Here is a 72,089-nt window from a genome sequence, read left to right as displayed (position 1 = left end):
GGTACAGGTCTGACAGCAGAGCTGCCTGGCATGGGGAATATCCCTTTATTCCCTGTGGAAGCTGGGGGGCGGTGGGCACAGCCCCCTCCCTCTCTGCCCGTGAAGTATCAGTGGGTGTGTGACACAGCAAGTCTGTCCCCAGGAGTTTAACCCCACCAGATGACAACCTGCGAACCAGGTGGAAAATGCAGATTATTTCAGGGGCTTGCTGGGCTGTTGATGCAGTTTTTCTGAGCAGGCTGTTGCCTTCTTTTAAATGGAGAGATCCAAGAGACCCAGCTTTGAAATGACTGGTTTTCCTCTCCTAGGGATGTGTTTGTGCCCACTGGTGTTTGGCAAACTCCAGCTGCTGCTGAGCTTTTCCCTCCTGTTCCCATCTTGTTGAGTCAACACTCTGATGGTGCAAGCAGTGCTGGGGTGGTCAGCCTGGAGTGTTTGTCACACCATTAAGGGACAGAACATTCTCTCTCTGCCACCTGGCTCTCAGCAGGGCTGGAACAGGCAGTGGGCTCATGCTGAAGCTCCCTGAGATCCACTCAGTTTGGTTCAGATGAAGTGCAGCTCCCCTCAGAAAATGAGACAGCTCTCAGTGCCTCAGGAGAGCTCTGGCCTCTGTTCAGCTCAGCTCAGCAGCTAAAAAAATGGATTTTTATTCGTTTTTTCTTGTACTGTAGAGCTAACACAACTCCAAGAGAGGGAACTGCTGGCTCCAGCTCATGCCCTGAGCCTGCAGACAGAATTGTTTGCTGGGTTTCAGCCAGTGACACCTGCACAAAGCCATTGTGGCACGTGGGCCACAGCACTGATGGATTTGAGGGCCCAATCTGACCTCTGGGACCTTTTAATTTTGGGCACATGTGAGGAGCAGGGGAAACTCTGACCCCATGCTCCAGAACCTGAGCTAAACCTGCCAGGCTTCACCAGCCAAGAAGTTTCTGCAATGTCTGTAGTCGGTGTAATTTCTTACACACATAAACACGTGGTGATTGTCCTCCAAGACCCATCAGTGATGTGTCAGTCAGCACACAACCCATACAAAGTCAATATCCCGGGATTCAGGAAGAAATCTTGGGATGTGAGAGTGCTGGATCCCATCTCCACGAGCAGCAGGGTTACCCAGTGACAGCCTGATGGCAGAAATGGGAATTGAGGGAAAATCTTGCAAACTCTGACCACAGCTCATTGCAAGACTGGAGCAGGATTGCATCAATTCCTGCAATGGGTGTCCGAGCCCCCCGGGAGAGCAGCGGCTGATTAAAAAATGACTCGCGGTCGCATTCCAATACTTGGAATAAATAAACCAGCAACTGGCTCTTGTGCAAGGTCTATACAGTTTCCTCACAGACTTTCACAAAAATGCCACATTTCTGACACCTTTCCAGCAGGCTTTTAGAGGCACCAGGGTCTAGGCAGATTAAGAGTGTAAATTCTGGATTCTTTTGCCCTTCCTGACAGGTACTGGACAAGGAACACCTCAGTTACTCACTCCTCTATTTTCAAAAAAGGAATTAATTCACTCCCATAGCACTAACTCTGATATTAAAGGAGAATAGCAGTGTTATTTAAGACCTATTATTTTTCATAATTCCTTTTAAGAATCCTTAAAATTCATTTCCAAATCCAAAAATTCATTTCAAAGTGATTATGTATTCACAGCAATGGTAGCATCCATCTAAATGCAAATTTACTCCTTCATCCTATTAAGTATCTATAATGCACATTTAAAATCCCCATAAACCTCCCTGCTCCATAAGGAATATTCTGCTCTCAGAGGTAAGCAGCAGGAATCTGAACAGGCTCTCTAAAGCACTCTTAATCAAAGTCTTCTCATGGAAATCCAGATTTTTATGGATGGCAAATTGAAGTATCCAAATGTGCCAAAAAAAAAAAAAAAAAAAGAAAAAGTTAGGAATTGCTAAACTGTACTGGGCTCCAGGTAGTTCTAATCTGCAGTGTGAGCTTTTTTCCTCCTGCTTCAAAGGAAGATGTGAAAAATGAATGTCAAATGTCACAGTTCTGCAGAATCTCCTCTCTGCTAGAATGGGAACCATGGCTGTGGGAGAAATGAGTGACATTTGACAAACTGACCTGAACTGCCTGGGTTTGTGCTCCTGCTCACCAAGAAATAGCCAAATTAAATTTCAGAGGGAGGAGTCCCTCCCCTTGATGCCATGGATGCAGCAGGAGAACTTCTCCCCTTCCAGCAGTGCCCCACAGACCGAGATGGATTTTGGAATTGTGGCCTGACCTCCCTGCAGTGGCAGCCCTGCTGCTCCTTGCCATGTGTGAGCTGTTCAGGGGGTACAGAACAGCCACACAGAGCCCTGGAAGGCTGGCTGGCACCCAGCTGAGCTCTGCCCCTCGTTTTTTAGAATTAGGGAAGATCTGGAGCCCTTCACTGGGATTTAGACTGCTGCAGCTTAATCTCACCACTGGTTCTTCCACATATCAGAAACTCAAGGCAAACTCCACTGTTTAGTCTCTGTCACGTTGCTGCAATGTTAAATCACGCCAGTGCACAGAAATAACTTAAATATATGGACTTTGCTACTGTAGATATAATAACAACATCTATTTGCACCACAGGATGTCCAAATCCAGGCTGCTGAATTAGAGTTCAGGGGTGGGCTGTGCATGACATTCTGTGAGGCAGCATTTTTTCCCAGTTAGGTTCTAATTATCAGTGAAGAAAGCAGGCAGTAGATACCAAGTTATCCCACAAGAAAAACAGGAGTCTGCTGGATCTTATCCTTTCACAGCCAAAACAAAAAGGAGGTGCCAGAGCACGAGCTCCCCTCTGAGATATCCAGTGCTGGTCTGCGCAGTGCCATGGGACAGACAGGGACAGTAAAATGTCCTGCTGGCATTTTCAGGACGTGGAACTGTGTGTGGTTGTGATTTCCTACCTGTTTGCAGCATTTCCAGTAGCAGCCAGCTCACACTGGAGTAAATCCAGTCCTCAGGGAAGCAGGGAGCTGCATCAGCTGCTCTGAAAAACCAAAGCAGATGCTGCAAAGGAAAATGTTCCTGTTAAAAATGCAGGAACAATGTTAACAGCACTAATTCCAGGAGAGGATTTTTCAGTCAAGGCTCCAGAATGTTCATTTTATGGAACTAGTGCTGAGATCTTTGCAGCCATAAAAGAGGTGAAAGGGATAAAAAGGATTTTTAGCCCATGCAGAGCAGTAAAATTGCTGGGTCTCTTTAGGTCTGTACTGATCATTAATATTAATGTGTCCTCAACATAAATTTTCTGATGATGCTGAAGTGAATTCCTCCCTTCTGCTAAAATTGAGAAAATCACAGAGGACTTTGAAAGCAAACCTGATCTGAATCATCTCCTGCTCTGCCTTTATGAAATGTTTTTAAGCTTCTTTCAAGGCTCAAAGATCTGCCACTGTGTATTTCTTCGATCTGAATTGATGAACATAAATAGAAGGAGAAATCTCAGAAGAGCTCCTTGCCATAAAGAAACAATTCAGTGTTTGTCAAGCTACCCAGAAGTTTTCCCCTCCTTCCCTGCCACAATTCCAGCCCTTGGTCCCTTTACCCTTCCTGGCTCAGAAACATCGATTTGCTCTTCACATGGCTGCCAGCAGAGAGGGAATATTCTGAGGGAAGAGAAATGATTGGAGAAAAAAACAGGGATAGAAACATCTGGAATTCCATGCAGGACAAACCCCTCACTCTTTAGGGCCTTCTCTAATTGTGAGAAGCTCTTGTAACGAGAGAGAAAGAGGCACCTCAGGAAGGTTAAGGGACTTTAATTAAAGGACTTTAAAATTTACCCTAAAAACCAAAGTAGGTTTGAGAATGTACATTTTAAGATCCCAAGAAGCAGAACTTCATGGAAAAAAAATATTCTCTGATTTATGGTCTTTCAGTGTTCCTTGACTTTTTGAGGAAAGTTTTTTGTCTTAATTTTGTTCCATAATTTCCAGTTGCATTTGCAAACCCAGTCCCTCATGTCCTTCCCCATGGGAATGTTCTCTGAGCTCTCAACATGGAAAATTTGGTCATTGAGCTTCACTCACAGGCTGGGAGTGCTGGTGGAGCTCACCTGAGAGGAAAAGGCTCCAAGGAAACCTCAGAGCTCCTTCCAGGGCCTGAAGGGGCTCCAGGAGAGCTGGAGAGGGACTGGGGAAAAGGGATGGGGGGACAGGACACAGGGAATGGCTCCCAGTGCCAGAGGGCAGGGCTGGATGGGATATTGGGAAGGAATTCCCGGCTGGGAGGGTGAGGAGGGGCTGGGCTGGAATTCCCAGTGCCAGTCTGGGATTTCTGTGATTCCCAAGACCTGGGAGGGCCATCAAGGGCAAGCATAGCACAAGCAGGACTTCCCAGCTTGGAGCTGCACCAAACCCCTGCTGTTAACAAAATTCATGAGGTTTTGTCTGGTCCTGAGGTGAAACTTTCACTGTCTTTTTCAAACAGCCCTATTGCAAGGCCCTGTTGCATCAACATCAGGTTTCAAAACAGAGTAAAAAACCAACTTGGCTTCAGATTATTTATTTATTTGGGACTAATGTCTAAAGGAGCAGCAGCATTCCTGACAGCCAGAGGATTCCAAGCATCTGCCCTTAGCTTTCCAGTGACCCTGGGGAAGCAACCCATAATCCACATATTTTAATTGCCACAGGGCTTTGTGGGCCGTGCAGGGGTGGGAGTGTGGGCAAGAATATTTCTGTGTCCGTAATTAATCCTATTTGTTGTACAAGTGTGATTTATGGGACAGCCTGGGTGCTGTGGGAATAAAGGAGCCCTTCCACGGAGATGTGGAGGGCTGTGATTTGAAGGAGGGAGAATCCAGAGCAATTCCTCTGTTTAATAAAGCAGGAGGATTGGAAAGGCTCTCATGAAGTGCAGGAGAGTCCTGCCAAGAATTATCCCTTGGTTTTCTGTGGCCGGAGGATTATTCCAAGAGTGTCCCCAGAGTTTTGTTTTGGCTACAAAAGTTCAGGATTCACCAAGAATTTCAATTCAAGACTGAAGCAGAAGTCTAAGCTTGCTAAACTGAGGGCTTCCAGGTCTTCCAGTGGATGGAGCAGAAGCAGCTCTGTTTCACCTCTGCTCCTTCCCACAAGGAAGGATTTGTCCCCTTTTCCCAAAGAAGCACCAGGAGGAAGGGAGGAATCGTTCTGCCACCACTTATTTTCCACTTTAGCATAAGCAGATAAAGTATAACCTGGCTATTAATTTCATGCACAGCCTCTTTTTGGAGCTTAATCATCTTTTAAAATAGTATTAGCCAATTTAGCATTTTTCCTTTGTGAAAAGGGAAATGTCATGGTGCCAGAGAGAAATCCTTTATTATGAGGGACTCTGTGCTCCCCTACATCAGAGCACTGATTGCAGGAAAATGCCTCAGAGGCCATGTGGATGGCACAAGAAGTTTAAAATGAGTTGTCATTTTGTTGAATTAGGAAAACCAGCAAATATTTAATGGAGTTAATTCAGCTTCTTCCATGATGGTTCTTCATTAACAAGGACTCTGTATCCAATTCCAGAACAAATCAGGCCACTAAAATTAGCACACCAGGAGCTTCATTTTTGTCATAAATGTTGTGTGACCAGCACAAGTGGCCACCTGACAGTTCTGTCACTGCTTCTCCATCACTTCCTTTTTGCCACCCTGTCCCTGTGCTGAGTCACCCCTGTGGTGACAGGGCCCTGCACACTCTTAGTCAACAGGTTTCACTTCCAGAAGTGCCTGTAAAAGATTAATTTTGATGTCCAGGCTCAGTGCTTGGTGTGGGGCAGTTGCAGAAGGCAATTCCCCTCCTCTGCTGAGTCAGGGGCACAGCGATTTCCGTGCCTGTGTTGGTTGGAAGAGTAAGACAACTCCAATTCTCTGTGTTTAAACTGCTGGGTAAAGTGGAAAAAGGAGACATTTGTCACTTGTGCCCTCAGCCAGCATCCTGCCATCCCCACTGATTGCCTCAGAGCTCTGGCTCTGTTCCAGGCACTAATTTGGATGCAAAGCTGTCCTTAACAGAGTTGCATACAAATAGCTGTCATTTGCTAAGACAAGAAATGATTCCATTCCTTCTTCTGTGAAAGCTTAAAAATTGCTCTAGAAATTAGCAGGCCAATCTATAATTACCTCTAATCAGCAGCAGCTCAGCTCTGGTGTTATCTGCACCTTCTGGTACACAAAACTTCAGGGTCCAAATTCAGTGCAAATGTCTGGGGCTGCCACGGGAGCCTGAGCTGGGAAATGCAAGAAGGGCTGTGCTCAGTGCAGAAGGATTTCAGAAATTGTACTGAGTTAAACTAGAATAATTCCAGAACTTGGAAAATAGGCTGCTGCTGGCCTGGCTTCAGGAGGCAGCTGTTATTTCTGCTTCATACAAATGCTACAAAAACCACCCCCAACCAACCAACCAACCAGCAAAAAATTACATGGAAAAAAAAAAATCATACAAATGTTCCTTGAAAAAAACCCCATCATATTGGACACAAACCAAGGAATCTTCCACAGCAGCAAAACTATTGATTATTGCCCAGGGGATGAAGGATGGGCTGGATGCATGGCACAGCCAAATTTACAGAAAACAGCCTGGTTGTGACCCTGTTCTCCCAGCAAAGCACCAGGAATTTACTGAGCACTGTTGTCAGTAGGCTCAGAAGGACCAGGAGGGAATGGTTACAAATTCTGGATTGACCTGGGCCCTAAAAGTGCCTTTCCAGGCTGGTGTCTGCAATCTGAAGCAGCCTTGCTGCTGAACCCCACTGTTCTGCAGGTAAACAGACTTCATTCTCCAGAGATTTGATCCATCTCATCTGTATTAAAAGAGGAGGAAACAAATGGGTTAGATATAACCTGAGCATGATTCCATAAATCCAGCCATTCTTCTCAAATCCTTGGAGGAATATGGCAGAAGCAGCTGAAATAGGCTGTTGACCCCACTGATTGCATTTCTTAGAGCTACTCCTAGGGAAAACACAATAAAAATTCTTCCTATGGAGTCTCCCCAGCTCCTGGGTGGCTGTGAGGTAGAGCCAGGGTATTAAATCTGGAGGTTTGGATATCTGGAATGCCTCTGTCAAAGACACTCCAGGAGAGCTCTGTGTACCTGCTGGGGTGGCACATGTGGAACCACATCCAGGAACAGGCTGGAAATGTTCCCTATAACTCCTCTGTCACTCTGGAAAACCTGCTGGTCACACCATGGTCCCAAAGAGAAATCCTTTATTGTCAGGGACCCTGTGCTCCCCTACATCAGATTGCAGGAAAATGCCTCAGAGGCCATGTGGATGGCACAAGAAGTTTAAAATGAGATGTCACTTTGTTGAATTAGGAAAACCAGCAAATATTTCATGGAGTAAATGCTCCTGTTCTCATCTTCAGGAACAGAGCAGTGGCATCCAGCCAGAAATTCAGTGGTGCTCACTTTTCAGTGTCTGCAAAGGCTTTTCCTGTCCAGAGGCTGCCATAAAGCAAAGTGACACTGAGTCATCAGCCACCAAAAATTCACAGGATTCCTTCAAGACGAGGAAGCAGGAGGAGAAATGCAGGGATCAGAGCAGCTTGGCCCACTTGAGATGTTTAGATGTCACCCAGCTGCCTGCTGGAGCAACAGAGTGAAAATGCAGAGTCAGAAGTCAGGAGAGGAGCTGCAGAGGGCTGGTGGAAACACGAGGGAGTCCCAGCTCTTCTCTGATCAGCATTTCTCAAGCTGTTTATCCAAATACTGCTGAGATTCCAGCAGGATGGCAGTAATTCTTCCCAGGGTGACTCTGTTTACAGAGCTGTCCTGCAGCACCTCAGGAGGAGCGATTTCCCTCTGGTTACCTCTGCTGCCAGGACAGCTTTTCTCCACTGTGAGCAGCCAGGCAAGGCCACTGCCCCATCAATCCTCCCTGAGTGATGGCTGGGGGAGGATGTGCACAAATCTGCACACAGAGGGGGTTCTCTGGAGCTGCTGGCCCAGACAGAGTGTGTCCCACTCCGGTTTTGTGCACAGCAGCCTCTCTCAGAACATGACTCAACCATCATCTGAGGATGTTCAGGCAGAACAAATAGCATGTGACCCGAGGCCAATCACAGCTGGGAATTTGGATTAAAAATAAAAGAGGAATGAGAACATTTGTCACAGAATACTCTGTCCTTCAAGGAGGAGGAAATTTTCTAGCGGGGAATAAAAACAGCATTTATTTTTATTAAAAGTGCTTCTGTTTCGCTCCATTTTTTCTGACCCTAAGAGCAACTCTCCCCCCTGGGTTTGGCTTAGTGGAACAGCACAATGTATGTTCTTTCTCAGGCTGGGAAGAGGGAATGTGAGAAGCTGCCTGCACCTTGCACTTCTGAGCAGAGTGAAAAAGGGATTGGATGGAGATCCTTTATACAGGTGGGACAGAGATCCTGCTGCCAAACAGGGCCAGAACAAGGAGGAAAGCTTTCACTTTTGTTGTCTGGAATAAAAGTTTGGGGAGTGTCCAGGCTGGGCTTGGGAAGGGGATTATCTCCTTGGGGCTAATTGTCAGCCAGGCAGGAAGGAGAGGCTCCTGTGTGGATACAGGGTCCAGGCAGGGCTCTGCTCTGAGCACTCACCTTGTTTTCCACAGAAATAAAACCAGGGGGTGTGTGCCTTGTAGGCAGCAGGAGTGGGACAACCTATTGGAAACAACCACCAGACTGAAGGTTTTATTTTTTATTTTTTATTTTTTTTGAGTTTCAGGGTTTTGTTTGAGTTTTTTTTTTGTTGATTTGCTTTTTTGGGTTTTTTTTTGATAGAGTCCATTTTCTGCACTGCCTCTCTCAGGACAGGACCATGAGCTGAGCAAGCAGAGAGCTGCTGGAGGAAGAGCCTGTGCTGGGGTTAATCAGCCAGGCAGTGCCAGGGCTGGGCTGTGCTCCTGCTGTGGTTACACATTCACCCAGCCTGGCTTCCCCAGGCACAGCAATGCCAGCACAGCCTGCGAGGCACAAAGTTCCCTGGCTGATAATTTCGTCATTCCTTTATCAGCTGGCAGGATTGGAGAGCTGCTATCAATCTGCCAGTGGCACTCTGCTCACAGATTGTCACTCCACTATTTTGTCTATATGCCTGATCCTACACAATCCAGCCAAGGAATTTTGCTCACTCAGCTCCAGCACTTCAGCTCTGTAAACACAAGCTCCCAGAGAAGAAATCCAAGAGCATGTTGTGGCAGGGAAAAATATGCTTTAAATACATTCAGTGAGAATGACTTAAACACTTCATCCATCAAGTGACAAACAAAAAGCGAGATGTTATTTATAATCCCTTTTTGTGCTGGCTATAGCAAGAGGTTAGTGGATGGAAGGAAGCTAAAATCATATTTTATTTTCCCACCTGCTTGCCTCTGCTGTGGCCAGTGGTGAGTGAGGCTCAGTGCATTCCAGAGCAGAGCCCAGGCAGTGTGGGAGCAGGACTGAAACATCTTTCTATTTTCTGGGAGCAACTGCAAAACCTGAGGGGGAGGCCTGGAGGCTCCCTTCAGCTATAGGTTATTGCACACATTTTTCAGGCAGCTGATAACAGGGAAAAGAACTGTGCTGAAAAATAGATAAACTCTGATTTCCTTGGTTTACTGCAGGAACAGATTTCCAGGAGCACTGAGTCAGAAGAGTGATTTCCTTCTTATAGTTCTATTTTCTTTCTGTTGAGATCCATTCTTAAATCAAAGGAAATCTGTGGTGATTATTAGGCTGATTAGGTGATTATCAGCCTCTGCTGAACTACTCCAGTGTGTATTTTTATTTTCTGTTACTTGAAGAGAGAAATTATGTGAAAAACTCAGTAAACTACAGGATTTGAAGCAAGGCTGAATTTAACATGGTGCCCACTGTTACTCCAGGTACAATGAAGAACCAAGTTGTTCTCAAGTTGTTCTCAGCTCTGAGGACAGGAGTGCAAAGAAGCATTAGAGGACACTTGGGATATCAGGGATAGATTTAAGAAAAGCAGGGTGGGGGGCTGGTGAAGGACCTGAATGCCACATTTAGAGCAGAGAATTAGAAGAGAAGTGTTAGAAGGGGATCAGAGATCTTATCCATTCTCCTGTTCCATGGCAGGAGCTGAGAGTCTTGAGCTGTTCCTGGTAGGCTGAAAGGGAAAAACAGAAGCTGGGGTAGAGAATCTGAACGAGTGGCTGCTGGAGAAGAACATTCTGTGGACTTTCCTCTTTTTTAGGAGGTTAATTTGAGGGCAGAGGCACAAAGTTTTGGACAATGGCAGGTGTAGCCTGTCCTGCTGCACCATCTCCTGCTTTTTACGAGCAGATCTGTGACTGCACCTTCCCACACAGTTACACAGAAATTCAGTTTATTTGCTGGCTCAGAGGTGGGCTTTCCTTGGCAGCTCTGGGGCTGAAAATGTTGGTACCAGGGAGATTGAAAAAATCCCCAAGACATTTCAGCTAAATTAAAGGCACACCTGGATTAAACCCCTTGGCTTGCAGCTCCTGCTATCAGGGGGCAGTGGGGAGGACATTTATCCAGCTCCTGGTTCTTCCAGGGCTTAAACCTTTGCTGGTGAGACCAGTACAGACATAAATATGTAGAATAAACATTTCTGTCTCTGAAAGTAAGAAAACTCCAGCTCATTTCCAGGGGCCAGCAGAGCAGCACTGGCTGCAGGGGCAGCTGAAGGTGTGACTTCTGTTGACTTCTGTTGCCCTGTTCCACATGTTCATGGCTTTCTGTATGCCCTGCTAAAGGAGAAATTTCCCACCTGTGAATATTCTGCCACACTTGAATGAAAATTCTGCCTTGTAGACCCTTCCCCCTCTGCTCTTGGATGCACCCAGGGAGGATTTCCAGCTCAGCCACCCATGATTTGCAAACGCTGCTGTTCCTTCCAGCCCTGATTGCATGGTATCCCCATGGCAGATGCAATTGCCTAAGAGAAACAAACATTAAGAAAGCATTGAATGTATTGTTGCTGGTCCTCTGATAATAAGTGCAAGAGCTGGAAACAAAGAGGGGAACTGTCACCTGGAACAGGCAGTCCCAAGCACCCAACATTTTGGGAGAGGGCCCAGTAACGTGCACAGTGCAATCAGAAATGGGCCCCAAGGGAAGGCTGGGCCAGGCTTTTGGGAAGGCACATTTGAATTGTTTTTCTTGGAGATTATGATAAATATTGCCATCAGATCACACCTGCATCACAAACTCACTCTGATCCCCTTTTATGGGATGGGTCCATACTGAGAGCTCGAAATTCAGACTTGCAGCTCTTGCAGTTATTTTGTTTTCTGAAAATCCTGGGAGCCCTTTTGCCATCTTCTTGTGAATGAAGAGCGAGGGGGTGGCAAAGATCCCCCTCCAAGGATCTCCTGCTGGGTGGGACTGAGCAAATCTCAGCACTTCCAGCAAGGCTTTGTCCAGCTCACAGGAAAAGTGACAAATGTCTGCAGTGACACAAAGCTCTCACAGCACTCAGGCATCCTGAAGACTTGGAAACAGCTTTGGCAACCCCATTCCATATGGGGAGAAGCAAAGACAACCACATCAAGTGGAGTTTTTGTATAACAGAGTAAAATTTGAGATGTTTTTTCAGCCAGACCCAAAATTTCTTCTGCCTCAGGTTTGTTTTTTTGTCCAGTTTTATTTTATGAGTCTTGTGGATGTGAAGGTGAGAAGGAAAAGAAAGAGAAGAATGAATTAACGACATGAGCTTTGCTAGATTCCATGCATAAATTATGTTATTTAGTTACAGAAGCAAATTTCTTTAAAATGTCATACATTAAATGAGAGAAAGAAGCTTCTGCACACGACTGGAAAGAAGATTTGGGGTGGCACATGATTGTGGAGACTGGGATTTGTCTTGTTTTTATTCAGCCATCTAAAATTTCCATCCAGAGCCTGCAGAAGGAGCAGCACCTCCAGAGAACAAGGCAAACCCCAGCCTGAAACATCAACCCCTGCAGGAGATCCATGCCAGGCTGAGCTCCCCCCAAACTAGAATGAGTTTAACTGGATGCTTGGCTTTTGGACAGACTCAAATTAAAGATTAGGAAATCAAGCCATGACATAAATGCATGTTTTTGCTTTGTAAATAGTCAGAGTTAGAGGAGAGGATCTAGAGGGAACCTAGAAATTCATTTGGAACCAGATGATGGCAGGAAAAAAAAAAAAATCTGAATCTTTTTGGTGTAACTTAAACATCTTTTTTTCCTACATAAATGAAGCCCTGCTAATTAGCCAGGACACCTTTTCAGTGTCTTGTGCCATCCTTTTTCTGCAGTGTTTTGATCATTGGTGTCCATTAACTCCTGAAATATCAGAGGGAATGTTAAGGAAAAAAAAAAATTACTTCTCTAAAAGGAAAAGAATGTTATGAAAACAAACTGTGGCTTTTTAGGACTTTTTGCAATTTCCTGAGGCTTTTTCTTGAACTGGAGAACATCAAGTCCTCCCAGTCCAGCAATTCGTGGGAACAGTGCAGAGAGGCTGGGTCAGTCCATGAGAGGCAGATTTGGACCATCACTGCCTTCCAAAATGCCTCTGGAAGGAGCTGCTGCCTCCAAAGCACAGCCTGGATTTTGGGAAGGCCCTGGCAGCCAGGGGTTGGAAATGCCACCAGGAAAAGCCAGCCTGGGTGTGGTTTATTGCAGGGCTGGGAGGGTGGCTCCCCTCACCAGGGCCAGAAATCCGTGTCCTACGTGAGACATGAGGGGCTTTGCTTTGGGAGAATTCCCAGTTCTCCTTCTCAGGCACCTGTGGGCTGCCAGAGCCTCAAAATCCCAGCACAAACCAGAGCTGGGGAGTGCTGCTGAGGGCCAGCTGTCAGCCAGGCAGAAGTTCTGGCCACCAAGCAGAAGTTCTGGCCACTAAACCACCACCCCTCTTTGGCCACAGCAGCACTGGGACCTGCTCTCTGCACATCCTCCTGTCCCACTGCCTTTAATCCCTGGCATAAAGAAATAAATAAAAAATGGCACGGGGGAGTTTTGCCTTGTCCAGGTAAAACTTCACATTTTTGGTTGCTGAGCCTTGCTGTGGATTCCAGGGATTTATCCCAACAGCTCAGGATTAAAAACTTGTCTCCACAGCGCTCGAGTCTCTGATGGGATTTAGAGTTTCAAGGTGCACTGTGTATTTTGTTACCCCAGACATTAAGCAAAGGGCACCCAGAAAACCCCTCGTGCAGCCCAGCTGGGTTGGTCTCTCAGTTTGGCAGCAAACTATTCCAAAATAATTTTAAATCCATTTTTGCACCTGCAATAGTTTCAGCTTTCAACCAGCTTTCAATTTTGTGTAAGAATGTTACATTGCACAGAATGTGGTCTGCTTCCCCTACACACTCACAAGGTCAATTATTCTGTCAAAAAAGGAAATTAAATTAAATTGACATGGCACAATTTAATCCTTGACCAAAAAATACTTGTTATGTTGCTATTGGCTGGATGTCCTAAGGTGGACAATTAAACAAATCAGTGATTAATTAGCTATTTGAAGCTGGAATAACCTGTAATTGTCTTGGTCCTCTCTTCAGAAAGGAAAACAAGGAGAAGAAATTTTTTCCTTCCTGGGTCCTCTGAGGCCTCACTTTTCCGTGATCCATGGGCTCTTAAAGATAATCATTTAATGGTTCAGATTGTTTTAGCTATTTCCTTAAATACTCCAGGGTAAATTTCCTTGCAGCTCGCTCACTTGAATGTATCTAACCCAGCTGAACATATTTAACCTCTTCTCTTCCTCCTCTCTGTGCTCCAGCTCATTGCTAATTTTAATAATTCTGAGCATCTGCTGGGAGTTAACCTTTTGCTGTGAAGACTTAAGCAAAAGAAACTATTGAAAAATTAATCTTTATTCTTCTGCTATTCCCTTGTATTCCTTGGCACTACTGGGATTTTTATCTTTCTTTGTTTTAAAGCACAGAATCTTTTCTCATCTCCTTTAACACCTCTTGCTGTCACTTTGATACTGGAGCACCACTGGATATTTCGCACCCTGGGCTCGCACAAACAGAAGGGAAATGTTTGATTTGAGAGCCAGGGTGGGAAAAACTGCCCAACAAGGCTGCAGTGATGTGCCCCAGCACAGAAACTGGGGGCATGGGGTTGTTTACAGGACATATCACCAGAGAGATTAATTTTAATTTACTGATTATTAACAGCCACACTGGCCTGAGGAGATTGAGGGTACCTGGATTTAGGCACCCTGGATAACACTCAGGACCTGAGAAACACTCAAAACCACCAGGAGGGGAAAAAAAAGCTGAAATCCCAAAGAGTTGCTCATCTCCAAGTGAACACACAGCTGGGAAATTAGAATTTAGAAGACAGAATTTTAAAGGAAAAATCCCAGTTTAGCTATCTTGTTTGTAAATGAAATTATTTCTGGTGGTGATTTATAATGGATTTTTCCTTGGAAAAAAGGAAATGTTCTGGTGTCCTGGAGAAGATCCTGTAAGAAGGGGAATTGAGGATGAGGTTTGGTGTGCAACTTTTGGATGAGCTGGGGCTGAGCCTTCCTGCAGCAGTAAAATAAACAAAGTTGGCAGTGATTGCTGTAAAGCACTTGGAGGAATTTGCTGGGAGACCGATCCTGAGCTCCCTTCTCCTCTGGGTGGGTGATTCCTGCTGCTGCCAAGCTGGGAATGGCCAGGTGCAGCAGTGACTTTCCTTGGGTGCAGCTGGCAGGCTCAGATGTTATCTTTGCAAACCACATTTGAAAGACGTATGAAAACGCCCAATAAAACACTCCGGCTTCTTAATCCATTGAGCAATTCCTCATCTCAAATTGTGGCATTAAAACGCAGCTGGGGCAATTTCTAAGAAAATCAGGAGATAGAATCATATGGCAACATCCTGGTGCCCTGCAGTGCTGAGGTGCAGAATGAGCTCCTGAGCTCGAGGAGCCCGTGTGTTTAGAGCTTGCTTTAGAACAAAAAGTTCTTTACCCTGCACCTCTCAAAGTGAAATTTTGCTTCTCTGGCTGTCAGGCAGGATGTACCCACTGCCTGTGATTTAATACTCACCGGGCATGCCAGGAATAGATCAGCCTGCTCTTGGCAGCAGGAATTGTATTTGTGTAACAACAGCTTTAAAACCCTGTTAAGAAACATTGTCTGATCTGTAGCCTGGGACTCGTTCGTTTTGTTGTCGTCATTTTACTGAAAATAATAATAAAAAAAAAGAAATAAAACACAAGACATTTCTCCAAAAATCTGGAGGGCACTTTGGAATGCCTTTAAAAAAAGTTTTTTTTTAAAAAAACAAACAAACAAAAAAACAAGCAACAAACACCATGACAGATTGGGTAACAGCTCCATCTCCTCCCTCTGGAAGGCTGATTTAGAATGTAAAGGAGAATGTTTGTTGTGTCTCCTGGACACGCTGCTGTCCCTGCACTGCCTCTCTGGGTGAATTGCACAAGCATTTCAACACCAGGGCCCAACTTCAGCCTCTGAAATCTGATTTAAGTGTGCAGAGCCCAGCTGCCTTTTGCTCAGCGCTTCTGGATCCCAAACCTTGGCGATGCCAAGCTCGGAGAGGCCGATGAGGGGAAGCTGCAGTGAGGGACAGGGGTTTCAGTCCCTGCTCTGCCCTCCAGGTGGGCACTGGGACTGTTCCTTGTGCAAAGAGGAATGATGCTTTTCCATCAGGAAAAACAGAGGTGGAGAAGCTGCCTGCAGTGAGCACGATGCCTGCTGGAGTGAGGGAGGTTAAATTCCAGAATTGTGTCTCGAAATAAGGGCCTGACCGAGCTTCACAAGGGCTTTTCTTGATGCAGTCATGGAAGTTTTGAACTGTGTCGCTCTTGCCCCGGTGCAGACCAAAGCCTCGTTCTGTGGTTTGTGTTGGGATGTGGTTTGTGCCCTTGAGTTTTCAGCTCCCTCTCACCCAGAGCTGCTGGGAAAAGGTTTTGCTCCTCCTGGAGCTCCAAGATGCTCCTTCCCGAGGTGCCACTGACCTCAGGGTGGCTGGAGAGGGCAGGAGCAGCCGGGGCTGTGCAGCTCCTGCCCTGGCACAGTGGGCTCTGGGGAAGGAAATGCTGCTCTGGTTTGTATCCTCAGCCCCTTGGCTGCAAACCAAAGTGCCAGAGCTCTGAGCAGGACAGGCACTCCCAGCCAGCAAGGGACAGCAGGATGCAGGGGACAGGAACTGGGGACAATGGAAGAACCTGGGGTGCAGCAGGAGCTGCCCTGCCCTGGCTCTGCTCCGTGTCCTTTAGGGAGTGATTGGAACCAGGCAAAGCAGGCAACGACACCTCCTCTCTCCCTCTTGTTTTAATAATGCCCACAACTGAGTAATAACCTTCCTGCAAGTGGAACTTTGAGGATTCTGGCTGCACAGAAAGAAATTCCTCAGCCACTGGAATCCAGTCAGACTTGAGCCCAGCCCAGGGTGGCAGTGCTGGCAGTGCAGGATTCACACCGTGCTCATGGCAACCCCTTTTCACTATTGTTAATGCCTGGTTTATTCTTCAAATCACTTTGTTTCAGTGTTCTTCAGACATCCCTTCTGCATATGTGGGGCAGGTATCCCCAGTGTTCCATTTAGGATCAAATCCCAAATTTAGGATCAAATCCTGCTCACCTTGGGCACCCAAAGCCCTCCTCCCTGGGAACCATGGAACTCCCTTGCACATCATTCCATGGAGGCCAGTCCTACAGGTCCTGGCTCAAGGACTTCTCCTGGAAACCTTGTCTGATTGAGAGGGAACAGAGCCCAGAGCACAAACCCTTGAGTAACTTGTAACACAAATGGGGTTTTTCTCTAAACATCAGCAGCTCCCCCATTCTTGTCTTGATCCCGGATTTGAGGCTCTTCCCTTGCACTGGGCAGTTTCCAGTGAAACTCTGGGTTTATTGCGTGCCAGCCCTGCTGCTGGTTAAGCACAGCTTTATTGTGTACCAAGGGAAGTGCAGAGCAAACAGGGAGGAGACATGATATATAAAATTCCTAACTGGGTGCTTTTACAGCCCACTGGTTCCTCCCTCACAACACATCCCTGCCCATGGCAGGGGAATTGGAATTAGATGTTCCTAAAGGTCCCTTCCAACCCAACCCTTTCTGTGACAATATTTGTTGTATAATTTCCACTAGTGACGATTTCCTGTGGTACCACCATGAACACCTCACAACCTCCTACAAGGAGCAAATGAAAAGTGATGCCTTTGGGGAACCAAAACCAGCTGAGATCAGAAAATACCCTCTTTGTGAAACAGAACTTTTCCTGCTGGGTGTCAAAATTCCCCCTTCAGCACCCAGACTCTCCAAGTAACTCCTACAAGACACCTTTGCAACCCTGCTGTGTTTTCAAAATCCATTTCTTAGCATGACTTCATCCCCTGTAACTTCATTTTGGTGTGATGCCATTGCCTCCAAGGCCATTTCAGTGTCTGAATTTCACTTGGAAGCAGACTCTGCACCTTGGAATTGCAATGTGAAATGCAGAGTCCTTACTGTAGAGTCCACCCAGAAAAGAAGGTGAAGAACTCCCAGTTAAATTCCTACCACCTTTATTTTAATTTTTTTTTCCTGGAAAATAAAAAAGCTATTAATTTACTATTAATTCAATGTTTTATTTTTAATATTTAAAACAAACCTGTCTCTGATAGTCATTTTTCATTGTCTTTTTCCACAGAACTGCAAGTGCAAGCTTAATAAGAGGACTCAGGGAATTTTATTCCATAAATTGATCTTGCAAAGGCAAAGCACTGTGGAGGTTCCATCTTCCTTGAATCTGGCTTTATTACCCCTGTTTATATTTTATTGTAAGAATGCATGAACTAAAATGATAAAATATTTTGCCCAAGCTGTTCAGGCAGAGTCCAGATGCAGAGGAATCACTGTGCCTTTCCTGCCAGTCTAGAATAAATCACATGAATTCTCACTAAAATGTGAAAAATGAAGAGAAGTATATAAAAAGAAATATTCAGCTGGGGAAATATTGATCTAAAGAGCTCCTGGATCTTTTGGTTAAAGTTCAGCTAAGAGACAGCCAGTTTAACATAATCTGGATTCCAAAACACAGCAGCAAACCCATCCCTTTGGATTGTGCCCATCTTAATTTACTTCTGACTGCACAGCTCTGATCATTCCTCTCCTTTCCTTTATTCTGGTTTGAGGGTGAACTGGGAGGGAATTTTGTGAGTCTGCATTCTTTCCAAAAGGACCCCAGTTGGAATTGTGAACGTGAGCAGCTTTGGATTTGTGTCTCTGCTCAAAAGTTCAGGGCTCTGCTCCTGGGTCAGTGCTCGTGGTTTGGGTTCTGGTTCATGGGCAGGAAGAGAAGGGAACCCAGCAACCAAAGCTCACCAAGAACAGCTGATTCTGAGGAATGTCCCCGATACAATCCTCTTCTCAAAGGAGACCCAAATCCATTTTTTTAAGGTCTGGAACCCAGAGCTTGCCCTTGCTACAGGAGCCACCTCCTTCACTCTGCTGAGATTTTTCATTTATTCCAGCAGGAAGAAGACAGATCTCCCTTGCCCCAGCAAGCAGATGTTCACCAAGAAGGTTTTGCTAACTGATCAATTGCAAAATCCCTCACTGCAATCCTTTAGAAAATCAGATGCCCTCTGTCCTTCCTCCCACTCTAGCTTAGTTGCCAAAACTTACATACAAAATTATTACTGTAATGTTTTATAGTCACTGGGAAAAAAAATATCCACTTGGTCTTACAGAATGATGTGAAATTAATCTGTGGCCTCAAAAGAACAAAAAAAAAAGAAAAAGTCTATTAAAAGTAGCTCTTTTTCCTCCCTCCTCCCTCTCCCAGGCCCCTTTTACTCCCCTCCCCCAACAATAAAGGATGTTTTGGAACAGCCTTTTCAGGAAACATTTCCACAGCAAAATGCAGCATCATTTATAATATTTAAAGCTACATTTTTGTTGAGATGGCTTGGCAGGCTTTGCTTGCAAATCTGGCAGGATATGGCCAGCTGAGAGTTAGCACTAACAAACCGAGGATATGCTGACACAACAGAATGCTTTAATCATCATTGCAGCAAGCGGGACAAGATCTCCTCCTGCACTGCCAGCTCTTCCCAGTGTGAGAACCAATGGTGCTGCGTTCTCCTCCTTCCCTCCCCTGCCTCTGGAGAGTTCACTTCTCCCTCGCTGTCTCCACTGAGCTGAAAAAACCTCGTTGGGTAACAGCGTATAACATAATGAGCAATGGATATTCCTCTTGGCCAACGCTGTTATGAAAATGCTCCCCATTTCCAGAGCAATAAGGAAGCTTAATAATTAAAACAGAAAGCCCTTAACCAGTTTGTGTCCCAATAGAAGGGCTATTCTCACTAGCAGCTAAAGCTCTTTTTTGGCTTTACCCTTTCCTAAAGCAGGGCTGAGAGGCACGTTCAGTTAGCAAAATCCTAATTAGAAACTCGTCCCATTTGAGAGCGGGGAGCTGATCTCAGCCATTCGCAAAAATCTATCAAATTAATTTCTCATCTGAAAGAAGTCCTGAAGCATTTAACCCCAGAAATCTGAGAGTTACTGCCTTGGCTAATGCTTGCCCAGAGAATTTCTGCTACAGGATCCAGCCAAGCTCCAGACCTGCAATACCTCAATATTGGCCACGTTAAGCAATAAAGAGATGTCGTGAAAGAGGCTGTGAATTGAACAAGCCTTTCCTATTTTGGGAACATATAAATTTATGGATGCTGTTCGCTGGCTTTGGTGTGCTAAAACTTCTTGCAAACACCAGGTCCACGGGGCATTTGGCTCTTACAAAAAACCAAAGGTGAAATCCTGCAAGACCCTGCACACACACGTATCTAACCCTGTTACATTGCATCCAAAGCTGTGGAATCATTTCCTCCTTTCTTCCTTTGCTGGGTCAGTCCTTGCCTCCTGAGTGTTTACTTCAAGCCAGTGAAGATGTGCTGCCTAATTTCCTCTCCATACCCTGTGTGTCCAAATGAAAATCCAGAAGTTCAGAAATTGTTTTTCTTACAACCATCATTTCCAGGGCTGGGTAGAGCTCAGAAGAATGGAAGTGTAGAAGAATTTCTTGTATCCGTGGAATTGGATAAACCCCTGCGCAGCTGATTTTTGATCACTGGTTTTTCAGACAAGGCACTTGGAATGGGATTTATGATGAGACCCATATTTTTTCCAGTGCTTGAATGTGAACCTGAACTGTTTGACAGGTGTGTGGCTGAGCTGCTGATCCAGGAGGTGTTTGCTGGGGTTGTTACCCTTCAGTTTTGTTTTCCTCCCCCTATAAATCTCTAGCTGCAGCTTTTTGTTGCTTGTGTCTACAAAGCTGATGTCACATCCATTTAAGAGATACTACCTCTTATTTCAAAGGCAAAAAGTCCCATTAAAATGTACTCAGCCACAAGACAGAGTTTACAGCTACAAACCAAATACTAAATCCTGATCCCTCAGGGCTTATCTGTACCCACGGTGGCTGGAAGCCGTGGTGTGTTAGCTGAGGGAGGGGGCTCAGTCATGCCATGGGGGACAGCAGCTCTTGGGAAGCCCATTTCCCATTTCCCAGAGTTTTGGAGTGCTGAGGGCTGGCTGTGCTGGGAGAAGGGTCTGTTAGGGAGTGCTGCAGGGTGGGGAATCACCTGCACCAGGGGGACAAAGGGGATTTCCTCACTGTTATGAAAACCGTGGCTGAAATGGTCTGGGCTGCCTTTGCCATAACAGCAGGGACGCTGGAAATGCTTTTCTCTCCTCCCACTTTTCATTCCAGGCCCTCACAGCAACATTTGCTGCAGAAATGGTCACACCACTGATGTTTGAAGAAGGTAACTTTTCCTGCTGAGCAGGGACCTTTGAGCTCCTACAAGGAATGTTCTGATGCCCGCCAGGGCGAGGGGAACGAGCTGGATGTGTGCAGGGATATTAAATGACCTTCTCTGGACTCAATTTACCTCCAGCGTTTCCACAGCAAAAGCAGAGCAGTGTGAAATACGAGACAGAATAGCAGCCCAGAAGTTTCAAAGCCTGTGGGAATCTCCAGGATCCCACACCATCCCTGAGGATGTGAATGATGTAGTGAGCAGATGACTGAGGAACAGCACACCACCAGCAAACTCAAACTCTTCAAAGGCAGCCATGTACCAGCTGACTGCTTCTATTTTGGAGTTCTTAAATGCTTTTAGTAGCACTGAAGATCAAAACCCAAATTGTTCATTTATGGCGTAGCCCATTCTACCCAAAACTCTAGAGAGTCTGAAAGTATTACAACCTACTGATGAACTCCCATTAGCAAGTTTTTGTTTTTAATAAATAAAGTCCCATAGAAACAGAAAGTATTTACAATTAGATCAAAATTCTGAATATAATTCACAAGAGAAAATGCTATTTTTTGAGAAAATGTTTTCATATCCTCATAACAGTCATTTGTTCTAAATTAGTACATAGCAATTGTCCATTAAATGAACATTTTTCCCTTAAGACCTATTCTTGTAGAAAAGTATTTCAGGCAAAACTTCTTAACCATGATGTAACCGCTTAGAATCAGAACATGTCAGTGATTAGTAACTCACATAAAAAATTAACACTTTGCATGGCTTGAGGAAAACATGGTGAATAATATCGATATGTGAGAGAAGACAGGGTGTAGGGAGAACAATATATTTTATTAGAGCAGCTGATACAGTTGAAAGAAAAGTAGAGGCTTTTGGGCATTTGGTGCCTTCATCCTCATAAAGGATAACACCCATTCCTGCAAAGCTCTTCTGATTATGATTACATTACCACTCTCAAAATATAGGGATTTTTGGACTGAGTGGTTTAGACACTGTCACTGCTGCATAGACAGTTTCAGAAATCTTGCCCCTTGCAGGAGTGGGATGAAGCTCTTTGGTTAATGTGCTGCTGGGTTACACAGATTCTTTTTCAGTACTTTGTAACAAAGCCCTGGACTCCATTTCCCTGTCAGAGCATCTCTGCCACTCATTTTCAAATAATTTTGAATATTACTTCTGTAAGGACATGCCCTAGAATTCCTTTTCATTAGAAACTACTTCTGGACTTCCATTTCAAGGGAAGCCAGTGGGAAATTGGATTGCTAAAGAAATGCAGGCTCAGATTTGTGGTTCTTGCTGGGTGTTGCTGTTACAGGAATTCAGTGTTGGAGCTGGGGTCCATCCCAGTGCCAGCTCATCTCTGGCCCATCCTCCACGGCCGGGGTGAGCTCTGCAGGATTCTCCCACTAAGGGATGGTCAAATGAACAGTGGAAAACAACTTAAATGGGAGAGAGAATATTTTCTTTTGCACTGTACCAGCCATGAAAGTGTGAATGCGATTCCTGCCCGTGCCACGCTCAGCTGGAAGCACCTGGAATGTGCAGCAAAGCTGCAGTGCTGAGCATGAGCTGCAATCCTGTGTTTGCTCCAGGGCCATCCTTTCTGAGCTACCTGAAATGACCTCACTGCAAACCTGGCAGGATCAAAGCTGCTCTCTCCAGCCTCGCAGTGACTTCATCTCAGCGCAATTCCACCTGTGGGCTCTAAACCTGCAGGCTGAATGATCCAATTCCCCAAACTTCCTGGTGGGAATCACGCTCACTACTGACCTCAGGCCCAGAGGTTACCTGGAATGAGCGGTAGGAAACGTTTCCAGGTGTAGAAGGCATGAGCTGATGGATTATTTTTAATCTTTACCTCTGTCAGCTTCTTTATTGCATAATTTGCATCGACTTAAGAGTTTCAAGGGCTACATTAGGAGCAAAGCCAATTTCTACTCCCTGAAGATCCTCCTCACACCTACATCACCTCTTTGTCCAACTGGGAATCAGCACTCCCCTTGTCTCAGTTTAAGGCACATTTTTTGCTACATAAATAAAATAAGACATGGGGAGGGAACCAAGGATGTTGGGGACCTCTCCTTATTTTGATATATATGTCACAAATAGTACTTTTCCCCCAGTATTTCCTCTTCTGGTCCACCCCTGTGGGTCCCCCCTGCTTGATCTAGTCAGGGGTCACATTCACAGACTATCAAATATGAGGGGGTGAAATGTGAATCTCTCACCTCGGTACCAAGAATACCCCAAAATGACATTGTTAGGGAATTCATCTTCTGTTAAATTTGTTCACTCTGCTGTGCTCTGCTCCCTGTGGAACTCTTAGGTGACATTATAGGGCACACATGCAAGAGAACCAGTGACCTCAAGAGCAGGAACATCTCCCAGCATCCTTGGGTGAACATCCAGAGCTCAAGTGGAACTCAGGGATCAGGGTTTCCATCCCAGCTTTATCTCTGCACAAGAATCCATCCAAACCTTGCTTTTGTTTAGGAGTTAATTTGTTACAACACTGCAATTTTTCCATGATATTTTGACTGTTGTTCAATGGCAATTTATCAAATAACTGGGGAAGGTCTCAGGCCAAGAGGTTTGGACCAACCTATTCCAGCTCAGCTCTGGCTGCCGTGGGGTGGGAATTGGAGTAGCTGCTGCTCCAGCTGTCTCAAACTTGGTCGAGCAGAGGAATCAAAAGGACTCTTGCATATTCCTCCCTTAATTAATTCTTGAAATGGCATCTAATTTTTCACTTTGCCCACAAATGAGCGGCCCCATTTCTCCTTTCACCGAGCCCCCTTTGCAGAGCTCTGTCAGTGTCACATCTTATCATGGAAGGCACGAATATTTTCAGACCTGACACTTCTCCCTTTGAAACTCTCCTGGGAAGTTACACTAATCTGTGACTGAATTTTGTTTTGCTGCCGCCTCGGGAGCACAAAATCGAACGTTAATACTTCAAACATTTCCCTGGAAATGTTCAAGGAGAAAGGTTTTTATTTAGCTGAAAATTTAACTGCATGCTTGGGTGAAGCATCGATCATACTCGGACAAGCAATTTTAAGAAATAACGTAGTTAAAAAATTAATTCTGAAAATACTGCCAACAATTTCATGATATAGATACTTTTAATATTAAAAGTAAATTGTAAATGTGTCTTTATAAACAATATGCATAAAATAGATCTACTATACTAAGCTCTCTCTTTTTAGATGCTGTTTCACAGTAATTTCTTAGGTACGCCAAGTTTTTCCCTCGAAGAAATAGTGCAATCTGAAAAACATACATTATGTCAGGGGATTAAGAACTGCTCTGCTCATTAATACAAGTCCTTGTAGATCTCTTGTAGCAGTGGATGGAGGCTCATGTCTGTCTCGGTTTTCTTGATGACCTGCAGGAGCTGCACGTGCTCCGTGACGATCTGCCTGAGGTCCGTCATTTTCTGCAGCAGCTTTGCAAACAGCTGTGAGGACTCGGGGTGGTTCAGCTTCAGCTGCAGCTCCAGGGCTTGCAAAAGGTTGTCCTGAATGTCTTCAATTGGCTTCACATTTAACAACCCCGGGCGGTCTGCGGGAATAAAGGGTCATGAGTTTATCGGCATCGCGACATCGGCTTCGCGCATCCATCTCTTACACGCTGCCCAGCAAATTCAGGTGGCGTTTCCTGGGAGCTGTCTGGTGATTTGTAAGATTTCACAAAAGGGATTTGCTCAAAGGGGTTCTAGGACTAATCTTGGAAACATTTCCACTGGGTGGGCTGGGGAGAAACAGGCCTGTGAGTTTACGAGCACCGCAGCATCAATTCCCGTGCGTTAATTTCTTACACATTCCTAAGCAGATGAAGCCTCTGCAAATGGCTTTTCCTGGGAGCTGTTTGACCTTCAGGTAGTTTGTAAGATTTCCCTGGATTTGCTCAGAGGGGTTTTGGAACTAGTTTTGTACTTCAGAGCTAGGTTTGTACTCCACTACAGCGGATTTTCCACAGTAAACTAGAAGGGTGTGTGGGGGAAAAAAGAGTGAGATAGTTGGGGGATAAACAATCTCTATCAGGTAATTCACTTCTGGAAAATCAACATATTCTCTGATGGATTTGCATGTAGCTGCTGCCACTAAAAATGTTTCCCCCTAAGGAGGATATAGACCCATCAAATGAAAAAAAGGCATAAACTCAACTTCTGCAGTTTATTTGATTCTCCAGTGCTGAAAGTTAATGAAATTTGAGTGTCTAAGCAATGAAAGCTGCTTAACTTTATGAAATCCTCACATATGACAATGACTACCATGAATTTTGTTACTGCTAAAATACTTAATACTGAGTAACACTTCCCAAATATCATAATAGATCAGGAAAAGAGTCAATAATTTAAATAAAATTTGCTGTGCAGCTATGAAATTAATTTCATAGGTTGATCAATAAAAAGCAGTGCCTACTGCAAGCCTTAAATCACTTCCCTAAGGCAATAATTCCATTTCAGCAAGGATGAGAGGCTGATCTCTGTTAAAAACATAAAAAAAAGCTGTTATTTCCTGTGATCTTGGTAACCTTTCTGAGCACAGAGTTCTCCTAACTCAGCTCGAGTTGTGCAGCACACTGGCAAAAAGGCTGAGAGAAAACAAAGCTCTTTATAAATACATCGTGGCTTTACTTCATGGGGGAAAAAACTGCAGTATAAACTAAAATGCAAAGCTGGCAGGAAAACCAGTGAGTGCACAGCCATGAAAATGAAGGTCACCGATCAGGAAAGGATACTCGGTTCTCCAAGAGGTGAGATTTAGACAGAGTTTTTCAAAGATAGGGAAAAAAAAGGAATTTTCAGTGTGAACCTGCATATTTGTTCATTAAAGTGCTTGTCCTGCAGACAATTTATTATTTATATATTTAATATTATACATATGTTTATTACTAAACCAGTTATTATAATTAAATTAATTAATAATTATAATTAAAACCAATTTATTTATCCCATTCAACTGATAACCTCATAAAATCTGATTCAGAAAGTCTGGGAGTAAATATTAAAAAAGATTCCATTTTATCAATTTCCTTTGGCAATATTTTTGAGCAGTTTTTTAATGATACCTAAAGAGTTTTTGATAAATGCTAGATATTTCTTTTCTGATTGCCTGAATGCATTACATGGGCTGCAGAATCCAGCTGACATCTTTCTGAGACTTGCCAAATTTCAGCCCTTCAAAGCTGGTAATAATTTGGGGTTGTGATAGCTTTAAATTTTCCTTGTGTGCTGCAGTTGAACTCTGAGCTAGCTGGGCATGACTCAGTGTGCAGGGACAGAAAATAATCAGGGAGCACAAAGACGTGGCCTCGATTTCCTCTGAGATTCATCTCCCTTTGCCCCCTGCTCCTTTGGGCTGGGAATTTTTTGGGGTGTGAGTTTTTCAGGAGTGAATCCCAATTCAAATCTTGTGCTCCAGGGTCCAGGAGGAAACTCCTCTGGGTCTGGAATTTATCAGGAGCCCCCTGAATTTGGATGCCTGAGGTCAACTGAAGTTCAGTGAGACTGCAGTGGCTAAAATCATAAAACCCTTTGAAAAACCCCAATCTGTTGAGTTTCTAATGACCCAGTGGAACCAGAGGCAGAAAAGATGACTCTGACAAAAGCCTAGGAGATCATCAGATGTTATTTTTAAATAAGCCAATTCAAGAGGAAGGAAAATTCCCATTGAAGGCAAGAGAGATTTTTCATGAATGAGAACTTCAGGATATAGGCAGTGTTTTTTTGGGTGTTGACAGTTTGCTATACTTTCTCAGTAAAAAACTCTTACAGAGGAAAATGCTGCTTCTGTTCCAAGAAACTTATCTAAAGCAGGAAAAAAAGGAAATAAGAGGGGAAAGCTTAAACATCCAGCTATTATGGTATACTTCAAGCTGTTAAAATGCTCTGAAATAGATATGCTCCAGACCAATTTGGTTTTGTACCAAAAGGTGAGGTCTGTGCAGTAAGGAGCTGCAGAGGGATGTGCCTTGCAGGAAAAAGGAAAATGCCAGGAGAGCACCATGGTTTCCTGTTCTTTATCATGTTTCTTTATTCACATTTGCTTTATGTTTTCATTCATTGTCCTATGGCTGCTTCAATTGGTTTGAAAACTGTGCAGGGAAGTGTTCTAAGTCAGAAAATGTCCACAGTGACTGGGAAAGGCAAATAACCCCAAAGCTCTGAGTGCCAGCAGTACCACTTTGTGTAAATTGATATTCTACACTGCCTCAGGGGAAAATACTTTATTTGTTTATTTACTTACTTCTTTGGATGCCTCTTTCATGTCCCTGACAATAATTACAATCTACCTGTTCCTTACACATGAAATTGCCACCTACTTGTCTTTACATTTTATTATCTTTGAATAAATGCATTTTACATTTAAATGTGCATTCTAAAATCTCAGTATGAAAAAATCAGGCAAAAATCTGGCTGAGTGAACACATGTGCTCCTTCTTTTTTCTTTTGCTGAGGCAGATGTGACTCAGCAATTTGAAGTTTGTCTTCTGAGACTGTCACATGTACTGGAGTCACCAGGACTTTGGTTCAGTGATGATCTGCAGCTCTTGCTCTGATTACAAAGCATTTCTTTGTTCTTACAAAGTGTAGGATTTGTGTGGCAGTGAAACAGGAACTACTTCTTGGTAATAGCCAGTGATAAAAGTTCAAATGTTGCTGATCTGAGAACGCAGCAAAATGACTGAATACAGTGTTTACACCAGGAGCAGGGACTTGTGACTTAAAATTTAGGGTAAAAACCACACAGAAAACAGAAAAAAAGTGACTTTAAATCCATCTCTGGATTTAAACACCAGTTTGACTGCACATGGACTGGCAGAGTGGGCGTCTTTACAGGGATACTCTGCCCCAAACACTGCTGTATGCAAACATTCCTGGATCCAAACACTGCAGAAGATAATACACAAAATACATGCCACGAAGTTCCTTTTTGAGCTTTTTTGTTTGTTTGTTTGTTTGACAACAGCCTGCCTGAGTGAGTTTGCCCAGTTCATAAATGTGAATTGTCCCAAGAAGGCCTGGAGTGTTACCCTCAAACAGAACCATCCAACTTCTTGTGACAGAGTTCATTTTCAGCTCAGGTGGATGTGAGTTTTTAAAGATGCTTCAGCTCTTTTTCATGTATAGCAGAGCACTCACTGCTGACTGAGGATGAGTCTCAGTGCCACAGAGGAAGAATATCTCCTAAACAAAGCTTTCCAAAGCTCATTTAACCAAAGTGTGTCTTTTAAAGTCACCACAGCTGGAAGGATGTTGTAATCAGGGTTTGGTGCTGTTGATGGCCAACAGCATTTCTGTTATACAAACAAGGTGAAATCCTATTCTCACACACAGTGTCTCATCTGCATTAAATTCAGAATATGAGACTTTGGTTGCCATTTACTTTGTTTTACAGCACCAACAGCTCTCCAGAAATGAGTTCAGAGAAACATTTGGAGTAGTTGAGACAGAGAGAGGCTGCACTGAGCAGCTCAGGAACAGTAAAATCCACTGTGGGAGTGGGAGTATTTTCCATCTGTTGCTATTAAAGTTAATTTGTCAGCTCCTTACTGCTGTGATTTGGGCTTTTTGCCTTTTTAGATAACATGCAAAAGCAGCTGTTTGGTTATCAAAAGGCTGAAGAGTTTTATAGGATTTGTGGCAAATTCCAAACACTTCCCAACAGAAATCTTTCTACGTGTGATGTTCCAGCTGGAATGATCTTTCCCTTCTCCTCTTTTGTTAGAGCCAGCCCCCCTGGAGCCAGCAGAATTAGCATCATTTCACTAGGTAATACCAGATCCACTGATTCAGAGCCCCTGGCTGGGATCTTTTTGGGTTTCACAAACTGGTTTGCTGTTAGAGAAGTTTGTACCCAGGATTTTGTGAAGGGATTTAAGCGTTGCAGGATTCCTGCAGCAAGTCAAGTCCTCAAGGTGCTCTGGTTTTGAAATCCTGTTCTCAATGAAATCATCCTGCTATACTCAAATAGATCTTACAGAAACACAATTTTGCAAGGATGTAGCTCTTACAGAAATGGCTGAGACAGCTGAGAAACAGGACTCAGTTTTACACACAAGATATTTTAATCCCACAGAATGCATCCAGTTCACTAGATATCATATCTGGCTGTAAATTCCATGATAAAAGCTTTCTTTAATTGGCAACAAAGCTTAATTGTTTTCAAAACATAAACTGTTTTTTTTCAAGCAGCTATCATAGTTTTTGGGGAAAAAAAAAATTCTGAAAAAAGATAGGGAGGTCTTTGTTATCAAGAAATTAAAGGATCTTCCTAGAAAGGACTGGTTTATATTTATATGGATTTATATGTCTCTATGGATTTGTTTCAGAGTTTTGCTACAGTTACTTGATTCAAATTCATTAGTTCTTTACATGTCTCTGTTGACAAATTATTCTGAAAAAAAAAAGGAGTCATGCTGATAAATCTGGTTCAACACAGTTAATTATTGCATGTGAATAATTGTCCTCCTGCAATCTAAAATGTGAGATTGGCAACATCATTCCTATTTCCTCTGGTGGAAACACTGCTGAGGACAGGGCTTTGCAGAATACAAGTTCCCTTTTTGCATTTAGGAGAGAATTTTGAGAGGCCTTTTTCTCATCTGTCACATTTCATTATACCAAAAACCACACAATATTGGCACGTTTTGAGTAGTGCCCTGATAGGTTTGTCCCATCTCTCCTCTCCCACCAAAACCAACCTAAAATACACCAGCAAGCTGCTCTCCTTCCTGGAGTAAAGCAGAGTTCTCAGGGATCACAGTGCTCCAGGTTTACACAAGGAAATTTCTGGGAGGAATTCTTGTTGGAAGTGGAATTGGTGGCATAAATTATATTGTGACCTGAATGAAACACGGTGCCAGGAGGAACTGGAGGTGATTTTAAATGCAGCTATACCTAAGAGTGGCCTGCCAGCAGCAGGGCTGCTTTTAGAACAATAGCAGGAGGTTGTGTTTGATTGCTGAAATGTAATTTAATAACAAAATCCTCGGTGTTGCTCTGCGGAGGAGCCGAATCCAGAACATTCAGCACATTCCTGCCATGGATATGTGCAGTTCCCTGTTGGGCCAAAATACACACAAATCTGTAGGGCAAGATTTTATTTGTGCAACATCACTGCCTTGGGAGTGTTGGCCAAAGTAACAGAGCTTCGATGTGCCTGGAATATATCTGAAGGTGTCTAAGTGAAATAAATCCTGGTAAAGCAGAATGGTGACATCACCTCAGGAGCAGAGAACACACGGACTGGCTGCAGAAAAGCTGAAACTCGGTGTTTTTACAGTGAAGTGTTGGATGTGGGCAGTCTGGTACCTGGGATTTTGGGTCATGCTTTGCTCAAAGTGTGATGTGTGAAGATAAAGCAGAGCAGCTGAGGAAAGCTGGAGGAACACAATGCCTGGGATTCTTTTTAAGGAGACCATCATTATCCTCACAAAAGCATTTCCCCCTCCTTTTAAAGACAAATAAAACCTTGCATGAACTGAGGAACAATGAAAGGCGCTGTAACCCTGTGAGCCCAACACCACCTATCCTTTGGAATTGTTCTGGACTCAAAGCTATTTGTGTTCAATTAGCAAGCCACACAACCTAATTGCAGGTTTAAAAAAAAATCTGCAGAATTTTAGCTCCTGCCAGTGAAATTCCACCCTTCCTGTTTTCCAAAAGAGCCCTGATTTTGTTTTCTGCCTGCACGAACTGATGAGTCAGCAGGCATTTCCAGCTCTATCACTAATATTGGGGCATTTCCATTTTCAGTTTCTGTCTGAATCTGAATAAAGGGCAAACAACAAAAAAAGAAATTTGAAAGTGTCTAGAAAAGCTGTGTGTAAACGCGCTCAGTCCCACCCTGCAGTGCCGAGCACTTTGCTGTTTGGGCAGGAGTTAAAAGTGTCAATTCTATCCTCTAAAATCCCATATAAATAAGAGAGCACTTACCTCCACTTAGGATAATGACAGCTATAAATATTGCCAGGTCACTGTCATCTAATTCCAGTGCATTGAACTTCACAGCAAACTCAAACTTGGGCTCCATAAAGTCACAAAAAGGTTTCCTCAGACTCTTCAGGAACTCCCGCGTCATGAACCCTTGTCCGTCGGATATGAGAACCCCATCTTTGTTCATCAGAGAAGCCAGCAGGGTATAAATGATCTCGTGGACCCCATACTTCAGCAGAGTCACTTGGTCGTTCAGGTCGAGGTTGACAAAGCCCGGGATGTTCTTGGCGAACTCGGTGATTTCCTGCACGGCCTCCACGGAGCGGAACTGGCAGCGCTGGAAGATGCGGATGGCCACCTCCTTGTTCTCCTCCTGCAGGGGGGACACGTGCTTGCACTTGATCTGGTCTTCTCCCATCATTAAAGAGTTCATGTCATAAATAACGAAGGGCTAAAAACAAAAGGAAAGTCCATTTACTCCCAAATGTCCTTTCCAAGAGCGTCTGACTCCTGAGAAGCCCAAAGAGAATTCAGCAGCAACCCCTCAGACATCTCTGAGCAACCTGCCAGGGGTTCCCAAAATAGTTGAATTGTCCTGAGAAACCTAGCAAAGAATCCCCAAATAGTTAAATTGTTCTAAACCTATAAAAACAAATATCCTCACAATGCTAGAATGATTTACAGACAGGCCAATTAAAGGAGGGGAAAAAGGAACACTGTTTAAAAGTATCCAGGAGCTTTGCCTTTTCCTTTGTTTGCTTTTTACTTTATAAAATGTTCTGTAATTCCAGAATTCAAAGTTTGAAATGTTTAAGAAAAGGTTAAAATGATGCTACTTCTACCTGAATTATAACAGCTTCTATAAAAGAGAGTGTAAAGGAGCCTTCTTTTATTTTATTTTTCTGGGGGGGAGGGAAGACTGAGAATATTCTCATTTTGATTCCTTTATTTACTTTCATGTTCCTTTCATGTCCTATCCTGGGAAACAGTGCAAGTAATAACAACTTTATGGTATTGATTATCTGATAAATGCAACCTTTTGCTGTTAACTCCTTTAAAAATAACAACATTAGGATATATTTAAACCCACTCAAGTTGTCTTTGGGAAAGAAAAGACAAATACCATGCTACAAACCATAATTCAGAACACAAGAATGAGGCTGGACTGTGAAATAAACTCAACTGGAACAAATCAATTTTAAAAGCAGCTTAGAAAAAGTAGTGCCAGAATACTTGCATTAGGATCTGGAAACAATCTTCCAGAATATGCAAAGGAAGCTCCTGGGCTTAAAGAAGTGGTTACGTGAGGATTTCTCAAATTCATTTGAAGAATCTTTCTCTCAGAGGATTAATGACTGAATAGTTCACTGCTGCACTGAACCAATCCCACTGATATGAATAAGTTTGTTAACATACTTGATTAATTAATTCAAATAGAAGGGATTATACTCCAACAATTGGACTAAAGAAACAATTTTTAAAATTGGAGGTAATTTATGACTGCAGATTCTTATGCCTTAAAACCTTCTCATGGTTTTGCATTTACAGCTCCAGACCATGACATTCCAGGAGGGACAGTGGGAGGGATTCAATTATTTTCCTGCTTTCACTGAAACAACAAACACACTGCACTGAGAAAAGCCAGGAGGAGAAGGAATTTTTCAGGTAATGACATTTTGGCAGCAGCAAAACCATTAAATACTTATCTGCACATATGGATGTGCATACACTTGGAATAGTGGAGTAACAAGGCTGCAGAAGATGCTTTTAAAATGCACATTTTGGTTCTACTAGGTAACTTCTTACTCTTCCTTCTAGTGGGAACACCAAGTACAAGAAAAAGTCATCATCAGTCCATGTCCACGTGCTTTAGAAAGCTTATAAACACCACTGGCCTATTCATGATAGATGAAAATCAAGAGAGAGTTCAAAATAGACAAAGATTTTCTGATATAAAGATTCAGATGAACCTGAGAGTAGAGTCTCATGTCAAATGAGCTCTGTATATCCCAGGATATGATGAATAACTCATTCTAGTTTTGATACACTCACTCGCATATCCAAACATTTTAAATTAATTGGGATCATACAGCAACTAAAAAATAACATGAATTTTAACTATGCCCATAGTAAACAGTTTGATGCTCCAGAGCACCCAATCCATTAATGAAAACATGGAAGTTGTGACCATTTAATACTGAGTCTCTCTCTTTCAGTGGTATTTTCACCAAAGGCTTGAAAATTGGCAGCATTGAAAAGCTGGACTCTGTTTATTGCTGTTTTTAATGTGCCAAAGTTTCAAAACTTCCAAGAAAAAAGGAGAATTAATTGATGCAATTCTACATTTACTGGGTGAGATTGGCAGTGGTGGAACTTTCAGACACGAGCAGGCTGCACATTGCTTTCTGCAGAATAAATAAATTTAGCTAATTCAAACTTTATACATTTCATTCTGAAAAGTTACTCACATTATAAGTGCCCACCACATCCAAAGCTTTTATGTGAGGAGTACAACCAATTTCTGGACAACAATAAAATGATTATTTTAATTGCCTTTAAGGAAAGGAAGAAATATCTTTTTTGAAGTCTGAAATACCTCTGAGTTCTATGCTGTCCTTGAAATTATTAAGGAAAATAAAATGCAGTCTTTTTTTGTAATCCTGACAATAAAATTTATGCCAATGATTCTAGAAAATACATTAAGTTAAGAATTATGAGTTTTGTAAAACCATTTCGTTCTTTAGGTATTAAAATACCGTTACCAAAATGGTCAGATGTTATTTCTCCTCCTCTCACTGATACAGAAGACTTTATGCATTGCAAATGAAGTTTCCAAACCCACTTATTCCTTACTTTTCCAAGATTTTCCTGTCCATTCTCCTACAATTCCAGCTACAGCAACACAGGGCACTGAAGTGACCTGAGATAACCCAGAGAAGAGCAGGAATTCATCAGAGCATCGTAAGAATGAGCATCACATTCAGCCTTGTGGCTCTGCTGGGGCTGGAATCATTTGCCACTCAGGAAAAGGAATATTCCTCAGGGAACAGCAATTCCTGACAGCTCGAGAGCCACCTTAAACAGATAATGTGGCAGATAACCTCTGGGCAAGGAGAAGGAAAACGGGAAGAGAGGATCAGGGAATACAAAAAGGTTAAGGTGACCTTCGAATTCTTGTCCCGGTTTCAAGTATTTTATTAGGTGAACTTGGAGTTTTTTCAAAAAATGTTTACTTATTCTATCTAAAAACATTTCCTGTGTTTCAGACACAGCTTGAGATGTGTAACTGCCAACAGCAAAGTGGGCTGGGGTTTTTTTTAAGGTTTGGTGTTTTGTATTTTGGTTTTATTTTAAAGAGCTGCGCTGTCAACTTGGCAAATCGTTTACTCGGAAAAAAGGAAGAAACAAAAAAGAAGAGGGAACTGACTGATTTGTCTGTCGTCTTTCCTGTCAGGATGGCCCTCGCCTTGGCTTTGGTCAGAGGGAAGGACTTGATGTAGGAGTCGTACAGGTGCTTGGCCAGCGCCCGCAGGTCGGCGGATTCGGGGTTTAACTGGTCGATGTCGCTGGAGATCTCTGCCAGCAGCTTCTCCTTCTCCGCCTGCGGCATCCGCCCGAACCTGATGGCTGAGGAACACCACAAGAGTTACAAAAAGCACATTTAAATGGCTTTTCTGCCACCTTTCTGCACCTGCAGCTCAAAAAGCTCCTTTGAATTTTCTGTCGCCTTTCGGTGCGGGAGCCTGAAGCTTGTGTTAATCAGGGCTAGGCAAGCAAGGAGAGAGGGTTTGCTGCAGTCATCTTGGCAAAACAGCTGAACAGCTTTAAAGAAATGTAAACAAACAAATCTCAAAGAGGAAATCATGTCTGTGCCCATTATAGTACCTTGCTTAGAAATGCAAACCTGCTGTCAGCTGTCGGTGAAACCCCCTGGTTCTACCTCCAATCTACATAAAATGCAAAGAATATTTAAGATATTAAAGCTCTGTTGGCTCAGGGTGGGAACCACCATTGAGCCTTGTATTGTTTTGGGCAAATCACCACATGGATCTGAGGTTCTTCATTTGTTTAGAAACAAAACCCTCACATGCCTTGAAGGAATAAATTCCGAAATAGTTCGGCAGAATCCAATGTAGCGAGTGCTAGAAAATGTTAACATGAGGATTAAGGAGAGGGGAAGAAGGTTGTGCAGGGAATAAAAAGCTGGAAAAGGCTGAGTTGTTCATGTGCAGTATTGAAAAACCAGGAAATGGTTCTACCTCATCATATGAGCTCAAAATTGCTCAAATCTCCTCTGCACCTCCTATTTTTCCATCCATGTGCTTCCCATTCAAGCCTATTTATTCATATGGGGACTGACTGGAGAATGTTTCAAATGAGCCATCAAAATCAAGACTGATTTATCAGATGATATTTCAGTAAACAGAATTTATTTTGCTTTTTGAAAACAGAACAGAACAAAAGAGCATCCAAACAAAAAACGGAAGGAAGAAATCAAGGATTTTGCATTTTGGCCCTAGGGGGAAATAGAAATATTATGAATATTTTTCCAGTGATTGGATAAAGGACAAGTGCTGCTAAGATCATACAGAGATGATTTTACTGGGGATGTTTATTTTGGAAACAAGCAGCCACTTTTCTATGAGTTTGCTGAAATGTGTTGATGGGCAAACAGGACATTTTTTTCCAAGAATAAATAATTATGCCGGAACACATCCTCCCTCTCCACTTTTTCCTCTATTTTATTTATTGATCAGTTGTCTTGTTTCATGGCTGTAGGAACAAAATTGTTTATTTTTATGGCTGAACTCCTCTTTCAGCAACCTCAGTCTGTGAGTGACGTGTGCTGGATATTTCAGAATTACTTGGGTGTCCTTTACATTAAATTATACTGAACACCAGCAGGAAATGCTTCTGTTGTGGGCCTGTTCCTGAAAGCTGAGGTTTGCAAAAGCAGGTTCATAAAAAAAGCATAAAAAGCAGGGTCCCACTGGCAGAAGACTCTGTTCCATCAAAAGAAAAGGTGATCAGGACTCAAATGTGTTTTAAATATAACATTTCACTATAGAGTATGTTTGAAATATAACAATTCATTGACATCAAGGAGGGTTGTGAATCAAGCATTCCTATCTTACAATTTCATAGACATAGAATTTATTTTTTTGTGGAATAAATTATTCTAAATATGTTTAGAATGTATTTTATTGGCGAGATATCAGATGCAGCAGATTCTGTTCAATGTTTATTAGCATTGCAGGCAAAATCTGGGGCAAAATCAATTTTGTGGTAGCTAGCCTAGCAGTTTTCTTCTTTAAAAATCCTCATCACTGTCATTTTTCAGGGAGCTGAGACAAGAATCAGGGAGAGGTCAGGCAGAGGTTTATGGGAGGAATTGGGAAAGGGGGATTTTGGATGAGAGGAGAATAAGGAGGGGCTGATGATGATGCCACTTCCAAAGGTTAGGCTGGGAAAAGGAGAGCCTGGGGAGGGATCAGCAGGGCTGGGAGAGCTCTGGAAACCCGGCTGGCTGAGAGGGGTTCAGGTGGCAGCTCCTCTCCCAGTAATCCCAGACTCTGCAAGTCTGGGCAGGAGCCTGCAGCTGGAAGGTGGATTTCTCTTTCCTTTGGCAGTTCCTCCTTCTCCTTGCATCTACAGGATTTTCCAAACATCAGGAACAGAAAGCCAGTGGTGAACACAGTCAGTCCCTCATGCTGCATTCTATCCTTTGGCTTTCTGTGGATGAACTACAATATTTATCCTTAGCCCAGGTTTTGCCTCTTGGAGAAGTTAAATGTAAAAAAGATGATTGTTTATAGACTCTTCTATAGGGCATTGTTCTTCTGATTGTCTGGATTATTTCTGGGCATAAAGGACACCCCAATTAGCCCATAAATACAGTTTGTTACCTTAGAAAACACAGGGTAAAACCAGGCTGGGCACCTGTCTGATTTTAGTGGAGATGTGTCCAGGTTGAGCAAGCCCCTGCTCCCAGAATTGATGATAAACACATTGCCATGTGTTCTTTTTTTCCCATTCCAGTGGCTGGGTTAATACCAGCAGTACTTTCAGCAGAAGAGAACAAAATAAATGACATTTTAAAATGAAAAGAACCAAGCTTCTGCTCAGTGGCACTTCAGAACACAATCTGCACAACTCAGGGTTAAGCCCAGAGCAGCACTGTGGCTAGAGAAGGAAAGGAAAACAATATTCCAAGCATGAGAACACCACTGTCTCTTTTAACCTTTAGCCAAGTGGTATGGAGCATTTCTACGTGAAAAAATGTGGCTGTAGCTGCTGAGTGTCTCCTTGCAGTCCCCCTTTTGTCCTGCTCATTTTGCAATAATACATCCACACGAGGACTGGAACCCTCAGGCACAAATAACCCACATTCTGCTTCAAAGCATTTAAAATTCTGATAATTTCCCCACCCAAATGGCTGAAGTGTAATCTGGAGATGTAACATCAAAATGTGTCTCGGTGCCACTGGTGAAACCCCCTGGTTCTACCTCCAACCAACACAAAATGTAAAGAATATTTAAATTTTAATATTTAGTATTAAAGCTCTGTTGGCTCAGGGTAGGAACACATCCAATGTTGTATTTCTTTCTGGGGCCTCGAAGGTGAAATTCAGCTCTTCTTTATAAAATTGTTTCTAAATGATGAAGGAATGAAGGGTGTTTTGTGTAACCAGAGCAGGCAAAATAAAAAAAGGTAGGTGTAAGAGGCAAGGTCTGAATAGAAATACTGAGCCTGTGTTGGGAGAACTCCTGGTTGGAGCAAAGGAAAATGCTCCTTGGAGCCCTGGGGCAAGTGGCTTTGCTCTTGTCCTGCCTCCCCTGGCTCCTAAACCCTTGTTGGTGCCACAGCTTCTGCCTGGGCAGTGGCTAAAGAGGGAAAAATGCAGGTGAAACATGAATTTTAAAGCTGTTCTAGATGTTGTAAGCCAGAGAGAATGGTCTGGGCCATCCCTTCATGATGGAACTGCCCATGGATCCCATGGACACAGCTGGGAGCTGTGTTGCCAGGCCAGGGGAAGATTTGGCATACACCTTGAAAATAAGAATAAAAACCCCTCCTGAATTACTGTAAAAATACCCACAGTAGCATTTCAAAATTAGATTTATTTTTAAGTGTTACTGCTGCATCCCAGGAATTTGAAAACCATATTTTCTATTAGCAAAACATTTCCCAGACCAATTTACATTCAGCTCATGCATTAACTTTGCAAACCACAGTCCAGCTTTCCTCTTGGGGACAGCACACTCATTTTTTAGATTGAAAATAATGAAAGTTCTAAAAAAACCACAGAGAAATTATTTTCCCAGTCATGTTTGCAATTCTTTACCCTTAGAATTACATAAGTCTCTATGTTATGACATTTAATTCCTGTTTTCACTCAGCTTTGCCAAAGCAAGGCAACAAAGAATCTTCATTATGTCTTTCTGCCCAAACATTCATAAGTATTTCCACATGAATTGCTCTGTTAATTTTAAAGTGCAGAGGGATTTTCTTCTAGAGCAGTATTGTGATATTCTTCATGCCATTACTTATGGTAAAGAAGGCAACCACAGATGTGGGTGTCCTAGGAAGGAGGAGGACAGGGATTTTTAAAAGGTTACAATTCATGAAAATGAATATTTTAATTTCAAATACGTTGTGTTTCAGTATGAAAAGTGCAAACTCAGTGATGCCAACAGCCCTTGGTAAGTGACCTGTGCAGAAAATTCAAGTTGCTGTATTCACAAAGCTTCAGATCCTCTAACCCACCTTCCATAATTTAGTTTTTGGCTTTCAGAAGAAGCATCCTGAGCTCCAGCAGGCAAAAGGGTCTGGTCAGAAAATAAGACAGTGAAGCGAAAAATAGCAATTACACAAGGAATATATTCAGGAGGAACTACCAATGAGCAGGAATGATGGAGACTAAAACCAACTCATGCTGCATTATGTATTAAGGCAAGAAAAGCAAATCTCCTCCTATCTGATTTTGATGTTAAAGCAATCTCAAATCACAGAGAGGCTCCTGAAGTCGGGGCAATCTCTCTGACATGTGTTTCTAGACTGAGGATGTGGGCATTCCAGCAGCAGTGTTGTTTTGTCACTCACCATTGTGGGACATTCCCACAGCCAGGCACTTCTGGAACCTGCAGTACTGACATTTATTCCTGCTCTTCTTATGGATCCGGCAGTTCAGATCACACCGATCGTAAATGAGCTTTAACCTGATTGTTCTTCGAAAAAAGCCCTGCAGAAAACAGAAAAAAAAAGTGGAAAAGGATGCAGGAACTGCCATTTCTCCACCCATTCAGAATACCTGACAGACAGATTTCCAAAGGCACCAAACTCCGTGCTCCTGTTCTGCTCTTATTTGTTGTTTCCAACCCAGTTTGACAGAGGGATAAAATTCTCAAAAAGATGGAGAAGCTTTAGGGAATCAGTAGGGTTTAAAGGACATCAAGGATGTCATTTAAGGGAACAACTCCAAAGGAAGCAAAAGCTCTGTCCCACTGCTCATGGGACAATTATTAGGAATAAAATGTGACATTTTCAAAATTTAAAGTTCACTACCAATGTAGAAAATTGGTTGTAAACTACAACAAATCAAAAATTCTGCCAACAACAGTTCAAATGCTAGTAAATTAAAATGGTTCTGGGTTATTTCTCGTTTTATAGTTTAAATATGTTCTTTTAGTTCAGTCACAATTAATTAATAAAGTTTATCCAGAGTTATCACTCTTTTGTCCTTGTAAAAATTATTTTTTCCTCACAGGGAATAATAACAGTAAAAGCATAATGCCAGCTTTTATTTATATAATTAACTGTAATTTAAGTCATGTACTTCATACTTTTTGCATTATGTGTGTTCCTAATTCACTGCTAAGAATTTTATTTAAGCTTTGGATTGGTTCTTTCCTTTTAGTTATTTTCCTCAAGATACTGAAAATGGAGAAGATGGGAATTTCACATTAAACTAATGTTTTTCATTGAGCTCAGTGAATTATAAATAATTTAATTATCTGGCATTTTTTCTCTCATTCTCAAGGACTGCAATTTTTATACCATTGTCCTGTAGATGTTACAAACACTAAATATCACTGACACCAAAAAATCAGAGGGGTTTTAGAGCAGAAAGCACATTCCTCAATACCATCTGACTATTCTGTAGTCACCTGTGCTGTGTAAAGTGGGTAAAGAAACTCAAATTAATCAGAATAACAGAGCCTGAATTTTAATTGCTCAAAGTTTTGGAGTTGGGCATGAGTTTTCTCTTGCTGTGTTCTAAGAATTCAGATTTTTTGCACATGACCTTCAAGACAGCAGGAATGAAATGTGCTTGCATGATTAAAAGAAGGGGGGAAAAATGCACAAAACAAAAAAATTGAATAGATCAATACCATCAACAAGAAAAAAAGCAAGCTACGTTTCAAAAAACTCCTGCTTATTAAACCATAATTTATACACGGGAAAATTGACGTAAAGACCTAAACTTTGTATTTTTTTTTTTTTTAAAAAAAGCACAAAAGTGTGATTTTACCAAGATGAAAATAGTGTCAAACATTCAGGGGAATGCTTTTTTGGCAGCTCACCTTGCAGCCCTCGCAGGCGTGCACCCCGTAGTGGAAGCCGGAGGCTTTGTCCCCGCACACGCGGCACTCGATGGCCATCAGCGAGTTGGACGCCTCCTCGTGAGGTTTGTTGTACAACTGAACCTTTTCTGAGAAATAGGGTGGGGAAGGAGGCTCCATCTTGATGGCACCTGTGCACAGAGAAGAGTTTAGGGGTAAACTCTGATTAAGTTTGTGGAGGAAGCAGTGGGGAATAAGCACAAGGCATCCCGGTGACGTTGGGATGGGATGGCCAGCTCTGCTCCACAGCGAAGCCAGCAGCAGAAAAAGGCTGAAAAAGGAGCTGGAGCTGCATTTCCGTGGCTGGAAAAGCTGGAAGGGACAGATTCTGATGGGGAAAGTGTATTACAGGTCCAGCTTTCAGCTCTGGAGTGTGGAATGGTTTATAGATGGATATTGAAAATTAATGTATGGAGAACTTGGGCTTTGCTCAGTCTCTACCTGGTTTATTCCTTTAAGGTGTTGAAAACTCCTACAGGGAGATGGGCTGAAGTGTCTAATCTAGTTTAACACATATTTGAGTATCTAATAGAGCTATATATGGAATAATATATAATTCAATTTTATATATATAAAATATGTATATATTTATATATGTATATCTATAAATATAATATATATATTATACATCTATTATACCTATTATATATATTATACATCTATTATACATGTTATATATTATATATATTATACATACAATATATATACACATATATATGATATGTGTGTATATATATCCTATCTATATATCTATATATCTATATATCTATATATCCTATGTGTGTATATATAGATATATCCTGTGTGTGTGTATATATATACACACACACACACATATACACACATATATACATATATATACATAAGATAAAATAACATTTAAATGAAATGTAGCTCTCTCTTGGGGAAAACTGCTGAACTTTGGGTGCAATTTAGAGAAATTTTCTCTTATGAAAGTTTCTAATTAAGAGAGCAATTTCTAATATTGAATGCCCTCAAACAAGTAAAGATGATGTCTTTAAATCAATCATCACTGGTCATAGAAGACAGCTGTGACATTTGAAAATTACATTACATCAGGAGTAATGTAACAGAGTATTAAAGAAGATGAATATTTTTATTTTTCCAGATTGGCTCTACTATACCAACTAGAAAGATTTATTTCCATATAAACTGGGAAAAAAATAAGTAAAGATGAGGAGGATTTATGCCATCTAAACTCTGGTACACTCTTTAAAACTACTTGGCATTGAAGTGTGATGAATATTTCTAATTAAATAAAAGAGAAACAAATGAGTAGCTGAAAAAATGTTGGTTCATTTATCACAGTAGTAGTGCAGAGACACACAGCACCTGCTTCACCTGTACCACCAAAATTAGATACCACAATTTCCCCAGCAGCAATTCCCTGAGGGAGTTCTTGTACAGATTATTACAAATAAAAGTGAGGTCAGATCTAAGCAGAAATGGATCCTCAACAGAATTCCAGGTGCAGCAACCTCACATTCCCGCTCTGAGCAGTAACAATTTATTTAGGAATAGGTTACTTCCTCTCTTAAAAGGAGGATTTGGTGTCATTTTGTGAGTGTAAATTGTGAAAGAGCAGCACTTTTCACAGCAAGTAAATAATCCAGGAGCTGTGATGGAGTTGTAACAATGCTGTGGCTCAGATTCAGCAAATATTTCTAATCCATCCGTTTCTGAGGCTGTTTGGAATTTAAAAGCTGCAGATATTAATAATTCAAATGCTCTGTGTGCTGGGCATTCTTCAGCATTCAGGGTGTTTATTTTGCATTGTATGCATAGAGCCTCAAAGGAAAAGCTGCACACAAGGTACAGGAAAGGAGACAACGGAGGGGTCCATGTTCTAATAAAATGTCATTTTGGGTACTTTATGATAGCTTGCCTGAACTCCAGCTGCTGCTCTGGCAGGGTAAAAGTCTGCTCTGGGTATTCTCTTTTCTGCCTGCCCTGCAAGGACATCTCTGCTGACACAGGAGATCTGAGTTCTAAATCCATTTGGGGCTAGCACACGTTCCAGGGAATGAAGCAAACATGGAGATGAAGGAAACACCTCAAAAAAGGCAAAGCTTACTTTGGCAGTCCTGGAGCTTGATATCATATTTATAATCCAGGCCTGACTGGTCAGCTCTGGCAAGAGGAAGATCTTCATAGTGTGGGGAGGAAATGCTCGAGAAGTCAACGGTGGTGAAGGGCTTGATGTCAAAGGAATGTGTGTGATCATCCATGGCTGACAGATCCACAGGGCTGATTCCAAAATTCATGGGCCAAAACGGCATTTCTGTGTCAACCATTGTAATCCCTGCAAACACCAACAAGGAAAAGACATTTTAGAAGGAGTTGTTTATCTCCAGTATGTTCAGCTGAGGTTCAGGTGCCCCAGCTTGAGATGAAAACCTTAACTCCATCTCTCCATAGCATGCACATCAATAAAATTACAAGTCTCCCACAAATAATTCTCATTTTTTTTCAAATTCTAATCAACATTCTTCCCAAGTGTCTGAAAATCTCAAGGATTTTTATATGAAGAAAAAACCCCAGAGTAACTGGTGTTAAATAGTGATGGCTTTCATCCAAATAACCAGAAATATTTGAAAACTGTGCTCATTCGAGTTTGCCAAAAGTTTAATCCCAGTCTTGAACCCAAGGATGAAGGAAATGTAAGTTACGACTTTTCAGATTCCATATATATTTATGCCAACCTTGAAAGCAGTAAACAAATAAGAGACTTCTATCTGTAAAAATCTTCTGCAAATTGAGTGAATTTAGATATTGAGATATGAAATGTCCTCTTCTGACAGCTGAACCAAAATCCTTGATTTAGATATATTTCAACTATGAAAATGTTTTTAAGTTACAGCAAGTGCAAAGACTATTTTATAACCAGAGCCTGTGTTTAATTTTCCATGATTTATAAAAAGAACATTCTACCCTAAAAATAGAAGAGATGTTTCAGAACTAAAATAGCTTGGTCACTTTGGCTGTTTAATTTGGACTTTAAACCCAATCAAAGGAGTGGCCTTTAACCTCTAGATAACAGAAACTTAGACTTGATCTGCTTTGGATCAAAACTACTCTGCCACACAGCCAAAAGTGCTGTTGAAAAATGAAGATATTGGAACAGAGGAGCTCAGCCTGTTTTTGACATTGGTAAATGAAGCTGTGGCTGCCTTCCCTATCAGCCCTGCCAGGACCTAGAGATGGTTGCACTTCTCTTTGCCTTCCCTCAGGAATGTCACCAGCACTCTTCCCACTTTTAGGACTCCCTTCAGTTTTTCTGCCTTGATGTTGACAAAAAAGGCTGCAAGGTATCTTTTTAATTCTTATATTTGAGAGGAGAGATTCTCGCTGCAGCAGAACAAAGAGGTGCTGCTGCATCGCAGCCACCACCTGATCCCACTGGATGGGATATTAAGGATGTTATCCTTAATGAAAGTAAGGAAACAACAGGATTTCTAACTGCCACAGGTGACAAATCCCTGGGGAAAACACATGGCAGCTTGTCAGGGTGCCTTGCTGCTGTGTGTTCTCTCCCAAATGGTCAAGTTTCAAGTCCAGGCTCAAATCACGACCCCAGGCTCCTCAAGGGAATGGTCCTGGCCCCGAGGCTGCCAGAGCTCCAGGAACAACATTCCCAGGGATGCCCAGGGTGGGATTGTTGGGGTGGCTGTGCAGGAACAGGAGTTGGACTGGATGATCCCTGTGGGTCCATTCCAGCTCAGGAGATTCTCTGATTCCACAACATTTTCTGTGAGCACCAAGTGCAAATCCCTGGCCATCAACACTGGGAAATGCGTTCCCAAAAGAAACAATAAGGCAGAACAGACTCCTTCTTAAGATCCCATTTTCTTTCTGGTAATAACCAGACACATCTTTAAAAAACCACAAAAATCAAGAGACATTTTATATTTTTTTATACTCCTTTAAGCAAGTGACATCAAGGGTTATTAATTTCTACTGGAGCTGTGCCTCAAGGGTGAAGGACAGCTACAGGCACATTCCCAGTCACAGCCCAGCTTCATCCCAGGAACTCCCAGGTTGCTGTGTGGACAAGGAATAACTGCAGGAAACCAAATCATCAAAAGGCAGGAGCACTCACACCCACGGCTGCCCTTGCTCAGACACCTCCCTGCTCTGAGGCAGCACCTGCAGAGGGTTCAGCACCTGCTTAAAGGCAAGGACAAGCTGGGGCCACTCACTGAGGAGAGGGGAACTCAATCACCTGGCACTGATCTCACTGAAAAATTAACAGTTTTCCTGCACTCTCCATCAAACCTCTGAAAAACATTCTCACAGCCTTGAGAGCTCATCACTTTGTCTTTTCAAGTTAAAAAGCCCAGTGAGCTGAGCAGCAAATTAGAGCTGAGCTGGGTTTCACTTTGCTCAGCCCACGGCTGGGATGTTCTGGAGAGGTCGATGATGTGTAACACCAGTAACTCTGTAAACTCTGTCACAGCTCAGAGTGTGCATGAACTTCCCCAGGGACAGATATCTCCCAGCTTAGAAAAACTCAGATAAGCAGGTGAGTCCAGAGGTCTGGCTTGGCACGCACAAAAATCCAAGAGCTCGTAGTAATTCCTTATCAGGAATCTTGTTTCCCAGTCAGCACAGCCAAATCATTTCAGCAAGGTCTACCAAAAAATGCCAGCGTGGTTTCATGGTAAGTATTTCCAACCTAGAACTGTGATGGTTTTGATTTCTATTATGTTTTAGAAGAAACAAAATAAAATTAAATAATTCAAGAGTAACTTGGTTTTTTTTAAGCATCACTGAATAGAAGGGATTTGGTTTCATGCATGCTGGTTTTTCCCTTCTAATTGGTTTTTTCTCTATGTCTGTCCACATCACACACTAGCTCTGTATGCTGAGAACTGAGGAAATACAAATGCCAGGATTACACTGAGTTAAAAAATAGGGAATTGTGGCTGCACCTATCAGCTACTGCAGGTCACAGAGTAATTCTGCTTTATCCTACTCATATTTCTGCTGGAAGGTAATAAAATCTGGAGCCAGCAGCCATCTACAAATCTTTAGTCAAAAGTCTATAAACTCCAGCCCTTCCAGTGGTTAACATCCCATGACTCTCAAGATCCCAGAGTAATATTGCTCACAAGCATTTCTGAATGATGAGAATTTCCAGGTTTGCTCAGGTTTTGGGTGTAAAACACAAAGCATCTTGTTACAGTGTTAAAGTTCCAATCCACACATATGATTTAAGTAAATTATGGGTACCTAGTTCAATTTAACAAAATTTTCTGTTACAGTAGGAACAATGATTTCAATTTTCAGATGAATTTATGTTAGAAATACTAAAATGAAGGAAACTTTTTCTGTGCTAGTTTTACTCTTGCACTGTTGGAAACCAAAATGTGAAGACTGTCCCTATGTTTAATGGTTATTTTACAAATAATTCTATTTTGCATGTAACTTAATTTTTGCTGTGTACTTTGTCTTTTTTTCTCCCCAGGAAAGAGGAATGACAACATTTCCCTCTGGGGGAAAAAAAAATCAACTCATTGTAGTCTTCTTATGGCTTTAAAAGAACCAAAAAACAACAACCAAGACTAAAAAAATTTTAAAAAAACCCCCCAAGATTAAAAAAAATCCAATGGATGGGTCCTATGAACAGATTGGAGAATTGCTATAACTCACAGCAGCTTGTGTGACATCCAGGCAATAGATCTGTAAGTATTTATCTGATTTAGAAAATTTTCATGTGCAAAAATCCTTCTCAGCCAGCAAGAGGCTGAGCAGAGCAGCAGCAGAGGAAGTCAGATGGAGGAGTTTGGACATTTAATCCTCCAGAAGAGCAGGAGTGAAAGAGATAATGCTGCTGAGATAACATTTAATTCTGAGCTGTGGAGCTTTCTAAGAGCCCTCAGTCTGTTTAATCTCCTGTGAAACTGCTCAGGGTTATGTGCAAGGAGCCAAAGGCACTGAGCTCACCTGGCACAGCCACCCTTGGTTATTCTGCTGCTGACAGGCAGAGATCTCATCAGTCACCCCATCCTCTAATTGATCTGCTCTCCAATTCCTCAGACAGTTATTCCCTGCATTTCTCCAACTAGGAAAACATAAAATCTAACAGAGGAGATTGCCATGGTACGAAAAACATCCTGCATCACGAGCTGCTCTTTGCCATAAACACTACCTGTGCTCAGGTAACCTGAAGGGCCTGTTATGCTGCATTCTAGACACGCTCTTTCCAGACAAAACTCCCCAAATATGACCCTACAGGTATTTAATGAAGCAACCAGAACATCCCAACTGACAGGAGTTACAGAAAATAAGGACACAAAAATAAATAGGTAAGGCCTGTCAGCTTTGAAGCATTATTAAAATCAAGCTATAATGTCATGACATGGGCAGGTATAAATATGGAGAAATTGATATGTGAACTAAATAATGCTGTGGGTTTTTCTTTGCAAAAACAAATTTCATGGAATAGATTGATTTCCTCTTGTGTATAAATGTGTCAGAGTTTGTCAAGTGAACTCACGTGCAAGTCCTGCAGAACTTAATGGGACTTTTGCCAATTAATTTAATTAAGGCAGCTCAGACCCTCCGTGAAATAACATCTACAAAAGTTGGTTAAGGTCACACAGTCATTCTCAGCTTTTAGGAAAAATTTAGAGATGGTGAAAGGGCAGCTTGATACCCCATAGATTCAATTTATTTATCTGTTTGGAAGAATAACAACACATTTTACATGTGCCTAAGTGACACATCTCCCCTAAGTGATGACACCGCATCCACTGAATTAAAGACCTGCACTGATCTTTTGGAGGAGGAGGCTGCAGAAGGGCTATAAAAATGGAGCAGACAGACTTGTGATAACCCAGCTGCATTCCCCTTCCAATAACTCAGCTGTCTCATTGCCTCTGACACAGAAATTCTGTGTGGCAATGCTCAAGCAGCTCAAGGCAGCATTTTCTCAGTGCTGCTCTCAGGTCCCAGATGTGAGGGATTATTGAACTTCAGGTTATTGAGAGAAAATCACATCTTACTGCATTTTCTTTTTCCTGGCAAAAAAAACAAACAAAAAACCTCAGATTTTTGTCTCAGTTCTCTGTTTCTCCAGTGAAAGAACATTGTCTTCCCTCCCTGTCCTCCATTCCCAGTGCTCTCCATAGAACATCACTCCTCTTCAGCAGGTGTGGGATTGCTCCACAGATTTTTAATATTCCTGGTTATGCCAGAGGACAGTGGAGCTCTAAGCTTTCAATCTTTAGGAGATACCTTCCTCAATCATGAAAACTGTATCTTTTTCACTAATAGCAACTGCCACTATAATGGACTTTATCTAATAGACAACATTTGCATCAAACAGAGATAATTTGTTTGGGATGAACCAAACTCTGTGCATTTTTTTGTGTCTCAAACAGGGACTCAAAGCTGTTGCCCATTGTTGTTTCACACATTCCTGGCCCACAGATTCCCGATTTTCCCCCATTTCCCAGCACAGGACCTGGACCTCTCTGTGTCCTGTTGCTGCAGAGTCAGCAGAGGGAGCACAACATAACTAAAAAAAAACCTCTTTCCAAGAACTCTGCTGGCACAGCCAGTGATGCTCCTAAACAAACAAACAAGCAAAAAATGGATGGAAAAAGAGCCTCGGTGGCTGATGCCCCCAATTCTGTGTTTGACAAAATCAGTACTCTGCCAACTGCAACAGGAAAAGCAAAATAATGGCAAGAAAACTTATAAAGCCTTGCTTTAAAAAAAAATTAAAATTAGAATCCATGTATTTAAAAAATACAGAATTTTTATTGTTTAAAAGGAGACATATAAAGGTTGATTTTTTTGTTTTTGTTTTTGTTTGTTTTTATTGCTTTTTGCTTGTTTGTTCTTTTTATCCATGTACATTCTCAAAACATTGTTAGAATTCAGAGCAGAAAATGTTTCAATGATGTGATGATGAACAGCAATATTGATAGGATTAAAATAGTTATCCAAAGCAGTCATTTCCCAAACTAATTACACATTAGAAACCACTGTGGATGTGGGAAAAGAGTCCAGGCTACTGAGAGAATACTGTTAAATTTTTGATTGTAAATTCAAAGGGTTTTTGAAGCCACAGCATTGCCCCCCCTGCACCCAGCTGGGAATTTCTTTTTCAAGCATAAATTTATCAAAAACAGGAATGAAAACTGACCTCCTCACGACAGGACAGAAGAAGCTAATTTCTATGGGTTTGTTTCAATTTAAGAACTGTAAACTAAAACTCTTCATGCCTTAATTTAGCTGTGAAAACAAAGAAAATACCCAGTGTGTCTCTAACAAATGCTGAGTGTCAAAATAGCTCCAAAATAGGAAGTAACTTAGCGAAAAGATGAGCTCACAAATGACCGAGAATGGCATTTTTTAACAGAGATGGCTTTAAAAGCACAGCTGACTCCAAGCACATCAAGACAAGAGTTGATATTTTCTTCTCTGTTCCTCAGGTCCAGCTCTGAAGCCATCTAAAAATGGTCCTGAGAAATTGCCACGTCCACCTGAAAATCCCAAAAAAGGCGCCACGTAGAGAACATACTTTGGAAAAAATGAAATAAACACTCTGTGTTTATACTAAATAAAACAAGAGGAGGGTTCTGGACCAAATGGATTTGTCAGGCCAGGGCAAACCTCAAGGGTTAATCACTGGTAGGAGGGGCAGGAGCTGAGGAAAGGCTCCTCTCCCACCCACTGTCCCAACCTGCAGAACCAGCACAGGGCCCAAATTCTGAGAGCGAGAGGAAAAGCAGCGACCTGGGGCTGAGTGGAATGTTAAAGGTGTGCCAGCCAAGCCAGAAACACCTCCAAACACCGCTGGGGGATGCTCATTTCTGCCCCATCTCCCAGCCTGACCGGTGCTGGATGGCTCAGAAACACCAGTGGTGCGAGGGCTGCGGAGCCCAGGGACAGCACAGCCTTCAAAAAGCCAAATAAAAGGTCAAGGGGGAGGCAACCCCTTCATCCTCCCAGCAAGGCTGTGCAGTAAAACACCAGGAGAAACGGTATAAATCCAAACACTTGGAAAGGCCAAAAAAAAAAGCAACTCGTAAATCAGTAGGAAATGTATTTTATTCCTATAGCTGAATTATAACTGCAAGCTGTGCTCACTAAAAGCACAGTCCATAAAATTTACCACAATGTTTAAGAGGCAGTTGTTAATAGAAACAAGGAAGAAAAGCCCATTCAGGGGATAATAGAGCTGTTTAGTGTTAAATATTTTCTCTGTTCTATGGATTTCACACAAAATGGCCTGGGTTACTTGGAATAGCAGCATTTTAGACCCTTGCAGCAACATAAACCCTTGTAAATATAATTGCAAACGAGAAACAAGTTCAAAAATGCCACAGGCTACTCAGACATGCTACAAATTCTCCCATCCTATTTTAATTTGTTAACGCAGGCTTTGTTACATTCTGATACTGGAGAGAGGTCCGTGAAACTTCGGGTTGTTCCAGGGTATGAAAGAAACTGATTGCAAGGCTGTGCTCAAGTAGCTTAAATAGAAATTGAGAATATTGGGCTACTGGAAATTTCTATATGGGAAATACTGATTTATAGATCTGAAAAACTCACGGGCACACAGGTCAGATTTAAAAGGAACAGCTCTTCGAAATCATGGAGAACTTAACTACAAATTTCTGGAAGTGACAGAGTTGGGCTCCTGGTGGTAAAATCTGACTACAAGAGAAATAAAGGTGTTCTACTGCAGTCACAGCACTGGGTGACTGTGAGATGAGATAATTTCTGTTCAATCAGATTCAAAGTTTGTGGGAAAGGATCCTCAAACTGTTCTTAGAGTCCCTACGCAGAGAAACTGCACTTTGCTAGCTCCAGTCATGCTCTGTGAGGCACCATGTACTGAAACTAAAAGTAATCCTGATGATTAAAAGCTTCTCTTCTAATGCTTTTTTTTCGAAAACATCTTAAAAATCTCTCCCACTCTTCAAAATAGAAATGATTGTTATTTTGTTTCTTTGAACTGAAAAAACCAAACCAAACCAAACAACAGCAACAAAAAACACCAAAAAAAATAATACACCTCCAGAAGCATAAGAATGTGAAAAATAAGGTATCATCTGGTTGGCAACATAAAATCAGAATAAAGCTCTGTAGGATTCTGAGGGGCAAAGACCATAAATTGACGTTTTCAACGTGCCTTAGTAGAACAGAAATGTGGCTCCTGTTGGTTTTGAGGGATTTGAGGAAAGCAGAAACAAACAGCATGTCCCTGACTTGTGCTGGCAGTATTGTAAAACTACCTCATTATATAAAATGTAGGCGTTGCTCTCTATGAATCATTGTGATTTAAAATAGGATCCTGATAGACAGGCAATGAATCACTTTGGATTTTGTAATCAGCAAGGGCTGACTTCTTGGGAGAGCCCTTTGCCCCCTTTGGCAAGCAGCTGAGGGGAAGGTCTGCTGCAGCCCTGGAGGTGCCTCCCGAGCCTGAAGGAAGTCATTGATTCTAAAATATCCCCAAAAACGCCGTGTGGGACACAAGATAGCAGAGCTTTGTCAGCTGGAACAACACCACACAATTCAATTGATAAGAGTGTTAACATTCTCAGGACTCTGCTTGGCTCCAAGGCCCAACATGCTTTAATAATTGGCATTTATTTATACTGGGCAGGCTTTGTACTGCAGGGTCTAGCAAAAGTGTTGCCAACTACAAGGAATTAATATAATTCCGAAATACCATATTTGCCATTAAAAGTATTTTAACAGCAAATGACCCGTTCAGAAGTTTCATCTGCACGACTTGTGACTTGTGCTTTCAGGTGTCAAACTTGCTTTGAAGTCAATAAAAGTTTTCCATCTCCCACAGAAATTCAATATTTGGGACAAAATTATGCAAAACACCCATTTTGAATGTTGCATTTGTGCTAATGGCGTTGAAACACCTGCCTAAAGTTAAGCCCCTTTAAAAACTCTGGTTTTGGCTAAGAAAGGACTTCTTTAGCTAGGATACATTATTAAATTACATCTCATACACACAGATAAATCAATGTGTGTCATAATAGACATCCATAAGAAATTAGGGTCTCATAAAACGCCCAATTTCCTGTGTAAAACGACTGTTTCAGAGGCAAGGCTGTGCCCAGAGTTAATAAAATAAACTCCCAGCACTACCAAGTCCCAGTGGCACTGTCAGCCAGGAGCCTGCTGATGTCTCAATAGGGAACAGCTCTGTCTGAAGCCTTCCAGTACAGCACAAAAACATTGATTTCGTTTATCCTGCGCTCACACACCATGAAAACATTTACTGAGTTTATGCTGTGCTCACACGTGGTGTGTCATACGAAAATCTGCCAGTTCCTCTGTGGCTCCCTAAGCCTGTGTGAGCTTTTCTAGGATTTCAGGGAGCGTGGCAGAGCACAAACCTGTGTGAGCACCACAGCTATTTACGGGACAATCCCCTGCTCCACTGCTTATCTGGCTTCATTAGGTCATTATCAGCGTGTCTCTTAATGCAGTTTAATATATTAATAATAGACTCCATTCTTTGGGAATGGTGCTTAGCCAATAATTAACAGCTGAGGTATCAATTTAGTAGGGAATTTTAAATAGTTGTACTCCATTATGGAATTCAGAACACAACGTTTGTATTCGTTGTTGAAATGTTAATAACTTCAATAGTAAATGTTACGTGCACGATATCCGGTTAATCTTCTAAAACATCGTAGATGTTTGATAAATTTGATACTAATCCTGAAGAATTGTTGTCATTTTAGTACTGAAATAACCACATCAAGTTTTCTCAATCCACGTTATAGTAGTAAGGAATTTAGGGATGCAGAATACTGCTGGTAAGAAGCCTGGGATTTTTTTCTCTCCTCAGACTCTGTCATGTCAGTGCTTTATAACGTTCACAAGACAGTAAACTTCAGTATTGTTTCCAAGAGATGAGCTAATAAGGCACACAACTGGACTGGGGTGAAATACACTCATTAATATCCTAAATGCAGTTCCCTGCCATGGCAGAATACTGAATACTCCCACAGGAAGAGGAGGTGGAGGAGGAGGAGGAGGAAAAAAATGCCATATGAATTTAAACTCATTCCTTGAATTAAATCCCACTTTTAAAGTTCTTCCTGGCAGTCAAACATACTGTTAATAATCCATAAAAATGCTTCTCTCCTATCAGGATGAGTTGTTTCCATCACATTTTCCTCTTCCCAACACTAAAAATGCAAAATGTATTTGAACACAGCAAGACTGGGTGCAGGGCCCACATGATTTGACTGAATGCTGGGTTTTGGCAAAATATTTGAATCTGTTGGACCATCACCAAGTTGTAAAAGTGAAAAAGCACCATGTTGCAAAACTCATTCATGAACATAAACATGCCGAGCACTATTTCTGCATTAAATACAGAGAGCTGGGTGAAACAGAAAATACGCTTTCCTATATAGAATTATCTAGAATTTCTGGTACATGCCAGTATAAAATAATGCTCTCTGTGCCTCTGCATCCACTGTGATGTCAGGATAATTCAAACACACCAGAGCCCGAGAAAGCAGATAAAAAAGACCAAAAAGGCCTGAACAGTCACCACTGTCCTCTTTTAGCTGCTCCCCAAATGCATCATCTCACCCACCAACCACAAATACCACACTGCCATTTTGCCCATAGACTCTGGGATATTTGATAACTGGATTTTGATTGGTTAAATAAAAATTTGATAAGTGGTTTATTTTCAGTTTATTGGGGCTCATTAGATTTTGTGGGAATGCAGTTGTTTACACACAGTTATTGAAGGGTATTTTCTTTGGGGGCTGAAATTCTTCCAGCAGATCTTCCTAAACTTGGAGGGGAACCAGAGCTGACATCCCAACATTATTCTGGAAAGTTAAACACCAGGAAATAAAAGGGATCCCCAGAATTGATTATATCCAACAGCAGGCTTTCTACCCAACTCAATAATGTAGGAATAAAGACACATGAACTTTTGTACACCTATCATCTCTTGAACAAATGGATCTCTTTCATCTTTTAAATTAGGGAAAAAAACAAAACACCAAAAAAACAAGAAAAATTAACCTTCTCAACTGTACAAACTGCAAAGCATCCAACCTGCTCAGCCACTTTTCAGCACCAGAGCAATCCCTTGTCACCTGACTCCTGTACTTTTGACCCTCCAAAAAATTCCCAGCTGAAACACGTTGACATGTTTTCACATGTGATTCAATAATGATTGCTCGCAATAGTGCTGGGTACTTATCGCAGCTTTAGATCGATGTTCTTTGCCTCTCATGTGCTCCATCTTTCTAAATATTAATTTTTCCAGGGAGCTTTCAAACTGCCCTGAAGTCAAGGTGACTTCAGGCTGGGAGTGTGGGCTCAGGGCACAGGGAGGGTGAGCTGTTGCAACTGCAATTGCAACACTCTGAGGAGAATTTAATGAACACCAGGAAATTCATGTGGAGTTCAGCCCTAAATTTAAGTTACCTTGAACAGTTTCACTTGTGAGTCTTCTGTTGGACTACAGGCTTTAAGAGAATCTTCCCCATTCTTCTTTCTTTGGGGGTCAGTATAAAATACAGTATTAAGTAACATTGTGTTTTATTCCAGAAGAAAAATAGGTGGGAAATTTCTGAAGGAAATTAAACATTGAGAATTGTTATTATTGATTTTAAAGCCTGTGTTTGACTAAATAATAAAAAAATGGGAGAAAGAATACTAAAGCATCCAGTATAAAAACTGGGAATTAAGTTATCACCAACATATCTCCTTTCGTGTTATTGTATTTCTAACTTTCAGCAAAAAATAGAGGAATTTCATTAGGATTTTTCTGTTTACATATTTCAGAAAAGCTTTGTGCAAACTGGTACTTAAAGCTGTAGAAATTACTGAGCAGAGGAATAAAACCCAAACCCAAACAGCCTCAGATCCAGCGCCCAGGATCTGAGTTACTGTGAAATAATGATACCAGAAAGCTCCAGAACAGAACTGCTTTATCTTGAGTTCTAAACTAAATAAAACGGGTTAATATTGTAAGTTTACGGGCCAACAGTTTCCCATTTTCCCAAACTCCAAGGTAGTTCTGGATGTCACATTACACATTGGGCAAATCAAATTATTTTCAGTGATGTAATTTTTGTTCCTGCCCTCTGAAACTGATAAACTCAACTCCCTCTACCACTCAAAAAGAAAACACCACAACCCATGACTCAGACAGGGGATGAGCAGCTCAACTTTAGGTGATAATTAAAGAAGGGGACTTGAATCCTCCTGCCACCCACCCCTCACAGTTTTCTGAGAAAAGCCCCCCCCTCCCAACACAGCACAGAACTGATGGAAATACTGAATTCTTTTCCAAATGTACTTTCCAAGGGAAAAAAAAGCAACCCAAGATACCATTCTTTTCAGAACACAGAAGTAACTTACTGAAGACACAATGGAGAAGCACTGTCTGAACCTGAACTAAAAGATGAATATTCCCCCTGCAGCCCTTTTATAACAATAAAAAAGACAAAATATTTGTGGGGAAAGAACACGATTTCATCTTTTATTTAATTTAAAATCATTAATGCACTTCAAAAAGAACTTAAATATAACCTGCATAATGATACATTAATGTGAAATTCTACAAAGTTCTGACTTTGTTACAGTTTCAAAAACCTACTGTATTTTCTAAAAAGGCATCTGGCATGCTTTGGATTTTATAATGTGTCTGAAAACTAAAAAGAAGAAATTCCTTTGATCTTATTTTCTGTTGGGTTATTCTTTCCCTGCCTTATTAATATCCTAAGAATATGTCTGATATGATTTGTTCCTACTTTTGTCAACCTATTTTGAAGTAACATTTTTCCAGTACCCCTGTGGAAATCACCTTGCTTGGCTCAAGAAGGAACAAACATTTTCACCTGCCAAGGTGTGGAAAGCGATTCCACACTTGTGAGCTGCCTGGAAGTGTCCCTCATCCCCAAAGCAGGGGCTCTCTGCATTCACATTTGTTTAAATACCTGCTTAAATACATGTTTAAATAGCTGTGTCTGCCAAGAAACAGAATTTCATCGCTTTTGCTACTGTTCTGTGCCTCTGCAATAAACCAAACGTTTAAAAAAACCGCGGGTGATGTTATTCTTCTTAATATTGGTGATCTTCAACCCAGAGTGCCAGCACGGGGCAAGGGACACTGTCACTGTCCCACTCATCCTGTTCAAGGAAGATGGAAACTGGACTTGCTATTTTTGACAAGACTTATTCAGGGGTTAAAATGACATCACTTGAGGACACAAAGGGAAAGCGGAGGATCCACGGCTAAGAACAGTTCAGGAGAAAGCTATTTATGGTCTTAATTTCACAATTCTGCTATTTTTAGCAGCTCACCCTAACCAGTCATTTTTGGAGATTTGTTTGCAGCTGGAAAGAATCTACCAATGCTTGACTGGAGCAGTAAAGCCCCTGCACTTTGAGTTTTGCATGGAAGTGTTGTGGAGAGAGCGGAGCATCAGAAGATCTCGGTGTGCCTCAGCCACCTCTGCTCCCGTGGATTTGGGATCCTCTGAAGCCCTGAATATGAGATGACAACTGTCCAGAGAGATCCCAGCTCATGGAAACTCACCTGATTTCATTAAAAATCTGAACTGCCATCCTGTCTTTGACAGCATTTGCTGCTTTCACTTGAGGAGAAAAGTGTATAATCAAGTTCTAACAGTGTTTCAGAAAGATTAATAATTATAGGGTTATGCAACATTAACAATAGTGGTACCGGCGAAGCAGATGTGTTAAATTTTAACAGCATTAAAAAGAGGGGAAGAAAGAGACTGAGAAAATTTCAGTTCCTTTCTCTGTCATGTGTTCTTGTCATCATCTTGGTTTTTGCTATATTTAAATTGCTGTAGGAATTTCTTCTGCAAGGAATCTAAGAGGGCAGCTAACAGCAAATCCTTCAGTTTCATGTTGTGATAAATATAAGGATACACCACAATTCAAGCCAAAAATGTGCAGTTAAGTACTATGATTAATAACATTGATAGCTAATTTCTTGCCTTTTTTTTTTTCCACTGAAAAATATATGAATTAACTTCCACATAAGTGCTGTTTTGAATAATTACATGTAACTATATTTCTTTAATCTAAATACATATGCCATTCTCACACACAAACCACAAATCACACGCTGCAATTTTGCCCATAGGCTCTGGGATATTTGATAAGTGGACTGGTTTATTTTGAAATCAGCAATTTAGCTTCAATTGGGCCAGAATGCCGATGGTTAGCTTTGCAATAAATGATTGCTGTCATACCCCCATTTTTCTTTTAAGAAGATTCCTCTTCTAGGCAAGCAAGTTTGGTGTGAGGAACTAAAAGTCATAGCTGTGACTTTTTGTAACCCCTCAAGCAGGCGTGTGAACAGCTCAGCGTGTGGCTCTGATGTAGACTGAGGGTGACTTTTTACTGTTCTCAGTTTTCTTTTCTTGCCAAGCAAATCTCAATAGTTACAAATTTCTGTATGCTGATGGTCCATCTCTTTAAAGATCCAGCTGTGTTTAAAAAAGAATCATATTAAAGAACTATTGAGAATATCACCAAAAAGCAAATTGTGAAGGGACATCTGGATTCCATCCAGTGTGGTGGATTGCAACAAAGCACTGAATATCAGGGTAAGACACTCCTGATGCAAAACTCCCCCTGGAACCTTTGGGATCACCTCCAATCCATGAGATCAGAAGGGGTCTCCAGGAGCTGAGTGCTTCCCACACCCTTCCCTTCCTGTCCTTTGCTAACAAAGGTGAGAACATCTGCTTTAAACCTTATCCCTGCACTCTCTACAAACTGAGGAATGCTTTTGCAGCAGCTTTGGTGACTCTTCACTTTCTAGTGTAGAGGGACCTGACCAGCATGGAAATAAACACAACCATAATTTCATTCCTTCCCACCCACCCTAACAGGCAGATTTGTCAATTTAGAGCCTGGTTTTGATCTCTCACCTTCACTCTCTGCCATCAGTACAGCATCACAAATTAGGCTAAACAACAGAATATTTGTAAAGCAGACTGGTTTTCACTGGGCTCCAAGCAGTTAAGCTCATGGCACACCTTCCCAGCACAAGGTTTGGGCTGCTGAAACCTCTGTGGCGTGGTGAGCAGGACCAATACGATCAGAAATTGGTCTCAGTCTGATTTCTGAACTGCTTCTGATGTAATCTGGTACTGGACTTGGTTCATTTCAAACCTATGGATTATTTTTTACAGCTTTCTTTATATATGGCCACTGAGTCAGACAAGATAATTTGGAGACAAACACTGGCTTCTTTGAACCTGGCTGTAAAATTTCTACCAGTGCACTTAATTTACCTTTTGCAGGACAGCAACGGCAGCATCTGTTTGGAACAGGAATGCTGGGCCTCCTGGTTAATACCTGACCATACCAATCCAAAATCTCCACCAACATAGACATTCAGGCTATGCAGGTACCACACAGAACCTCCTCCTTCCTTGGGCAATCTGAGGGAATCACTGCTCTGTAATGTGAGACTGGGGGAAAAGCGCAAACTATTGATCCTGACATCACAGTAATACATCGAGGGAGCAATAAAAAGCTTCCTCCTGAGATTTCCATCTCAATGAAAGCAGAGAAAGTTGCCAATTCCACTCTGTTTGTCAGCTCCCCTGGATTATCAATGGGCCACGTGCTGTGAATCACAGCGCTCAGCCGGATCTTGGATCTTGCCAGCTGTATCTTGCTTTTACTATTTCTTCTGGGATGTTAAAACCACTATTGTAAGCAGTTCAAAAATACATGCTGGAAAATTGTTAATGCCCTAGTCATACAATGTCATTTTGAAGCTCCCTGGGAATTTAGATTTGCACAGCTTATTAGGATATGACCTTTCCCTTGATTTTTTTTTATTTTAAGATCAAGTTAAGATGAAATTTCCCCAGTGGGAGTTGCTGTGTTTCCTTCACAGATAAGGAAAAGAGCAATGGCAGCTCTGCACAGAGACAAATTCATACATTTCTGCAGCATGGACAACACTGTGGGCTTGATAGACATCCAGTGCATTTCTGGAGGCTGAGAGGGAATTAACCAAAAAAACCCCAGGATTTTAACAAAGATTTTTGACTCTTTCACCTTTTTTTTTTCTCCAGTGTCATCTGAGAGTAAACTGTGAGGAGTTTTAAGGCTGTGGCTTGCATTCAGAGCACCAGGGCAGGACTGGCTTTCTGAAATACATTCCTATTCCTTTGTGGAATATCCACCTCTACAGCACTGCTTTTTCCTCTTCAGAATATAGATTTTGTTTCAGAAATTCACACAATTCCCTAGGATTTCATGAATCTGATCTAAAAGCAGGAGGTTGTAAAACTAATTCTCAGAATTAGCGCTATGGGCTGATTACCAGCCACCATTCACAGTGGTTAAATACTCATTGTATATTGTGTATAATAAACATTTTAAATAATTTAAGTCAGCGGTACTCCAACACTTCTTAGGCTTTTTGCCTCTATGTCAATGAAACCAACAAAGAGAAACAGTTAAATAACTAGAAACTGAATGATGTTGCCTATGATGGTAAAAACCAACCACTGCTAATAAGTTCTTATTTAGGAGAGAATTATTCCCTCACTAAAAGTAAAATCTGTTGGTCAATAAAGAGAGGACCAAAGGGAATTATGTATTTTGATTTTTGGGTGATGCATCGAACCTTTGTTAGGCAAACATCATTTTTTGTCAGCTATACAGATGCCAAAAGAAGAAAAGAAAGTGACAATGAAATAAAGTTAATTACTTCTTGTATAAACTTAAAAGTTTGGGGTGGGCACTGTGCATAAAACATTCCTCCAACGATGCCCCAGTAAAAAGGGAGGGTTTGGAGGTCATGGCAATGAGAAAACCAACAAAGCCCTACAAAAATTGATGGGAACCTCCAATGGGCCCCGCCGCCTTTACGAGTTTCCGTGTCTGCAGCTCTCCAGGAGCGATGCCCAGCCCTGGAACGCTCAGGACGGGTCCTTTGCAGTTCCCTGTCCCAGCTGTCAGCAGGGAGATCTCCCCGAGGTAAATCTGCATTTCCAGCAGCAGCAGCTCACCTCCTACCACGGCTGAGCAGAGATTGGGGATCGCTGCTCCCACAGCAGGTGGCAGGCAGCCTCCCCATGGTGTCAGGCTCCAGGCAGGACTTAATCTGCAATTGATCCCAGCCTAATCTGTCTCTCCTGGGCAAGTCCAAAGTCATTATCTGCATCACCAGCCCAAGACCTCTCTGACACTCGTGTGTCCAACAAGAGAGCAAACAAATCCTCGCCGATAGCATTCACCGCCTATCGCTGGGGAGTCCTCTGAGGTCACACAGGCTGAACTTTCCTGCCAGCAAATCCACCACGACTCCAGAACAATAATAAAACAATAAAATAATAAAATAAAATAAAATAATAATAATAATAGTAATAAAATACAGCAGGAAAAAATGGCCAGCTGAACACTCCATGCTTACAGGAAGGAATCTAATGGATAACATCATTTCTAATCCAGCAGTGTTTGAAGAGTGATTCAACAGACATTGAGTATCTTTTTTACAGTGGTGACACAGAGCCAGTGCAGATGCATAGTGTAAGCACTAAAAGTTTATTTACAGAGGGCAGGACTGAACGTTTCATGCGAACACATTCAGGCCATGATAAAGAGCTTTGTCTCCCATTAGTAATTTAAAGGATTGTGATTTGCTACTCCCAACACACCTATAATTGAATTCCTCAGTCATAAAATCACTGGTGCCAAACAAGCCCTGATATCTTTTATCAAGCCTCTTTTTTCTTGTCATTTGTTAACATATTTCTTATGGAGCTTTTCTTCTTTTTATAGATACATTTGCTTTAGTTATAAATTAACCCCGGAATTTACTCTCCCAGAGGCCACAAACTGCTTTTTTATTCTCTTGGAAAAGTTTCAGGCTCTATGAATTGATGATTTGAAACAATTTCCGAATAACAGCTCGTGGTTCAGATGCAGAGGAAGGAAATTCAAAGGACTGACAAAGTAGTTGAGACTAAAGTGGAAATGTTTAGATGCCTTTCTGGGCCTTCTGCTCTGGAAGCCATGATTGATTTACCAAAAGGGAAATGTTTCCCTCTGGGATTTCTGTAGTTCCCTGTAGTAAAATACTCAGATCCAGCCTCATTCTGAAATGAGGAACTTCTTCTAACAAGTCCCATATTTCAGTAGCTCCAGAAGTTAGCCAGCACATCCCAAAGGAATGCGGAATACTTCAAATTTTGGAACACATTCTATAGGACCAATATTTGTTTAACAGATTGATTCATATAATTCCCATTAAAAAAATATTTCTTCAGTTGATAATGTCACTGTAAAGAAAAAAAGCTTATAATATTCACTGTTTCCTACCGTGTCTTTGTTGGGTTCTTTCTCTTGATCCCAAGGGCTTTGGAAACTCTTGGATTTTTTTTCAGCCAGAACTGACTGAAAATGTAGAGGAGTTTGAACACAAATGGCTGAAATCATTGTTGGTGTCACCACTGAAAGAACAACAATTTGAGCTCAACTTGTAAAAAATAAAAAAATAAAAAAAATCCAAATGAAGAATTCCAAAAAGACATATCCGTAGGAAACTAAGGGAATTAGTACGACTGCTCAAAGAAATATTTGGATAAGGGCAGCCACAATAATTCCCACATTATTTCATTTATTTCTCCTTCTGTGTTACTCTTAGTCTTACTCTTACTCTCCTTCTGTGTTACTCAAACCACTGAAACTGGAGAATTTTGATTTGATATTAACAAACCAGATATCCATTTTTATGGCTCAATTTCCATTTTAGCTCTGGTTTTCCAAAGGGGAGAAAATTTTAAAAATTCAGAAAGCAAGAAAAGATCTTCCAGAACTCTGCATTTCTGGATGACTCTCCCAGTTTAGAACTGTGGTTGTGCCGCTGCCTCAGCACACGTAATGAGGTGATGACTTCACAGCATGGTTTGGCTTGGAAGGGACCTCAAAAATCCTCCAGTCCCACCCCAGCCATGGGCAGGGACACCTTCCACTGCCCCAGGTGGATCCAATTCCTGTCCAAGCTGGCCTTGGGCACTTCCAGGGATGGAGCAGCCACAGCTTCTCTGTGCCAGGGTCTCCCAGTTACAAATTTCCCTCTGATATCCATCCTAAATCCACCCTCTTTCTGTTTAGCCAGTTTGAGGTGGGTTAAAAATGACAAGTTTTGTTTTTAAAAAAATCCTTTAAAAATGACTCTTTAATTAAGAATAACAAAAGGGTTTGAGGAGTGCTGGGGTATTTTTCCTATATGAATAAATGCTTTCCCCATCTCTAGTTTCCCATATTCAAATAAATGACCTTACAAAGGTAAACAGAGCTTGCTCCTCTCTATGCTCTTTCTGAGCTTTCCAGTCAATTATATGAGGTTAAAATATTAAAATTTCCATCTGAAATTGTGCTTTGAGTCTCTGAATTGCCCAGTTTTTATTAAGAAGTCAATGTCTCATTATTTTGAAAAATCTTATAACTTATTCTGTATTTCTTCTTTAATACTTCACTTGTTTAGTTACCTATAAAAGGTTCTTGACATTTCTTTTTTAAGTCTCAACAAAACACACTAATTTCAGCTCCTTTAATTGAATCAATGATCACAGAGCTGAAAGGATTTAACACTTCAAATATTGATCAACTTTCATGTCAGAAATGAAATTTAAAATAGTGCCAACACTGGCACAACTATTTCAGCTCCCATATTTTCAGGCGTTAAAATACACATTCATCTTTTCGATTTTACACTTCTGTGTAAAATACTTTCCACTTAATTACCACAGAATTAAAATTCCATGGTTGATTTGTGCACACAACTTGGCTCTGCTGTCTTTTGCAATCCTGCTCAAAGCAGGAGATGGTGAGCAGATGAAGGACCAGAAGCATGAATTAAACCCGGGTCTAACCCCCTTCTCTCCCACCCTGTGCACACATTTCAGAACTTTGTTTGCCCTCTGCGCTTTCACTTGAGCCAGGAGGAATGTTCAGAGCAAACAGTTTGTAATCTATCCTTTACAGGTGAGTTACAATGTTGTCTCTAGCTCTTGGAACAGACAGTAGGACAATAAAAAACTCCAGTTATTTTTCAGAGCATTGACTATATCAAATACAATATTGTACTAACATCTGCTCAGGACAGATGTAGAAATAGGGAAAGAATTTTGCCATCATGCCACAAATTCCTGTAACTTGTTGTTTCACCAGGGATGAGAAAATAATTTGGAGTAATTTAAAATATTTTGGGCTTTATTTCTTTTATGTATTGACATGGCAGCCACATGAACAGACAACACAGACTAAAATGACCTACAGAGATTTTTCTTTTCATGAAATTCTGACCTTTGCTTTACCAAATATACAAGTTCTGTCTCATGTGCCACAAGCTTTCTTAGAAAGATCTCCACGTTCCAAATCACTCATCTTTCAGAACTTAAAATCTAGGAGTGGAACATTAAGCACAGATTGTGTTGCTCTGAGGGCAGGAAGAAACTTAAAAAGAAAAGACAACAAATCTGAAAGGCATTTCAGCTGATTCCATTTCAGCTCTTCCAATAACCTGAAGGGCATCGGGACTCCCACTCTGGCCATGCTTGTCCCACTCCCATTTTCAAACTGGGAACTCCCATTTTCAAACTGCCAATTTGTAAATGATCCATGGACCCTGCTTGGCCCCTAAATTATTTCAGAGGACTGATTGAATGGCTCTTAATTAGTTGAGCTAAAACTGGAGCAGGGACAATTCTGAGAATTTATCCACTTGCTGCATCTGTACCCAAATTCCAGCACTCTCTGGTAGGGTTCAAGCCTTTGTGTTCAGTGAGGCTGGGGAATATCATTGCTTTGGGGTTTTGTTTTGGTTTTCCTCAAATCTGCTCAGTTATTTAATTGTGAACCAGCTTTTCTTCCCACCTGTGGTCCCAGCTTCTGCTGGGATGGGCTCTCACAGCTCTGGAGGTGTTCAGCACCAGTGGGAATGTGAACAAAGCTCTCCTAAATCTCACCAAAGATGCTTTTCTCCTGTACACCCTTTTACTGAGCACTAATAAAGGCACCAAGCTCTTATTCCAAATTTGAAGGTCATTTCAGTGAAATATCTGTGCAGAAACTCCTGTAGAGATGGAAAACTCTAAAATACAAGTTCCATTCTTGATAATGATCGAATTCCTGCATTTGCCATCCAGCAGAGGCATTTACCCATCCACCTTCTTGTCTCATAAAAACACAGGAAATATTTTGCTGCTTTAAGAGTCCACAGTATAAGAATGGCAATACTGCAGAGAACTGGAAAGAAATTATAAGTATTCATATTTCTAATGATTCACATTTATAATTATTAATATTAGCCTTGTCTCCTACTCTGAGAATAGTGAACAATATACTGGCATCACTAAATCACCCCCAGCTTTTAGGGTAATCCACATTCTCCACAGATACAGAGGAAAACTCCCTTTTCATCAGATTTGCTGCTGAGCACCAAAGGAAATAAGGGAACCTGTTTTGAAGAATGGCTTTTAGAAGATGCAGGGAGGAAAATCCTATGGGCTCTGTCAGTAACTCTTCCCACTGCCACACTCCTCTCTGCAGAAGATTTCCCAATGTTTTGCTCTGATTTAAATTCAGGAATTCTTCCTCAGAGGATGTTTTCTTCCAGGAGCTGTACAACAGTTTAAATGACACCCTGGAAGCAGACAACAGTGCCATTTAGTGTTTAGCCTACATTGTCTTTAATTCATTTGTTTAATTTTCATATTCATAGTTAAATGAGTGCTCTATCATTCTGGCTGTTTTGAGCTCCAGAGAATTCCTTTCTTCCACAGAGTAATTGCCAGGTATAATTACTACATTCAGTAGCCTTTCCTGGAGTAATTGTCAGGAAAGTGGCAACCATGCCCGCATCAATTTCTTCTTCCTCCTTGCTTCTTCCTGCTTTCCTTCCAGGACAATTAAAGGTTCTCTCTACTTCCTCTTCCTTTATTCACCTCAACCCTTTTCCTCCCTTTATTCCTCCCTCCAAAATTTTGGGGAGGAAAGGAAGATGTGATCCCTCTGTTTTCACATCTAGCAATTTGCTGTTGTTTTTGTTAAAAAAAATCAAATCCACTCCCTCTGCCATTCTGTGGAGATCCCCAGTCCAGCTCTTTCCCCAGTGCCAACAAAAGAGCTGCTCTGGTGTCTAAGGGTCAAGCTGGAGCAGAAATTCAAAATTGCCACATGCTTGCTGACATTGTGCTGTGCTTTCCTGTTCTTGGAGAGGGGAGGGGACAGGAATCTGCTGCCCAGCCTGCGTCAGAGGACGTAGGCACACTCCAGGACAGCAAATTTAGGGTATGGGCGAGTTATTGTTCTCATAAACTTACCTCGGGCTGCAGCGATACTCACTGCCTGCTCTGCTGTCCCCAGTGACAGGAAAGCTGTCACTTGTTGTTAGCACATCAGACAGTTCCTGTTCTCAGAGGAGCCATAAGTAAGGCTAGATTTAAAAAACAGAGCAAACTTGGGCAGAGAAAGAACAATGAGCAGGGATGCCAAAATACAGTGAAAGACCACGTTATGGCATTGTCAGCATATCTTAAACCAAGAAAAGCTGAAAATCTCATAAGAGGCCAGAGAGAAGAATTCAAAATCAAGAAGGTTCCAACAATAAACTATAAACTTTGAGAAAGAAATTCAAACATCTGTATTTTTTTAAAGACTTCCCCTGTTTTTTAATGCTTTCATTGGCAAAAATGAAAAGGGCTAAATAAATAAAGAAATCCAGCAGGCATAGCTAATCTGCCCACTGCCTTCCTTTGAAATTTCCTTTAATTAATTAATTAATTTCCTTTCCTGATATTCACTGTGGACAGCTTCTTCCCATTTTCCCAACTCCCTGCTCTGCTGGGCCTCCAAAGTCCCACACTGGCCTTAGATCCCTGCCCTAATCCACCACTGCAATTAATCTAATCACACTGCACACCAGTAGCCTCTATTAAGATTAAAGATAATCTTGCTATTTCACAAGATTAAAAAAGCCAGAGCCAATCTTAACATTGCACATTACTCCACCTATTCTGCATAAATTCTGTTTTAGGAATATTAGGAAAGAGGAGGGCACTGGTACTATTGTTATCTTTTAAAAGCAGAATTGAGAAAATACACAGCGGTTTTCTGGGTTTTCGTCTGGTCTCTCACCTACTCGAAATTGGCACCAAAAAAAGAATGGAAAGAAGTGCACATGACTTCCACATCCTCGGTGTTACATCATGAAGGATGAAACAGCAGATTATGTACAGCTCACAGCGCTGCTGTGCTGTGTGCAACTCTTTCCTTGCATAAAAAATGCCCTTCTCAACAAAACTGTGACTCATGAAAAAATTGACAGATACCAATTGAAAGCAGTGATAGGCTCATTTCATAATGGGACCTGTTACTGTGGACTCTGACACTGTCCTGCTAAGTGTTTTTTTTTTTTTTTTTTTAATATAAATTAAGCTTGTAGATCTTGAATATCCTATTTTTCCCTCCCAAATTCTATTTTTGGATTATGATTTTCACTGCCAAATTTTTTTTTTCCAAGAAGACGTCTACAAGAAAATATCTTTGTAGGAAAAGTGTGTTCTTGATGCTGAAGGGTTTCCCAGTACTTCAAGCACTGTCAAGAGTTCCTGCCCACGCCAGCTGTGCTGTAATCACTATTTCCTAATAAATCAGTAATCCTGATCTAAGAAAATAATTCCTCAAATGTCATTACCTGTGTCAGAATGCAGCTTGCATAACCTGATGTGTTACCCTGTCTAAAAAACCTGAAGCAGTGCAAGGATTTCAAGGGTGGGCTTCACCCAAAGTGTTGGATTCCTGCAAAAACCCCGACACTAAAGCAGATTTTGGGAACATACTAAATATCCTGGTGAAATTGGCCACACCAGGATCAGGCAACAAAATTTGGGCAAGGAACCCTCCTGAGTTTCCTGCTCACCATGGCCAAATGCTCTTTCCTGTGTCACAAAAACAATTCACCACTTTGGGACAACTGGCCAGCTCACATCACAAATAATGCTCCAAAAGCTGGCAAAGCAGGGGTGGAATTTGCTTCCAGTAGCATTTATTATTATTATTACTATTAATAATAACAACAACATTAAAAATAACAACAACAGCCCAAAGAAACAAGGTAGGATCTACTAATTAAGCTTCCATCAGATTTTTAAAAATTATTTTGCATTGCCTTATTCATGAAAAATACATTGAAACCATTGCTAAAAAACCTGATCCTTTCAATGGAATTCTTGAATATTTGCTTTTTTTCCTATTTTAAATTCAGGACTTGAAACTTTTCTAGCACCAATTTGGAAACTTGTTCTGTAGTTAAATGAACAACTCCTGTTTAGATGAGATCTTTACTAAAGAATCCACTCCAGGCCAATTCAGCAATTCTGGCAATAGCTGTAATGTAAATGTGAAAACACCCAAACCAAATGCAGGAAAATAAATGGTTTAAATGGTGCTTATTTCACTCAGAGAACTGATTTAATGTGAAACCCTCTTGTTTTAAATAAGGATTAAAATTTCATCTTGTTTATCATCTCAAACCATCTTCAGCAACAGCTGGAAATTCTGAAAGTGAAAGCACATTTGCTGAACTTTTGTTTCCACATTCTCTAATTCTGTTACAGGCAAAACTCAGAAAGTCTGCACCTCTAAATGAGAACCTCAAATATGCACCCATTTGTAAAACTCAATTAATATAGCCAATACTATGGGGTATTTAAAAGAAACAAAACACTTGCCTGTTTTTCTTAGTATTTTTAATATTTTCTAACCTCAAATAAGTTATCATGCCTTGATGTACAAAGAAGACATCTCAGATATGCAGTTTAACTGCCAAATGTTGGCATCTGGGAGTGACAAAAGGGAAGAAAAACAGAACTTTAGCGCAGAACTTTAGTGACTCCATGAAACAAATCCATCCCCTATCACTGGTTAACTTTAGGGGGATTGGAGCACTGCATCATTAAGTCAGTGCAAGAACTTTGTTTTAGACATAATTCCAGCTAGAAAGCAAATAAATATTATATTTTTTCCTCATCCTGAAGGGAATGAGACCCTCTGCTGTGGCCTCTTCAGAATTTCTCCCTGAATATGGTCCTGAAAATGTTTAGAGAATACAGATAAACTCTGAGCAAATAAAGCAACCTTTTGCCCTCATGTACTTCTGTACTTGCTTATCTATAGACTTCTCTGGGTGTAACTGAAAATAAAATTTGGGTTTCTTGTTTTTTACATTCATAGGTAGGATTAAAAATCAATTTAGCAATGCACCACATAATAACATGCTTCCATGAAGCTTAAAAACTGAGATTCAGCATAAAAGATTGTAGCTGAAATACCACTGTAGGGAACAGCAACTCCAAGGAAAACACATTCGAGATGAAAGGATAAACTCTCAGTTTTATTTACTGTAGACATAAAAAGTCAGGACCTAAACCTATCATGAGGAAATATGTACATTATGAAAGGCAGTAAATAGAAGTGGCTGCATTTTTCCACAAGCCCCCATATTAGATAGCACCACAAAGCACCAGGTCCAGGTAGTAAAACCTGTTTTTCTGACCACCCCTACTAGAAGATCTTGGTGTGAGTGTTAAAGCCTGTAATTAACATTTTTCTTTCCATAGTTCCTTTTTTTGGTGGAACAATCGGAGTCTTTTGGTAGCCTGACATCTCTCTCACAGCACTATTGTTGGGCACTGAGTTCACAGCAATATTCAAATATTCCCCTAGCACAGGGAGTGACAATGTTCATCAGTCTGTTTGTATATAGATGGCAACTGAGTTCAAAACCTCCCAAACTTCAAAATTGCTGCTACACAGCCACAAATAGTAACAGCAGTTGCACAACCTCTCTGTTCAATAAATCTAAACAAACACACAAGTACTATGGACTTCTCATGCAATATTATAACATAAAAAACCCATTTTATGCAACGCAGTGTAATCATGTATTGTGTAAAAAGTTTAAGACGAGATCATAACTCTGGGCAGGACTGCTTTGTGCAAATATGAAATTCTCTGCAAAGTAAATGCTGAAACTCGGTGGAAAAACACAAGATGCAATAAGAAAACTTCCACTGCTCTGCCTTATCTTATAAATATTCCATACAGCTGAAGGTGTTTGGATGCAAATCACATATTTAGGATTTTATACACATAGGTGAGTTAGGGGAATTGGAGCTGGAGGTCTATAAAAAGCTATAGGATTCTGGCGAAAGGAAATCTAAAATATGTCACAATCCGATCTGTGATAAAGAGGAAAGGCACCAATCCCCATGGAGCTCATGAAATTCCAGCAGCCCATAAAGCAGCACGAGGTGGAGTATTTTATAATGGCATAATAATAGCTGTTAGAAGACCAAAAGTAGAATTCATGCCTAATTGGAAGTCTAGAATAAACAATTACCAACTGCAACGTCTGCACCAAAATGTTGGCGTTTCATTTGGAGTTGAAATACGTTTAATTGATCACATAAAAGGCAGATAAATATACTCCTCCCGTTACACTGGCATTGCTTACAAGTTTTAAAGAAAAAGAAAAGGACTTTAGCTATGACACATACTCATGGTTATTTAATTTCAGGCATTTAGTCTCACAGAGCAAGCTGCAATTCCTTTAGAGCCGGACCCTCAATTTTGAGCACGCTAAACCCACAGCCACGCAGGAATTCAGCAGTAATTGCATGGAAGGAAACTGTACAGAGGACTCAACTTTTATCACTGCAAACCTGATCCTAGTGAAGCAGCACATCCACCACTGACCTCAGGGAAGCTGGGATTTTTATTTTTTCTTTTTAGATTCTATACATCTTCCACTAAACCGAGAGGTTTCTTTGCTAGCGTGGAGTGTTCTGTGTATTTTCTGTTGGGATGTTACCTAATATTTATTATCCTGTGCTATCAGAAATTACACAGAGCCTTTCAGCACTGCTGAGATTAGTAGGAATCCATTCCTAACACGGGGTTAATCCCTTCCCTACACACACACATCCCCTAGAAGCATGTCCAGAACCACACACGTGCTCTCACCCCAGCAGCCATGCAGCGCTGGACATGCATCCCCAGAGCTGCGGCAGCTTTGTGTTTTGTAAATTGCTAATTATCAACCAGCAGAGTAGACTTTGGGATTCAGAGACTTCATAGACTTTGTCCTGAATGTGCAGCCTGCATGGCGTGGAGGAGATCTGCTTAGTCATGAGGGAAAGGGGGTGGCTTCAGCAAGTCCACAGAGCATCTCCTGCTAGTCACTTCCAGAAATTCCCAGCCTGGCTTTGGATGTGGCTCCTTCTCCTCCCCTGTGTAAGAGAGACAGTTTTCCTATGGCCAGGGAAAACCTGAGAAACTGCCAAGTGAAGAGAAGAGGACACTGCTTAGAAGTTGAGGTGGTTTTTGCTGCAAATTTGGAGATTTATTACACAAATCCCTAACTTTCTATGTCACAATGCTGACTAGAATCTGTTACCACTGCCAGCATCATTTACTCTTGTAGGCATAAATGGACACGTTGAAATTTTAAATTTAATTATTTGCCTCAGTCTCCCTCCTACATTTGTTTCTCCATTGCAGATGGGGAGCTCTTTGCATTCTTATGCCCTAGATCACACAGTATTGAGGACAGGGGCAATTATTTCATTTGAGTAAGAAGATGGCCCCAATCTTGACTAGGCTGCTCGGTACTACTGCAACACAGGTAATTAAAAATATCTATATAGTTCATGTATCATGAATTTTAATTGGAGAATGATGTCATTGTTTAGTTCAGTTCTATAGAATGGTTTATCAGAGGGCAAACAGGCCAAATAATATAATGGAAGGTGTGGGTGGAGTGGGAGAAAAATGTGAACATCATCAAATTGACTTCAGTTCTGCGAAAGCTTCCAGGTAGGAAGACTGCAGAATGGGCCTTGCTTTATTATGTTTTTTTTCCCTCTAAATTTAAAGAGCAAAACTCTAAGACAGATTTATTACAATTTGCCCTGCAGTGTGAGAAGAGCTGACAACTTTGTAGCAGGAGGAAGAGGAAAGTCCATGCTGCAGCAGAAGGGCTGATGCTGAAGTAGAAACTTAATGTTTCCTATGGTTGCCACATTTATTTTCTCCTTCCTAGTTCCTTATACCTGCAAGACCTGGGAGTATCCCAAGCCCACTCACCACAGGGCTGAGTACCAGGGTGATAATTTGCTTAGCACCAGCATTTTCTATCTTGTCCCTGGAACCTGAAAGCAGCACCACTGGAAAAAGGTGGACTACCCTACATTTAAAACAAAGTACAGCTGAAAAAATCTCCCTGGGCTCTTCCCTTTGTGGAAAATAAAAAAGTGGAGGGGGGAAGAGACAAAAGAAACATAAAAGGTTTATTATTTAATATAGGAATCAAGTTATGTTTCATATTCCTGAGAATCTGAAGATAAATCTTACGGCTCTTTCATTTTTCATTCTGCTTTGGAAAATCCTCCACAGGGAAAAAGACGGGGGCAAGGAGGAGATTTGTTCTCCCAAGTACTCTGTAAATGAAGTCCTTAAAACTGAGCTGTTAATGGGAACCCCCAAATTCTGCTTGTGGCATGAGGAGTAGGACTTGAGTCTAACAATTTTCTCTTGCTTTGGATTATTTCTAACTTTTTCTCTTGTTAACCCACAGAAAGTGAACTGGCACACAAAGAACATTTGGCATGAAGTACCTGAAAACAAGATCCTACTGTTGGAAAACGACACACCACTATGGAAGTACAGAGTGCAATAATTAGCATTTATCATCTAATATCAGGCTGGATTGAATAAACCTATTAGTGATTAAAAAATGAAACCAGTAGCAATAACTAATGGAAAATATTGTATCCATGACTTCAAAAGAAGAATGGAGAATTTGTAAGTGTAGGATGACTCCTCTTGAGTAACAGCACTGGAAACTTTTACTGCGTGACAGAGAAGGACATGGGAATAATCCTCGTGAAAAAGCTTGTAAAAGGAATTCAGATTCTGAATATCAAACACACACCATTAGTGATTCACAACTACTAAAAAGAAGGATATTTAACTCCACATATTAAAAAAAAATCTGAAGAGGGACACACCAATCAAGGTGAAAAAAAAAAAGTATTAAGTTACTTTTCATTTAGTGCAGCTTTGTACAAGACAGAGTTTTCATTCTACTTTTAAATTTTTCTCGTTTTTACAATAAAATTGTTTTCAAAATTCATTTTATTAGCCATTACTATAAGTAGGAAATGACACTAAAAGTAATTGAAACAGTGCCTAAATTTATTTTATTGACTTAGAAATGGACTTATGGTTATTTTAAAAAGTCCACAGAAGAGCCAGATTTAGAAGCACTGTTGATAATGGGCACCTTTATCAGTCCCATAAGGAAGGTTAAAAGGCATAGTTTTAACATTCTTCAGTATCTCAGAATTCATTATATGAAATATAAATTTATATCAGGAAAAAATAATATGATTTGTATATTCCATAGTGTAATGGAAGTTTCACTGAATGCTGATGTTAAATATATCATATTATCTAGGAATTTGGCATTTCTAAGAAACACAGACCATCTTAAGGCTGTTTAGAAGCACAGAACCTCTGAACAAGTGGGTGAGATATTTTACAAAACTGATGCCCAAGATCATTCCAATTCAAGAGCTGTGTAAAACTACCTTTATATTGTATTTCTGATTGGTTATCATTCAAAGTCAGCGCCAACTATTTTTTCAGCTCTCTCCCCTTGACAAGCCCATGCTTATATTGTGCCACATGCCTTAACACACTGCTAGGAGT

The 72,089-nt window shown here is 41.4% G+C and overlaps 1 protein-coding gene across 1 annotated transcript; it reads right to left on the bottom strand.

Annotated features, from left to right (window-relative positions):
• Positions 1-21,137: 21,137 nt before the first annotated feature.
• Positions 21,138-42,594, bottom strand: PPARG (peroxisome proliferator activated receptor gamma). The gene is made up of 6 exons (XM_015641320.1): positions 42,358-42,594; positions 40,224-40,393; positions 38,743-38,881; positions 34,067-34,266; positions 30,640-31,090; positions 21,138-24,257 (listed from the first exon to the last, which is right to left on the bottom strand). Exons 1-6 carry the CDS (start codon positions 42,575-42,577, stop codon positions 24,010-24,012), a joined length of 1,428 nt encoding a protein of 475 aa, XP_015496806.1. The 5' UTR covers positions 42,578-42,594; the 3' UTR covers positions 21,138-24,009.
• Between the last annotated feature and the right edge of the window lie 29,495 nt (positions 42,595-72,089).

Source organism: Parus major, chromosome 12, assembly GCF_001522545.3.
Source record: "Parus major isolate Abel chromosome 12, Parus_major1.1, whole genome shotgun sequence".
NCBI lineage: Eukaryota > Metazoa > Chordata > Aves > Passeriformes > Paridae > Parus > Parus major.
Note: the sequence above shows the minus strand (reverse complement) of the source record. Positions and strands in the feature narration are given on the sequence as shown.

Bases quoted from the DNA above. Each gene is read 5' to 3' on its own strand.
- PPARG (XM_015641320.1), bottom strand. From the start codon at position 42,577: ATGGTTGACACAGAAATGCCGTTTTGGCCCATGAATTTTGGAATCAGC. The intron at 34,267-38,742 runs GTGAGTGACAAA...GGTGTTCCTCAG, and splicing joins TGTGGGAATGTCCCACAATG to CCATCAGGTTCGGGCGGATG. The intron at 24,258-30,639 runs GTAAGTGCTCTC...TTATTCCCGCAG, and splicing joins TGTCATTATCCTAAGTGGAG to ACCGCCCGGGGTTGTTAAAT.